The sequence below is a fragment of the Rhodamnia argentea genome, chromosome 4 (genome assembly GCF_020921035.1).
Source record: "Rhodamnia argentea isolate NSW1041297 chromosome 4, ASM2092103v1, whole genome shotgun sequence".
Lineage (NCBI taxonomy): Eukaryota > Viridiplantae > Streptophyta > Magnoliopsida > Myrtales > Myrtaceae > Rhodamnia > Rhodamnia argentea.
The window spans coordinates 27,559,282-27,630,794 of NC_063153.1; the positions used below are offsets into that span (position 1 = coordinate 27,559,282).

The 71,513-nt window shown below is 38.7% G+C and overlaps 5 protein-coding genes across 6 annotated transcripts; 1 reads left to right on the forward strand and 4 right to left on the reverse strand.

Moving 5' to 3' along the window:
* Positions 1-3,945: 3,945 nt before the first annotated feature.
* On the reverse strand, positions 3,946-6,181 carry LOC115743481. The gene is made up of 7 exons (XM_048278112.1): positions 6,035-6,181; positions 5,817-5,903; positions 5,592-5,702; positions 5,050-5,214; positions 4,880-4,934; positions 4,618-4,760; positions 3,946-4,332 (listed from the first exon to the last, which is right to left on the reverse strand). The coding sequence occupies exons 1-7, from the start codon at positions 6,179-6,181 to the stop codon at positions 3,946-3,948; spliced, it is 1,095 nt and encodes a 364-aa protein (XP_048134069.1).
* Positions 6,182-18,774: 12,593 nt separating this feature from the next.
* On the reverse strand, positions 18,775-20,740 carry LOC115743483 (chalcone synthase 3-like). The gene is made up of 2 exons (XM_030678273.1): positions 20,552-20,740; positions 18,775-19,775 (listed from the first exon to the last, which is right to left on the reverse strand). The coding sequence occupies exons 1-2, from the start codon at positions 20,709-20,711 to the stop codon at positions 18,775-18,777; spliced, it is 1,161 nt and encodes a 386-aa protein (XP_030534133.1). The 5' UTR covers positions 20,712-20,740.
* Positions 20,741-34,146: 13,406 nt separating this feature from the next.
* On the reverse strand, positions 34,147-35,169 carry LOC115743520. The gene has a single exon (XM_030678337.2). It carries the CDS (start codon positions 35,058-35,060, stop codon positions 34,422-34,424), a length of 639 nt encoding a protein of 212 aa, XP_030534197.1. The 5' UTR covers positions 35,061-35,169; the 3' UTR covers positions 34,147-34,421.
* Positions 35,170-43,278: 8,109 nt separating this feature from the next.
* On the reverse strand, positions 43,279-49,106 carry LOC115743517. Its single transcript, XM_030678332.2, has 7 exons — positions 48,864-49,106; positions 46,758-48,004; positions 46,424-46,483; positions 46,104-46,232; positions 45,372-45,425; positions 44,835-44,975; positions 43,279-44,712 (listed from the first exon to the last, which is right to left on the reverse strand). The coding sequence occupies exons 1-7, from the start codon at positions 49,000-49,002 to the stop codon at positions 43,666-43,668; spliced, it is 2,817 nt and encodes a 938-aa protein (XP_030534192.1). The 5' UTR covers positions 49,003-49,106; the 3' UTR covers positions 43,279-43,665.
* A 3,444-nt stretch (positions 49,107-52,550) lies between these two features.
* Positions 52,551-67,903, forward strand: LOC115743516. 2 transcript variants are annotated; one of them, XM_030678330.2, is made up of 16 exons: positions 52,551-52,841; positions 54,807-55,486; positions 55,580-55,668; positions 55,818-55,916; positions 56,765-57,467; positions 57,589-58,635; positions 58,755-58,854; positions 59,152-61,076; positions 62,411-62,546; positions 62,650-62,770; positions 65,570-65,728; positions 65,826-65,996; positions 66,299-66,412; positions 66,494-66,676; positions 67,044-67,088; positions 67,690-67,903. In XM_030678330.2, the coding sequence occupies exons 2-16, from the start codon at positions 54,994-54,996 to the stop codon at positions 67,822-67,824; spliced, it is 5,520 nt and encodes a 1,839-aa protein (XP_030534190.1). In that variant the 5' UTR covers positions 52,551-52,841; positions 54,807-54,993; the 3' UTR covers positions 67,825-67,903. The 2 variants fall into 2 exon arrangements, with proteins under 2 accessions (XP_030534190.1, XP_030534189.1); XM_030678329.2 differs by having other exon boundaries at positions 52,555-53,554; positions 65,817-65,996.
* The last annotated feature ends 3,610 nt before the right edge of the window (positions 67,904-71,513 follow it).

The window sequence follows — 71,513 nt, forward strand, 5'->3', positions numbered from 1 at the left end:
TGTGTTGAGTGCGCAATTCAACTATCACATGATATATAATCAAGTATGAGTAAGGGGTAGAGAAAATTGCATATAGGGTTTATAATGGTTCGCCCGTGTTCAAGTCTACGTCTACTTCTTCGCACCGGCAGCCAATCGGTTGGATTCCACTAGTTAATTGCTCGGAGGTTATAACTCGGTGATCTCCCTTGAGACGAAGGACTCTACACGTAACGCTCAACACTCATGTATACACATCTAAGAATTACAGTGAATAGATCAAGGAGAATATAAAGAATTGAAGCTCTCTTGATTTTGAAATTTAGAATCTTATTCCCTCTTAAGCCAACTCTTTATCTCTTTAGCCTTGAGATGTTTTTTATACTCCTCCGCCGCCAACTATCATTTGCAAGGCCTCTAGAGGATTGCTCTCCAAAACTACCCATTTGGACGAGACTATATCCAAAAGAAGATCTTTTAACCATTGAGGATTGCCAAAGGAAAGTATTCCATGTAGGATCAAATCCCCCATATAATTATGATCATGAGTTTCCATAGATGGATTTCTCCAATAGGAAAGTTACGCTCGTCTCCTTTGATCCGCCTTCTTGATTGATCTTCATCATAGAGAATCTATAAGAACAATCCAGCTCGATTACTAGCCTTTGTAATATGCCAATTAAATCATCTTTGAATGTCTCTTGAAGTTCAAGTTACTGCGCACAAAATACTTCTCTCAAAAATTGAGTATCATTTCAATGTCTGAGCTCTCTTGCTCAACATCCGAGCTCCACACAACATCCGAGTCCCTCAAAGTAACATTTGAGCCACCTTTTTAATAGATTCGATCCTTGTGCATTCCCACACCTTTGGACAATTTTTAAAACAAGTATTTCACCGCATTATCCAAAACCAAGAGTGCATTGATTGTTTTGTCAACTTCAAAATCACTCAGGAGTTTTTCTCAATAAGGCTCATACTTCCTTAGCATCGATACATCGAAGACGCCATGCACTTGAGCAAGCCTTGGTGGCAACGCCGCACGATAAGTTAGATTTCTAATCCGCAACAAAATATCAAATGATCCAACATACCTCGGGCTCAACTTCCCTTTCTTGCCAAAATGAGATGTCCCTTGCATAGATGACCTTCATAAAAACATGATCACCCACTTGAAACTCTAAAGGCATACGCCTCCTATCGGCGTAACTTTTCTGGCGGCTTTGTACCGTCTTAAGTCTTTCTCTAGTAACCTTGATAGCTTCCAACGACTGCTGGGTCGGTCCGATTGTAGTGTCGATCTAGGAAACCGGTTGATTCTTTTATTATTATTATTCTATGGAAGGATAAACTTGTTCTTTCATAGTACATATCCATCAACACATAATTGCAACAAAAGGGTGAGAAGTAAAACACCGGTAAAAACCAAACAGAAATCTAAAACGACTAGGAATTATCCAACTTATCTCTTAGTCAAGTGAAACGACAGTTAAAGTAACAACCTAAACATCCACTTACCAAAAGCAACAACCTACACAAGATGAACGCATAACGTGAAAATAAACAATAAAAAGCTCAAAACATGTAACAAAAGACCTGAATTATAGAATTTCACTCCTCATCCATCCATTAAAGATTGTGCCAAATTCTAACATCTTGAAAAGATAACAAACAACAGACATAATTAAAATAGGTTTGGTCCAGGGTTGGGCCCCAATTCAGTTCAGCATCTAATTTGGCCTTTTTTCTATATTAAGACTAAGAAAAAATAAATTAAATTTAAACAAGACCAATAAAATTAGGTGTCAACATATATAATGAAATTCAAGTGGGGTGGGGGTGTTCGCTATCCATCGATAAAATTCAAGTCTATCCTAGCCTTTGAGCATCTGAAAATCTCGCGAAAACTCACGTAAATGTCCACACCATTATCGATTTTATTTGATATGATTTACACAAGGACCATATTTTCCTCTATCGTACTCTACTATAGAAATCAAGAGTGGGATCTTTTGATTCTCAAATCATGTATTCTTTGCACTTTAAAATCGCATGTGCAGCTATTGAACTCCATTACCACTCCAATTGGCTGTCCTTAGTTTCTTGTCAGGGGCTTAGGATTTGACAATATGATATGCCGACAGCTCAACCAAATCCTAACCAAAGAGGTACACAAGCCAGGAGGAAGTTGAGCATAATCTTCAGTGATGCACTGCTTTCAACAAAGTAGTGACTTAGAATAGCTGTAGTAAAATTTGATGACCCGAGTAGTAAAACCCCGGACTCTTCTTCGTTTCTTTTATTCTCTTTTTAAGCTTACGTCGGAAGTTGTACACATCTTGATATATGTTTTCCTGTTTGTGGAAGAGATCAAAGCTTCATGTTTGTTCCTCTTCCCCTCTCTTCAAGAAATTAAAAAAATAAAAAACAAGAAATCGGTCCAATTTGGGTGGTGCGGGTGTGTGGTTTCACACCTGAAATTGGGAACCGGATCGAAATTTATTTGGTTCCATTTTTGTGGAATCTAGAATATGATCGATTCTCTCGGGAACCGTACAGAATCGGCTATTCGATCCGATTCAGGCGATTCTCTGTCCGGGCATTACTTTTTGCTCACCTCAACAATTAACGAAAGAAATGTTCAAAAAGTTTGCTCGTTCGGCAACGTGCTCAAGGCTTCTTGCTCCGAAGGGTAAGGTATTGGGCTTTGCAAAGGAAAATATGGAAATTCTCAGAAATTTTTATTGAATTTGTTGTGATTACTATATGGAACTTAGTGCCATAGCGCATCGAGAATGACACAACAATGAAATTTCAAGTGTCACAACAGTGAGCGCGGGCCGGGTGAATTAGGCTTCAACACATGTTTTGGGCCTAGCCCTAATAGGTCGATTCGGTAAACTCATTTGCCTCCCTAGAGTTGTCATTTGCCTCCCCAGCCCCACTACTTATGCCCTTTCAAATCTAATTGACATAACTTTCAATGCATCGAAAGACCATACATCCTATTTTGAAAGTTTGAGAAACTTCTAGAGCTATTAGATTTCGACAAAATAGATACCGTTAAAGATCTCTTAATAAACCAGTATATTCTTCAAACTTATTTCTAAGCATTGAGTGACTTGGGTCATATTCCGCTTTGGGTAGAAAAATAAAGTATGGTACACACGATTACATTATTATTTGTGGGTAGCAACAACTCGGATTTGCCAATAAGACCATTAACAATAACATCTCAAATAATAACTGTTACATATAGTTTGTTTTAGCAAGTTTGTCGCAATTATTATATACACATTACATAATAAATGACACACACACACACACACACACACACACACACACACACACACACACACACACACACACACACACACACACATATATGTAAGCATGCCTATTGTTTTATTAGATTTTTATCCTCACTAATCCTAGCTGCTAGTAATTGCGATCTCGATCTCAAGAAAGGAAAAGAGAATGTGAAAATTAATTATAAAAGGGAGTGGATAAAAATGAAAAATAGATAATTTCGCTTGTCAAATTATTCAAAGCAAGCATTTTTTTATCTATGAAATTTATTCCCTGCAACATCTTACCAGATAACCATAATGAATTTATGTTGCTCATTTGTCATTGTTTAGCAAGTCATCGTTGTTTTTTTTTTTTTTTTTGTGGGGGGGGGGGAGTCGAAGTTTAGCAAGTCGTCTACTAACCATAAATGCTGGATTTATCCGTCCGCTAGCTGGACCGCTTTGGTGGAAAGAGCTGGTAGGGATTTACCTTATTCGGAGATACCGAAGAAGTCGTCGAGAGTACCATTGAGGTCGCATCACATGTGACTGCCACCTCAACCACGAGAGAAAAGAAACGAAAATGGACACCTAATTACAAACAAGAGGGTGTGAAATAGAATGTCGATAGCTTTGTTATTTGAATTGCTCAAGATAGCTTCTTCATGTGAATTTTCTATACCCTGCAGTAGCCTCCTGGACCTCCAAAGCTAATCATGTAGCCCATTCGACATTTTCTAACACGATGAAAGTTCATCAAACCGTAAACATTGGATCTATCCACCCACACTGTCGTCTTATCTGAAGGAGGTAGGAATTTTCCATCTGAGCGAATCCAATAGAGTCTTCGAAAGACGGCAGCATGGCTGAGAACACCATCTGGCCTGTGACCACTTCCCATCGGTGGACAAAATCCGTTGCTTCCAGCTATGCCAATTCCTCCCCAAGCTGTATGTAGTGAGCCATTGCGCAAATACAGGAACAGCTCCTTTGGCCAGTAGCCTACTTTAATCGCTTGATCGCCATCGCCCCCAATCAGCCACCAATTCCCAGTACTTCTATCCTGATTAGAAATGAATTTTTATGACAAGTGCCCATAAAGTAAACAATGCAGAAATTATTAACACTGGCTCATTTCGATAAACATTGTGATATCGCACGATGCTTGGTATTAGGGACAATGAGAATTATACGACATGGATGCAATGATTGATCATAGGCTTATATGGATAACTTTAGCAGGGTAGAACGATAGCGAAAGTTGCTAACTTTAAGAACAAAAATATTAGCCTCTAATATATGTTAGCAAAAACCTATATCTTAAGAACCTTGAGAAGGTCAAACATACCTGTTCAATATGGAAATTAAGCTCAAATAGACGTCCACCATAAGTAGAAGCAGGTTCTAGTGGATGACCAGGGGTTACTTCCCTATCCACCTGGACAAAACCCGGACATAGTACATTGTAGCATCCATTGCGATATCCATCACCTTATGACGACAATGCTTTGGTCAATAAGATTCAAATTATCTCCAACTTATAGTTTGGGTTCTCAAAAATCAATTAAAAATGATTTAATTAAGAATTAACAATTATCTTCGTAGCTTACCTGTCCAATATGTGAACAGCCTAGGACGATTATCGCGAAATAACTGTGGAGAAACCTAAGAAAATAAGATATTTTTCTTTTAGATCATTTCACCACATTTTGAACCTCTTGTGTAAAAGTTAAAAAAAAAAAAAAAACTATGACATTGACTTACTTAAAAAAATACTTACCATCCAACCGGCTACAATCATGCTAATATGCTCGGGGGGACCAGTTTCAATCCACAAACTATGTGCACTGAGTTGGTCATGAGCAACAGTAAGATTGAAGAACGTCAAACTTCCACCTCCTCCATATTTAATATTTTCTACCATGTTGTCTGTTAGAGAAACCACCTGTAAATGATAATCTGTAACTTACACTACTAGAAAGTGAAATAAAATTAAATAATCTCTTATTCACCTCTGCCCAGCGGTCCTGCTTTTAAAGATGTATTGATTTTCTTTTTTTGTACATAAAAGATGGAAAGAACAGATCTTGAGAGTTAAGTGGACATGTGAAACGTGGTCTGATGAAATTCAGATGCTCATAATCTCATTAATAGTTTTGAAAAATAAATCACTGACAGATATGGTCTGCGTGTAAATAAGCATGGGAGCACGGGAGAGAGGGGTAGTACATGTTGATTTGAAGAAACAGTACTTTGTCTCATAGCCGCGACAGACGGTATGTTGGGCAAGGATCTTGCCATCATCAAATCTTCTTTTGTTACTTGACGAATGGGTACTGTTCCACTGGGGCAAGGTTCTCTCAGCCCAAATTTTACCGATTTTGCATCCGGAGAAGTACTACAAAAGCTAGTGAAATGTAGATTCGGCTGTGTCTACAAGAAGAAAAATGTGATTGTAGAAGTATTAAATAGATCATTTCCCCTAAATGGTCCGATATCGGTCCACATATTTACTAGTTGATTTAAGAGAAAATGATAAATGTTTACCTGAACCTTATGATTCTTCAGTAAAGGATGATCCAGTGCTGGTTGTTTGTTTATATCAACACAATCAATTTTGTCTCCTTCTTTAGTCTTGTCAAAATCGAACACAATTAGTCGTTCGTTGAGCAACAATCGTGTTTCAAAGATTAACCAGATAAATTGCAATGTCTCCATGGAATTTCAATGGGATGGTTGCAAATAAGGGTTTACAAGAAAATTACCGAAAAGGTCTTGATGGATGGCTTGTTCATCGTTCTGACCTGTCTTTCCAACTCTAGATCATCCTCTTCGAAAATATATGCCATCTCACACAGAGAAAGACTGAAAAATAGGAGCAGCAATGGCACAAGTTCCACATTGAGTTTCATGGTGACAAATAGAAGCGTAAAGTGAGGCCCTCTAGCGGTAGCTACGCTTGCTTATATATTGCAAAAATTTCACCCTTTTTGTCGATATTATAGGTAAGGAGGTTGTAAATTTTACTACAAGATTGTTTTTTCAGCAATACAATTAGATTGAAAGTTGGTACAACATAGTTTATTTCGATTCCAAACATGGTAAAAAAATGAATGTAGGGGAGCTGCATATATCACTGCACTTTCACTTGACACCTATATGCTGCTTTTTCTCGTAATTCCTTTCAAGATCAGTTGTGGTCACGCAAGTGTAGGTTGATGTGATATAAACCTCTGGTAAAAACCTCCATATTCTACAAAATAGATATCTGTTTTATCTGAAAATTGTGTTTGAATAATGCATGCCTGCCACTATCCTGAAAAAATGCATGCCTGCCACTTGTCTCAATCTTTCATGGTCATAGCATGTATAATTCTTCCCATAATAAACTTATTATATACATATACACTTCAAAAAGACAAATTTATTCATTACAGAGAAAGGTAATTCAGATATGACTTAAAATTAGAGCATCGAGATGCTAAAGTTTTCCGTAAAATGATGCATGGTTGCCATTTAAAAAGAGTACATACTAGCCATTTGTTTGCAAACTCCTTCCACGTTCACCACATGCATAACTAGTTTTGAGGCCAATCTATTGTTTGAGACTAAAGTCTTATGTAGTAAATTGTACAAATTCAAAATGCGTATGAAATTGAAAAGGAAAAAAAAAATAGATAAATTGAAATTGAAAGAAGAAAGTAGAGAACAATTATATATGACACAAGGCACATCCAGGTAGGAATAGATCCAAAAGAAACTTCTTGGGCAGCCTTGGGGCGCCTGGGTTGGCCGAGAATATATTTGAATTTCAACTATTCAAAGAAAATCTATTTCAAAAAGTAAATTGTCATTCCTTTGAAATAAAAAATTATTCAACTTAAAAAGCAAAATAACAATATTAAAGTTTGTAAAGTGCTGAAATTTTTTGGGATCATAAAGTTAGAGATTCAGTTTTCGTTTGAATTACTATTCTGGCTCTCTGTTAATGGTACGCCATTATAATGTCACCATAAGCTTTTGATGCAACTTATTAAGAAAATTTATTTTAGTTTGCTTGTTGTATATTAGCAAATGGGCACATACCTTGCGTGTGTTGAAGAAAATGGCATCTGAAACACGGTAAAAAAAATAAATGCTTTCACTCCAAACATGGCAAAAAATTTGAGAGAGAAAAAAATCGCCTTTCAATAATGCATACTTGCCACTATCCTCAAAAAGTGCATGTTCACCACTTGTCTCATTCTTTTGTGGTCATATCTTGTATAATTATTGTCAAAACCGACGTCGTTTCTCGACGGCCGAATATACAAATAAAGCTTCAGACCAACAAATTTATTCATTAAAGAGAAAGGCAATTGATGTATTACTGAAAACTATAGTATCGGGATGCTAAAGCTTTTCCGTAAAATAATGCGTGGTTGCCATATTAGGAAGAGTGCATGTTAGCCATTTGTTTGCAAACTCCTTCCACGTTCGCAACATGCATAACTAGTTTTAAGGCCTATCTATTGTGCAAGACTAAAGTGTTATGTAATAAATAGTACAAATTCAAAATGCTTGGGAAAATAAAAATAAAAAAAAAATAGAGAAACTGAAATTGAAAGAAGAAGTTAGAGAAAAGTTATCTATGCCACAAAGTCGGGATGGCTCCAAAAGAAACTTCTTGGGACAGCCGGTTTGGCTGACAATATATTATAAAAAAAAATTCTTTAATCGAAATGATTATAAATTTCAAGCATTTACAGAAAAGGCTTTAAGAGATTTGATCTATTCAAAAAATTGAATTGTAATTCTGGTGAAATAGCAAATTATCTAATTTACAAAGAAAAAAGTACTCAGCAATAATTTTAAGGAATTATGAATTTTAAAGATTCAGTTTACATTTCAATTACGAGTTTAAGTTTCTCATTTTTAGTCAGAATCGATTGCTTCTTACCATAAAATAAGCTAAAAGAGTAGTTCCTGAACGCATTTGTTGAGAAAATTATCTCAGGAAATATTTACTACTTGTGCCATTTTCATCCCATTTTCTATCCCCGGGCAATACTGAACATAGTATAACGGAAAAGAGTTTGATGTCTACGAATTTATCGGGGCTAATGAGGCTCCTCTTTGCTGTATATCTCCTGTATTCAAAAGGAAAAATCACATGCTCCCCCTTGTGCCTAGACCCTTCGGAAACATAAACTAAATTCCTTGGCCATGATCTTATGGAATGGGATGTATAGTTTAATATAGAATTTCGTGTTCTGCCCTTTGGAAAAATGGATGATGTTATTCTATATATCTATCCGCATACCAGCTTGGATCTCCGAGGATGTAGCGGATCAAATTCTTCTCTAGCCTAAATATCTGGGAATGAGTGAATTTATCTTAAAAATAGGAAATTAACGTATATTATGGGCATTTTTGTTTATTTTTGTTCAAACTTTTGATTGCTTTTGATTTGCTTTATTCTTGTCAAAAATCCAAAAAAAAAAAATCATATATTTTTTCCGCGTATTACATAATCCACGTCACATTTTCCTATGTCAAAAAAGAAAAAAAAATTCGATTCACATCGATCAATCAAAAGGGATTTTTCATGAAAATGGTGTTGAAAGAGCATTAATTTTTCCAATTAATGTAACCAAATCCCCAAACCTATTTTCTCTAGTTCGCAGAAGTAAAATAATTCTCCCGCTATTTTATTTAGGTATGTAATCGACCTACCAAGAAAATGATTAGTGATGGCTCCTAATTTAATAATTTGCATGAACTCAACCTAAGTTGCAATTCGTTAAAACTTGCAAGGGTCTGAATTATGTCAGTTAATTTGATTAATCTGATAATCCGTTAATCTAAGGTTCCCGAACTTTAGGTCGCGACACCGACGCACCCTTTCCAGTCCCTCTCAATACACCCCTTGCTAATGTCAAAGCAGTCTTCTTCATGTTACTCTTTGCATCATGGGCATTCTCTTCAAGGATGGTGGCATTCCCTTCGCTTTTCTCTCCATCCAATGAGAACTTCAAATTCAGAGATATGTCCTGTATATCCCTCAAGGAATCTCCTGGCGAATCTGATTCTGAATCTGAGTTGTCATCTTTCTTCTACCAATGTGGGCCCCTCGGTTTGCAACTAACTGTGCGAGGTAAGTAGGTCTTACAATGCTCAGGCCACGAGAAAAGATGAATGTTCTTAAGTCCGTTCTCCCTACATCTCGACCGCAGCTGCTGATCTGAAACTAGCTTAAGAAGCGGGCTTTGGCGTGCTGATCATGAGGATCAACAAGTAGTCCGTTGTCCAGAACCTGTAACAATGTCATAGTTAGCTACTTCATAGCTGAACTACGCAAAACCCCAGTTAACGTACGAGAATGTCTCTCGAGGTAGAAGGTGTCGGGAAAAACGTAATGTGTAAACGAGCCATATTATTTGGAATACGAACACATGTAAACGTATCAGAAAAACACGTGACACTGTTTGTTGCACTAAAATAATAATAATAGCACGTGAGATAACTGCTTAAATAATGATCATGTAAATGAGTAAACCTTTTGAATGATTCTTCGATACAAGTGAAGAGTACACCAATGCTACAATCAAATTAGACTAATAAAGATAGCCAAAAAATTGTAGCAAATTAAATAAGAGGTGAGGTACATCTAACCGAATCTCCTTAAGACAATTAGTTCTTGCCAACGGTACTAAGCAACTTTGAGATCACTGATAACAGAGAATTTATAGATAGGCTCTAATTGAAATCAGAAATAAATCGTTTAGTAACAATATCAATAGACAGATTTTTTTTTTTTATCGATAAGAAGTTCAAATGCAGGTCCCCAAGGGGATGCAAACCCATACACAACAAGGGCCCAAAAAACTAAAGCCATGCACAAAATATCTCTCAAAACCAAAAAGAGCTCAAATACAAGACAAATCAACGACTATAGCAACGGAGGCATTTACATCCATGCGCAATTTTCCATTATACCAAAAGTGTATTACTTGAAGCCAAATTTCAATAAAAATAGCAATGGAAGATACCCATCTATCAGAAGCTCTCTTGTTCCGCTCCTTCCAAATCAACCAAACAGAGAGGAATTGAGGCAGTCCTTCTCTCTTTGGGCGTTATAAACGAATGCCCTGCCAAGCCTGAAGTTATTGCTTGGTTAAACCTCCAATACCCAAGATGACCTGGTGCAAGCATAGGAAACTGTCTGAACCATTCTCGTCCAAGAACAATGAAGGAGGAGATGCCACACGAACTTTGCCTACTTTTGGCAGAGGGAACACCTCTTAACCAGTACTTCTGTTCTATATCATAAGAGGGAGAGCTGAAGATTCGTTTTGTACTGTCAATACCGATCGTGAAAAGTTTCTAGCCTATCTGGTAGTGGATCACACTTGTGTGGCGCATGCTCATGTGAGTTCAATATCCTCCACGTGCAGAAATGAACTTTGATGCTGTCGTCGAACTTGTGGAGAACCTGTATTCCAGTCACGCAGATCACCTGCTCAAAATACTTAACCAAGCAGGCAGATTGATTTTTGTATTTGGACGAATTTTTTGTTCAAGTTATATGAGGTTGGTCCTGGCATCATCCCAGTTTCTGGGGCTACTTGACTGGACAATGGTTTCTTGTTAGTCCAGTCCTGAATGGCCACTGCAGCTTTTTGATCACTGATGTTTATCTGACTTCTTATGTGATCCTTTGCGAATAATCAGCATTTGGATAAATAAAATGTTAATGTACTGTCCAAGCTTGCTGTTTTAGAAGTATTCCTTGCTAAGCATGTTAACTATGGATTGATGGCTACTTCTTCTGAAATTTGTATCAAAGTAACATTGATGCACTAGTAATTCATGATCCTACGAGTTCTAATTTACTCAATATGTGTCTTCTTTGACGGCATGAAGGATCTGCTGCAAAGTGAGGTTGAAGGTGTCAATGACAAGATTGTTCATTTCTACGGGAGATGCGTGCATCATGATAAAGATGTTGATTGTGGATCCACAACCATCGGCGTTTCTGACATTGTCTCTTCTGGGGATATCTTCAGATGTGCTCGGACGGAGTTGCTTTGTGCATTTCTGAGGTTCCCTTGTCGATACTTCTGATGTAAGAACAGGCAATTTAACATTTTATCCACACTTTGACCTTTGCTGCAGGGTTACAAGTAAAGGAAATGTAGAATTTTATGCGAAAAGAAAGAAGTTTTTGGAATGGATTGATGATCTTTTAGAGCATCATCCCGTATTTATATTAATAGGAGAATCAATCACGTACAATAAGATTCACAACAATGTGACAATCAAATCCCTCAAAATATGAAATCCCATTAACTAGTCTACTAATCATGGAATTTATGATATTCCATCAATTAGCCCACTAATTGTGGATCTAAATCTAGAACAAATATTACAACACCCCCCCAAGTTGGTGCATGGATGTCGTACATGCCCAACTTGGACACATGATAATCAAATACTCGTTTGCTTACTACCTTAGTGAATATATCCGCGGTCTGTTATGAGGATTGAACAAATGGAGTACAAAATTCTCCTATATCAAGCTTTTCCTTGATAAAGTGTTGGTCAATTTCCACATGCTTAGTCCTATCATGCTGGACAGGATTATGTGAAATACCGATAGCGGATTTACTATCGGAGTAAATCATTAATGGCTTCTAAACTTGGAATCCCGGATCATCCAAAAGTTTCTAAACCCATAATAATTCACACATGCCCCGACCCATAGAGCGGAATTCAGCCTCTACGGTTGATCTAGCAACAACGTCTTGCTTTTTGCTTTGCCAAGTAACTAGGTTACCTCCAACATAAGAACAATAACCTGAAGTAGATCACCTGTCATCTACACTACTAGCCCGATCTGCATCGATAAATGCTTCAACATTCAAATGACCATGGTTCCGAAACAATATACCTTTACCCGGTGTGCCTTTCAAGTAACGAAGAATTCGAGTCACAACATCCATATGAGTAGTATACGGATCATGCATGAATTGACTTACAAGATCGATTGCATAGGCAATATCGGGACGTGTATGAGAAAGATAGATGATCTTTCCAACAAGTCTTTGATATCTTTTGCGATCCACCGACTTCCCTGTCTTGGCCCCAATCTTCACGTTTGAATCAAGTGGAGTATCAATAGGTTTACATCCAAGCATTCCTATCCGAGATAGAAGATCAAATATGTACTTACGCTGACATAGAAAGATCCCATGTGAGGAGCGAGCTATTTCAATTCCAAGAAAATATCGCAGTTTTCCAAGATCTTTAATCTCAAATTCCTTTCCCAATGCATTCTTCAATCTAACGATTTCACTACTATCATTTCCAATCACCACAATGTCATCCACATACACAATTAAGAAAGTTGAGAGAAAACCACTATGGCGAATGAACAAGGTGTGATCAGCATTACTGCGGGTGTATCCCTAAGCTCGCATAGCTTTGGCGAACCCGCCAAACCAAGCCCGAGGTGATTGTTTAAGCCCATATAGAGAACGTTTGAGATGACAAACCTTTCCAACAACAGTGCTATCTACAAAACCTGGTGGAATGTCCATGTACACCTCCTCATCAAGTTCTCCGTGAAGAAATGCATTCTTTATGTCCAATTGTTGAAAGTCTCATCCATAACTTGCGGCACATGATATAAGAATCCTTCTTGTATTCATCTTTGCTACGGGGGCAAACGTTTCTTGATAATCAACACCTGCAGTTTGAGTGAATTCCCGGGCCACTAGTCAAGCCTTATACCTATCCACAGTTCCATCAGCCATATGATTCAAAAGAAATGCCTTTACAGAGGCATCTTTAGCCAACCATCTCGAGAGGGCGGTCGGAGGAGTAGTAGGTCTTGGTTTCTCCCCCGTGAGAAAACCAATACATTCTCCCGATGCAATACTGATCATCATAGATTGTGACCAAAGTAGGTAATTAAGGCCATCAAACTTAACCAAACCGGCAGGGAAGAGAATTTTTTCATATTTCCGCCCGGTTTCAGAAGTAAGAGAATCGCCCTTATCACCAGAATTTTCCGACATCACTGCTAAATGACAATAACTCGAGATGGAAGGAAAAAAAAAAGGATTATGATCTGATTAGATCATAAAAGTGACCTCTATTTAGGCCGAGGTTAGGCCAAAAAATAAAAGAGAGTGAGATCAACGAAGAGAATTGTAGGCTTTGGCAAAGAGATGTGGTGAAAGATGTGGTGATGGTGATGGTACAACAATGGAGAAGTTTAAGATGGGAATCGGAAAACTAGCTCTGATACCATGTAAAATTTTATGTAAAAAGGAAGAAGTTTTTGGAATGGATTGATGATCTTTTAGAGTATCATCCCGTATTTATATTAATAGGAGAATCAATCACGTACAATAAGATCCATAACAATGTGACAATCAAATCCCTCAAAATATGAAATCCCATTAACTAGTCCACTAATCATGGAATTTATGATATTCCATCAATTAGCCCACTAATTGTGGATCTAAATCTAGAACAAATATTACAACAGGAAACGGTATAATGTCCTCAGTAATCTCCATGGTCTCTACCAAGGCAAGTGTGGAAGCCTTGTTCCCCAGAACCAGATCAATGCTTGGACTCACATTCATGGTCAGAATAGATGTTCTCAGGCCATCTTACAGCTGCCACACTCAGTTGCAGAATCTGATTGCCGAGTATGCTAATATCGTCCGAGTCTTATCTCCAACTAATATAATCAATTTGCATGCATCAGATGTGCATGACACATGAGATTGTCATATCAAGTTTTTTTCAGTCCTGTTTCATTTTCTGTTTCTTTGCTGTCATTTTCTGCAAGGTTCCCGCATAGCATCTGGATGCTTCAGTCGCCTCTTTTAAGCTTATGGGTGCTTATTACTTTATTACAAGGAAGCAATTTCCCTTTACAATTTACCATGCAGAAGGCTCGGTGTTATTTGTGAATGCCACACTATCAATTTTCGTTTTAATCACCTACAGGTCCGGCATACATGACCTAGGACTTTATGCCTCTCGGTTCATTTATCGGGGAGAAATGGTTTGGCCTCAGGACCCTGGCTTAAATATTGTTCTTTCTCTGCTTATGGAATAGTCCTTATAATTGGGCGTGTGCTCTTGTAGGTTGTCGAGTCTGTCGGTGAGATTGTCGGGCTACGGATCGCTGATAAGAGAGAGTGCGAGTATAAGTCTGGGCGAAGAATTCAGAGTAAGAGCGCTTGTTATTTTTTTAGGATAGATATGGCGCATATAGTTGATGCTACACGAAAAGGGGGGATTGCTCGATTTGTCCACCATTCTTGCCAGGTAAAGTTTCCTGTTTCCCAACTTCGTATCTCCTTGTTGGAATGTGGCATTCTGGACTATCATTACGCATAGATAGTAATGTAAGCGACTCAATATTTGTTCATCGAAATGAGTGATTCAACATTTTAAGCCATCGAATGGTAGCAGTGGAAGATCTAATTTGTGGCATGTGTTCAGGAACTGCCCAACAGAGAACACAGCTTGAAGCTGCACGAGTTGGCAAAGTTGACTTAGGTTTTCACAATTACCATGTCAACCTTGTTGAGGGCATAACTCACTCTGCAACACTGTCAGCTAGTATGTAAGCATAAACTGACTCATCTTTGTTCTGTGCAACTCATGTGAACAGCCGAACTGCTTTGCCAAGGTGATTTCAGTGAGAGATGAGAAAAAGGTACGGAAAGGCAGCCCTGGTGTATTTACTTCATTAGAGAGTTCTGCCTTGAGAAAAACCAGCATGTGTTTGTTTTCCTGATTAGACAGTACACAGAATGCAAATGAAGTCTTGTTAGATTGAATTGAGCATACCCACAAAACTGACAAAACTATACCATCGCACATCACACTGATGCCCGAGTGCATCAGAAGACATAGTTCACAATCAAACAGTTCGGTGTGTGGTCATCTAAAGTTTGGAGGACTTGTAGGATTCTCTCCTGGAACGGGATTGGTAGCTTTTTTTTGGCCAAATGGCATTGTAACAGTTGAAAGTGGCATTCACTAAATTATCTGATGCTTGAATTGCAGGTGGCTTTCTTTGCGGAGAGAGATATTCTTCATGGAGAAGAAATCCCTTATGACTACCACTTCAACCTCGAAGACATAGGCAAAAAGATTCCGTGTTATTGCAAGTCGAAAAAATGTCGGCATTATTTGAATTGATGGTCTGTAAATCATCAAAATCACACTTGCAAACTTCCCAAGACGCTTGGATAACATCGGTTCTCATATATATTTTTTTTGGTTATTTGGGAGATCTGTCAGTCTGATCTGTCCATTTTTACCATTTCAGCAAAGTTGCCTGACCGTGCGCGCCAATAAACTTGAAAATGTTGTCTCGAGTTTCATACTATTTCTGTCGCGTGTTCCTTGTCTAATGTGACAAATTGAGCACGGACCTCTGTTTTAACTCATTTGTTAAGTTGGGTGAAATATGGATGAAATATGGATGCTAATAAATCAAAATGCGGGTGCTTTAGCTTAAATGTTTTCCCACGGCTATATACCATTTACCGAAACTTCCGTAACGAAAGTCGAAAATTTTATCGTCTGCCAGGAGGATGATTCGAAACCTTGTATTCCTGCAATTAACAAAAAGCACCCACCCTCGACAGTGCGCAAGATGTTAACATGACCCCAAATCTCACTCTGCTGTGCTTGTTGGCCCTGTAACCTCTATTTTGATGTTTTAGGATCCCCAGTTTGGAATGTTCGCGGTCGCTTCGTTCACCATTTTCACCAGAGTCACCCGCCAGAAATCAGATTTTTCGACGGAGATGGTGAAGGAGAGCATAAAAAGGACAAAAGAAAGAACAGCTCCAACAGCAAACCATTATTGAGCTTGTGACCTTCACCTTCATGCAACATTGCTTATAGAATATCCAAGGAGCGCTTCACAGTAAGCTTCAGCATTATGATTCAAAAAACTCTTGGCATGTTCTATTAGGGATCACTTTCTACATGCGTTGTCCAGATCTATGTAGTGCGTAGCTAGAGCATTGATGTTCGATTGGGCAAAACTTCGGGATAGGGTAACTCATTGCTCTGGCATCTTTATTGTGCATATCATTCCGAGGGGATCTCATGGCAAATAAGAAATTACTAGAAAACTGAGCTAAAAAAAGCTACTAGTTAGAATCTATTGCTACACCTCCAAACACATGAAAATTGACTGCCTGACATATGCTTTCCTGCTGTTCAGCTTTCAATCTATTGGTGGCAAGAATCCTCTAATTTGGGAAAAGGCTTCAAGGAAGCTAACTCCTATCCCCAAGTTGTTGGTTTACAAAGGATTAAGGTTCTGAAAAATACACAAGACGTCACGAAGCAGAAGCTCCTTCAACATACACCTGATCAGAAAATAGATCTAGATTTGTCAATTTGGTGATCCTTCCTTTGTTTGAACTATATACTCTTCTAGATCTTCTGGCTTTAATGATCCATGCTCTCAAAATGGGGAAGCAATCTTTAAAAGATAACCCGGACATACCTGGAGGTTTCCGATGGAAAAGAACAAAAAGCACCCTAGAACAACATGGAGGGATAATACATGCCACACTTTCTGGAACACCGGGAGGAGGTAGTGATAGGTTCTATGGAGAAGCAACACTGTCATCAGATCTCTTGTCAAACCTCTACTCTCAGGATAGGTCCTGTGCAAATGTCATAACTTATTAACAGCATTCACTTAAGTGCCATAACTTTTTTTTTTCGCCCACATGAATGCCATAACTTTAAAAAATACTACTTAAATACCATTGCTTACGTGAACGTTGGAAAAAGCTGACGTGGCACCGGCGAAATGATTTTTTTGAATATTTTAATTTACACGTAGAAATTTTTCATAATTTTTATTTTTTTGCAAATTTCTTTTTTTTTTTTGGTTCTTTAATTATTTAATATTTCAAAAAAAAAAAAAAAAAGCAAACCCTTGATTTCCCCCTTGGCTATTGCGGCCTCACCGGCCCAGGGCGAGCAGACCCTTGCCCCTGGGCCTCTCGGTTTTGGCCGGCGAGGGTCGTCGATGACCTCGCCGGCCAAGGGGGAAATCAAGGGTTTGCTTTTTTTTTTTTTTTTTAATATTAAATCATTAAAATAAAATAAAAACATCAAAATAAAAAAAATGTTCCACAAAATATTAAAAAATGTAAAGAAAATCCATGTGACACTGAGAAATTAATAAAATAATGGTAAAAAGTCCATGTCAGCTTTTCCAGCAGAAATAATACTTAAGTGAACGATTTTGCTTCGACATGACACTCAAGTAATTAAACGAAAAAAAAAGTTATGATATTCAAGTGAACGCTATACACAAGTTATGGCACTTATGATATACTTATCCCCCTCCATTCTCCTATCTTTTCGTTAGTCAACTCGCCCTAATTGCCAAACCAAAGTTGAACTTGACACATGATGCAAGCGGCAAAATTAGGGATAATACATGGGTCCAAAAAAAGGGCGAATCGAATCATTCTATCATTTTCAGCAGTTTTCCCTCATTTACATATAAGTTAACCATCTCTTTTCCAAAGTCGGAGACTTACTTTGAGGACAGATGGACGAAGATGCGATCAATGACTGAAAGCGTAAGATAACAAGTACAAGCTAACATAAATCAGAATTTGGAAATAAGCAAATCGCTCTTCTTCATATTTCAATTTCTTATAGGCAAATCACTCCTTGGGATCTTTGATAGGTAACCTGAGTAACCGTTTTATGCCAACATGAAGAATCTCAACTATGGGGAACTTTAGTTCAAGATACTTTAGCGTCGTTAGTCGTATGTTTACATGTAAAACAGAATCTTTGTTGATATTACTTGCTGCAGACAGTTTGGTATACCCTCACATGTTAAATATGCAGAGTTCAACTGCTTGTGACATTCTTGACATTTTATGTTGGGCAATTCATCTCGAAAATAGTAGGAACAAACTAATCCCTCAGGCTGTTTATGTAAATCTTATGTTTTGTAAGTTTCCTGCATGGGGTAAAGGTAAGTTCTTTGTGTAAATTTCAATGTCAAGTCTATTTTTGTCAGCTTTAAGTTGGACAGAAAGATCTCTTTTACTTAATATATGATAACATATCATCTCACTCATGGTATCGACATTATTCGACAATGCTTCTTTAAGTTCATTTATTTATGTGTGTTATTTTGCCGTAGCATAGCAAATTGACTGATTGACAGATTAAAGCAGGGGATGAAAGACGTCTTAAGAACATGGTATGTCGTCATTAAAGTCACGAGCAGTCACAACACAGGCAACACAGAACAGTAGAAATGCCAGTTTCAAGCGCCTGTCGGCAAACATGATGTCACTTGGTGCAAATGAGCCATATTTTAAGAAAACATCCCCACAATCCATCACTCTTATTAGCATTATTACTATAGCTGCACCTTAAGTAGAGATTGAGAACACACAATTGCTCTCGCAGGCGTATGCTCCTCTCAATTTCACCCGTCAACGATGGACATACTCCGTAAGACGACGGTCTCGATGGTGATACCGGCGCCGAACCCTAATAGCACCCCCAGCTCCATCCCCTCCCCCGTCGTTGACTTCCCTTCCTGGATCGACTTTTTCCTTATCTCATCCAGAACAAAGATAACCGACGCGCTGAACATGTTCCCAAACTCTTCCAACACGTGCCTTGAAGCTCTTAGTCTCTCTTTATCCAATCCCAATTTTTCTTCTACGTAGTCAAGAATCCGCCTCCCTCCGGGATGTGGGGCCCAGAAAATGGAGTTCCAATCCGCAACATTGATCGAGCCGAAAGCTTCGATCAAATTCCCCTCCAGATTGGCAGAAATCAGTTCCGGCACCTTCTCCGATACCTGCATGGTGGCACCGAGGCCATAATGGCCTTCAATCATACCGTCAGAGTCCGGCAATACCGACTGCGAGGCGGAGATGATTTGGAAGATTGGCCTTTCTGTGGTCCCGTGTGGCGAAGCAGCGCCGACAATCATAGCTGCCGCACCATCAGCGAAGATCGCATTGCTCAATAAGTAGACTGGATCACCCTCAAAGGGAGCTCGAAATGTGAGGATGGTTGTCTCAGCGCTAACCACGAGCACCCGAGCCCCGAGGTTGTTCTCAGCAATGTCCTTCGCTATTCGGAGGATGGTTCCTCCGGCATAGCAGCCAAGGCTATAGAACATGACCCGGTTGACTGAAGGTCGGAGGCCGAGGATTTTGAGGAGTTTTAGGTCTGCACCCGGCATGTCCACGCCGGAAAAGGAACAGAAGACAAGGTGGGTGATCATCGATTTCGGTTGGCCCCATTCTTCGATGGCCTTTGTGGCGGCTTCCATGCCGAGCTTCGGGATCATATCAATCGTCAAATCCTGACGTCGGTTTAGTGATTCGGCGCCATTAGAGCATAAAGCTGGATTTTGCTTGAGAATTTCTTCGTTCAAGTGAAAATACCGCTTCTTTATTGCAGATTTCTCACCTTTAAATAAGCATCGCCATTTCAACCCAAAAAAAAAAAAAAAAATTAAGCATCACCAGAAAACCATATCAATTTGACAGAATTACTACTAATAGGTAAACATTTCCGTCAGTATCTTTGAAAAACATGCTAGAATTTATATGTTCCCCGGGAGTCCAGTACATGAGAAGGGTCCAAATGACAAAGCTAAGTGAACAATGACAAAGGTGACAGTAGAGGCAACGACTCCGTAATGAACATTGACGAAGGCTAGTCGGGAAGCAATAATTGAATTTTAGAATTTGAGATTCGATTGGGTATAGCAAATCGCAAGTGGGAGAGAGACTTTGATGTTAATCATTTAGTGGTGCGACAATGTTTGGAGGCGATGTATGGGGAAAGAGATTGGTTCAAGCGATGTGAAAATTATTGACTTACTTCTGGAATCATGATGTGCATACTTTATGAATGGTCTTTGTAAAAGTTGAAGTCGCATGGAAAATGGACACTAAGTGTTTCAGCATAGCACAAAATGTTCGTACCGTACTTGGACAGGGATAAAGGTTAATATCATCATATAAATTTGTTTGCGGCAGTGCACGCAAGATTGTTTACTTAAGAAATAACATGTAATTATTAGTCAATAGAATGAATTGCTTTCCCTGCAACGTGATGTTTAACTCTTAATTAATTTGGTCATCACATGTAATTATTATGGAATTGAAAGGCAGAATGCAACAGCGCGTACAAGAAAAAGTTGGTTTTGTGGATGATCTAAAACAAGCATGTGGGCTTACAAATGCGGACAAACTTCTTCTTCACATTGGTCAAATGCTGAGTGTTGGTGACGCGAAACAAAAAGTCAGGATAGTCTTCCTGATTGACACAGTTCGAAGGGTTGGCTGTGCCAATTGCCAGAATTGCTGCTGGAACTTTGCACTCGCAAGACTTCTCCATCACTGAAATTCCAAAGTACAAAGATGCACGAGGGCGAACAAGGATTGCTGTTTTTATATAGATGCATGCATAGAGGGTGGCCAACGACTTATTGAATTCCTACTTAGATTAGATGGGTCCTTAACTCCTACTAGGGATGGGGTCGGTAGGGTGGCTATTTACGTGGCCATGTGCCATGGAATTAAAGTTCAGTATGGTTGTCTGTCGATAAGTTCGGTGGTAAAGCAACCTGCATCAATAAGATTCAATGTCATTGGCTTACCATATATAGTTACCTGTTGAAAATTAAAATTAATGAATCAAATACCCAATTCAACTACCCAACAAAGCATGATCTTACATGGACAAGAAGAGCTCGCATTTCAAGCACCCAACCGAATGCTTTATCTGTTTCAGAATCTATCTTCATTGCCAAGGAAACATTCATCCATGTTGGAGCAATTTTCTTAAGAGCTTCCTATAAAGAACAAGAAGAAACTTAATGGAGGAAAATAAAAGGAAAAACTGCATCTTCACTGATGGCACTGCGTTCTGAGAAATATAGTACTAAAACTTCACATATAATAGGAACTTGAGGAAATTCTAAAGCTCGCATGAAAATGGATGGCACTTGAACTAAGCAAGGTGATGACCAAAAAAAAAAAAAAACTGAGCAAGGTCTAAATATGCTCCTTTTTGAAGTGACTGAACTATGAAAGTCATACCATATGATACTCATATGAAGGTTCCAATATCCTATCCAACACAAAAGAATGTAAGTCCAAGACATATAAGAAGTAATACTATTCCCTACCTCTGACACTGGATCAGAAAACAGACCTTTCCTACAATGACAGGAAAATTTCCAATAGGATCAATGTTGGTTATTGGTCCTTTCTCTTCAGGAAAGAATCTCCGAAGGACAGCCTCATAATTCTTAGGCTCAATATAAAAGAAAGGAAATGCCGCTCCAAGACCATCTCTTGACAAGTTTGGGATTGGCTTGACAATGATATGATCAGGCTCTGACATCAGTATGTAACTGGACAAAAGGCAAGAATAGCATCGGTAAAGCCAATTGCAGAAAAGAATAAAGAAGAAAGTCTCTGTTGATTCAGAAATGCGACGGTATCAAGAGTTCATACTCTTCTTTAATGTCAGCTTGTTGAAGCCATTGTACCATTGCCCATGCTCTGTTGAGGACTATACAACCCCGAAAATACAAATGCGATGCAACAATGTGAAGATGGGCAAACAATCTACTTGTTGTGACAGAGATTATTCTCAACTTCAATTTCACTATTGACCATCCACAGAGTTACCTCTGGCCGAATGAATGGGGAAGCTTAACTTAAATTACACTCTGCCCCATTGCAGACATTTTAAATTTCAGAAACCAACTACTTGGGAAAAAGAAGAAAGACCAATCAAAAGGCTGAGTTGCCTATCCACGAGCTGCAAGGATGGGAGTCAAAATCTGAGTCCAAATTCGAATGGGAGGGACCAGATTCCCGATTTTATTCGGGTCGTTGACAACAAGGAAAGAAGAACAAAGGGAACCCTTGCCATAACATACTGGCAAATGTAGCTGGGCAAATTGATTCCATTAGGTATTACTGGGTCTGAGAAGACTTGTTCCCTGCCATCGGCAACAGAAGAATTTCCATAGTCATATTAATATAATTTCTAAGTCCAAGTAGCGCATACAGTTCAGTGGTAGCAGTTGCAGAGTTCTATTCCCAGAGACATGCCAAACCATGAATAGGGGCTACCAGGAGGAAGAATTGCCTTCCTTTTACATTTTATCTTCTACACCTCTGTTATGTATTTTTCAGAGTGTCCTTCATATCTTATGATCTTAAAGTATGCAAAAACTTTCTAGCCGTTCCAATGCTGGTAAAGAAACCCCATGTGCTTAACCAAGAGTACGTTCCTATTGTCAGTAAAAGGAACCTCAATTCAACCACTACATCTTCTCTGTTTCGTAATATTCTGCAGGACTATATTTTTCATTTAACTTAGACCACCGACATGAGTGAGATCACTTTCTTTGTTTATAGAATGGTAGAACATCATGTTTTCTGATTGTCAAACCGAAGGAATCTTTTTCTATTATCTCAAAGATGGATTTTGAACAATATGTCAATAAGCATCATCAATCTGACTAAAATGCAATAAATCATTGACAATTGCAGCTTATGGAAGATCAACACAGCTGGTATGACCGTCCTAGATAGTCTTCAGATTATCAGGTTCAATTTCTTCAAGTCACTGCTTACAAAATTTTCACAGTGTCGAGCTCGTCATATTACTTTACGCAACAAAGCTCCACATTGCTTTTCTCACTTCGAGTAAACATAGCTCGCAAACCGCAAAATCAAGGTTCTACGATCTCATCAAAATCCGCATTCCACATCAGCTCTAATTGCCTTCCTCATCCATCCAACAGAGATATACACACAAGACGAAAATGCAAGACAATTCAACACAACTAAGCATCTCACAGCTCAATCAACCAACTTACTCAGCCAACCACCATGCCGATGGCTAGTCATTCTTTCAAGAAAACAACAAAACAAGAAACCGTTACCTGATCCATCCCAGAAGGTGTTGTAACTACCAATATCACCTAGAGGGGGTGAATAGGTGATTCTGAATAATTTGAAACTTAATGCAAAACTCAAATAAATTTAAAACACAAATTGAATAAGTTCAGTGACAAGACATGTAAAAATCTAAACACAGTAAAATGAGTTTAGGGAAAGAGAGAATCGCACGCAAAGTTTATAGTGGTTCGGCTTTAACAAGCCTACATCCACTCTTCCAAGCGACAGCCAGATTGGCTGGATTCCACTATATGAATCGTTGAAAGGTTACAAGAGATGTCGCACTTTATCACTCGTACAAAACCTCTCAAAGATGGAACTTATAGCTCTAAAGAACAAGTATGTGAATATGAACAATTCAAACACTTTGAAATTATATGTTCTGATCTCTCTCATACCGGTCACTCTCCCTTTTATACTCCTTCATCCCAAAACTAGCCATTGGAAAGATCTTCAAAGGATCGCTTTTCAATCACCGATTGGATGTCGTCAATCTTGATTGAATGAAACTATATCCGGGAAGATTTGGTAGACATTGGAGTAAAATCTGAACCCTTCATATTCGATCGCTCATACATGTAAATCCTTAGTTTCCATAAGTAAAACTCATTCAAATTTTCGAGATATTTTGTTCCTGGAAGGTAATATCCAATCGAAGATATTTTCCCGATCCGATTGGAAAATAATCTTGTCAATCAAAGATTACGGACTTCCATAAATAATATAGCCAAATCGGAAACCATGCAAACGTGGGTCTTCAAAATCTGGCCAAAAGATATTGGAGAGTTTAGACATAATTCAGAAACAATCTTCAGAAGTATAAGAAACTCTTTGAATCGGAACAGATTATAACCATGATTTTGAACATTAATAAAGTCACTGCTGATGTGTCACATAAGTCTTCTTAAAATTGAGTCTTCGGAGGCAACATATCCTCCATCTAAATAATAAGACTCAACCATCTCAAAGGCAAATATGTGATAACTCTGCCATGAGTATGATCATCAGGTTGGAACAATATAAGCTTTTTATTCACGTGTCCATTAATAAAATGCTTATTGATTTTTTTAAAAGATGGATAGTTTTGTCAGAATTAAAATATTCAAAAGAAATATTTTCTTAACAATCTCTTCTTTTATGATGATGACAAAACTTCCTTAACAAAAATAAATTTTGAAAAGTATTTGAATAATAATTAAACACAGGAAAGAGTTCACAAAAGTATAAGTATAAATGCCATGCGAATCATTTCAAAAAGATGTGCATCTAAAAAATATATCAGTTCAACATATGCACTAAAGAATGGAAAAATATCACCGTGTGTCGTCAAATGCATGATACTTCATTTTGGTGCGCATAAATTTCTTCCATAATAATAATGACTTGCCTGTTGCGTGTGTAAACCTACAATTCTAATGAGGTATCTTCTCCTCCTTTTTGTCATTAGCAATAAGAATAAATAAGGAAGATAACATACCATATAAACTTTATTTAAATAGCAAGACTACCAGACCATAACAAGGTCGTGATAGCTTAGTCATAGCAATCTACAAAAAGTCTGATGTAAATAATAAATAAATAAAAAACAAGTCAAACACCAGATACTTTGAAAACATATTCAAATAAAGGGTGGTGGAGTTACTTTGCAAAAGAGGGGGGAACACCATGTGGCCCTTTGCCACCCTCCTGTGGATCTCTTTCAGGCTTTGTCTTGACTTCCCCCAGATGTACCAACAAAAGCTGAAGTGAAATTTCTCAAAGATAGCAGTTCAGGAATTTCTTAGGTAATCCTATTTTCTCGAATCAGAGAATAAGTATCCAAACTTGTCATCTCTGCGTAGAACAGCAGGAGATATTTGTCAAGCATCTCCTAAAATGTGAAATGTGCTCAACTTCTTCATAACTTCTTTTGTAACCACATCCACTCTCTGCAACACTTCATTCTGAAGCTGTTCCACGTTCTTTTGAACATGACACTGTGAAGATCTCGTGTCCACCAGCTCTCTAATGAAGGCATTTAGGGTATCCTCTGGAGTCAATTTTCTGATATGTGTTCTAGCCCTTCCTTCATCAACTATCGAAGTCTTTCCTTTCTCAGAAGAATCTCCTTTAGAGGTCGAATCCAGAATACGCTGCAAGTTAATCTCCCCATGAATCTGAGCAGGGGCTGCATCTGAATTTTTCTTTTTAGTCTCAACAGCAGTAGATTCTGTCTCCTTCTATAGTTCCCTCAGGATCACAATATTATATTCATTTTCTTTGGGAGACTCCCCCTGAACATTGGATTCTTTTACTTTGGGTTGTTCCCCCAGAACAGCAGTTTGCTCCTCCTGAGCAGTTGATTCATTCTGCCTCTAAACTAGAGTAGAGGCTTCAATTTCTTATTTGTTTTCCTCTTGAATCTCTACTGTTTTATCAGGAATTACCGCAATTAATTCTTCTCCAACAGCAAGTGATTCAACCATTTTATCAACTTCCATTTCCTTACTTTGAGGACTTTGTATCTTTCAGACTTGCAACTAGTTCATCAATTGTTGTTTCTTTTTCTCTAACATCCTTTTGTTCCTCCCACATCTCAATGTACATCTCACGATCGTGCTCCACTTATTTCTCTTCTTTTTCAACAGATGCTTCTTTAGCTTCCAGTTCTTTACTTCCTTCATCATCGTGAGTCTTATGGAGATCGTCTTCTTTACCTTCAAGATTCTCCAGCTCATATGTACCGCCAACAACGATTTTCTCACCTCCTTCATCCTTACCATCACCCTGATCATTTTATCAGAATCAGCACTGGGAATGTCCTCGAATGAATCTGAGTGAGTCTTTCATCATCAGAACTAGTTGACTTAACTTCTTCTTCCTCAGTTTCTTCTTCCTCAAAGGATTCATCTTGAATAGTATACTTTTTCCCTTTTTTGGGAACTGTTTTTCTCCTCTTAGCTGATCTTTCTGCCTCCTCAGTCTGCTCTTCTAGTTCAACCTTAACAAACTCTCTATTCTTACGAAACTAGCCTTTATCTATCAATCTGAAGCCCATCTTCTGGGTCATGGTTTCTACAACAACCACGATAGGAATTTGAGTTTGTGTCAACTCAGCAGGAAGACGAACCTTTGCTTAAGGTAACTATAGGCTGCTTTAGGTTGAATATCGATTGGCTTGAATTCTCCTGCCTTTACTTCCATAACCTTTCCAAGTTCAATAATGTGCAAAATGTAACGATTATCTCCAATGTCGTACGAAAGAGATTCAGGACCAGCAAACGATAGTGTAGAGTAAAAGTACGCAACCAAGTCAGGTAAAACAATAGTCCTGACAGTTACAAAGTCTCTTAACTTCATCTCCTCGAGATACTTTCAAGCAGCAATGCCAACTTTGTCAAAGTATTTCACATCAAAAAATCTATGAGGCATGACTCCTCGTTCCTTCAGAGCCTCATACCTATCAAGATGTTTTTGAGACAAAAAAACAAAGTTTGTTTTTGAAACTTTTGTCCCTGATGTAGTGGGACATTCTCTTTTTGAAGTTTCTAAACACAACGTTGTTGTCATCCTCAAACTTTCCCTTTGTCTCAATGTCACTTTCTTCCAAGACATGTTCTTGGATGACAATCCCTTTCAATGGAGTCCTCTTAGGTTTGGGCACACCAAACAGCCCAACCTTTTTTTTACGATTTCGTGACACATCATCAAGAATACTCGTAACAAGAGGGGTTACTATTTTAATAGACAGATTCAAAATCTCAAGATAATCTTTTTCACTAGCGAACTTACGAATCGTTAGAAGATTCATAATAAGATCATCTATTGACCCATGTTCCTTAAATGCATCATAGAGAGGTTTGATATAGAGAGCCAAAGCGACCCTTTCATCATACCGAATTTCGGACAAACCTAATTTATTTTGAGCAATGTCTCTTTCCTCTTCGAAATCTAAAGCCGAAATGTCAACAAGGGTTGTATCACGGGATCTTGTACTCCTTATTAGACGAGAAGCTTTTCTTTGTTGCCTCTCGTCTTCATTGACAGTTTTCTTTGCAGAAAAGGATGACTTCGAAGCTATTGGTGAAAGAAAGTTTGGATTTTTTTGAGAAAACGAGTGAGAAGAAAGTAGAAGTGAGTGTTTTATGAGAGAGAGTGTTTCAAATATTAGGGTTTCAAAAGAGGAATAGTAATCATCTGAAATAAATAGGTGTTTTCAGAAAGGTGACGGTTCGTCTCCTCTTAAAATTTGAAAAAGAAAGAAAAACTGTAAAACGGTTATTTTTTAAAGAAAAATCAATTTCAAATAAAATCCAAAAGCAATCAATCAATCAACAGAAAATATATATAAATGGATACGAAAAACATACCTTAAGTCCTTGCATTACCATAAATTTTGAAGCAAACGAAGAACCGACATGTCCATCCGAACAATATCAAGGTACCTGTTTTTGAATAATCTCAACACAAAGAGTTAATGATTGCTAATTCATTTCGAATGAAATTAAAAGCATCTTTATCAAGAGGTTTCATGAATATATCAGCAAGTTGATTTTTAATATCAACATACTAAATATGGACATCGCCATTCTGACATGATCATGCATAAAGTGATGCTTGATCTCGATATATTTTGCCCTTAAATGTAGAATTGAATTCTTGATCAAGTTTATGGCACTTGTGTTATCACATTTGATTTACACTTTCGAGTCTTCAACTGCATAGTCCCCAAGCTATTGTTTTAACCATAGAATCTAAGCACAGCAACCTCCAAGAGATATATATTCTGCTTCTTCTATGGAAAGTGCAACTGTACTTTGCTTCTTAGAGCACCATGAAACCAGCATTTTTCCCCTGAGTTGACACGTTTCAGAAGTACTTTTTCTATCAATCTTGCAGCCTGCGAGATCCGCATATGAATATACTCTCGGAATGAAATCAGATTTTCGAGAGTACCATAATCCATGCTTGGGATAAGTCCCAATACACTTAATAATCCTCTTGATGGCTGAAAGATATGATTCTCTTGGGCTTGTTTGAAATCTTGCACATGGGAAAATACTATATAATATGTCGGGTTTTGAAGCTGTGAAATATAGAAGTAAGTCAATCATGCTGCGATAAAGTTTCGCATCAACTTCATTTCCTTGTTCATCTTTGTCAAGTTTAGATGAATGTAACATGGGAGTCTCTGTCTTTTTGCAATTTTCCAAGCCAAACTTCTTGACAATTTCCAATACATATATCTCTTGATGGATAAATGTTCCCTTATTGATATGATGTATCTGAAGTCCAAGAAAGAATCTTAATTTTCCATCATACTCATCTCGAATTCATCATGCATTACTTTAGAGAAATTCTTGCATAGAAGTTCATTAGAAGAGCCAAAAATAATATCATCAACATAAATATGGACAAAAAGAATATCCTTACCTTGCTTCTGAACAAAGAGAGTACAATCAACATTATCTTTAACGAACTTATGTTCGGATAGAAAGTTACTCAGCCTTTCATATCAAGCACGAGATGCTTGCTTTAATTCATATAAAGCTTTCTTCGGTGTATAGACAAGAACTTTTCCTTGTGGTTCTTCAAAATCAGGGGGTTGTTCTACATAAACTTCTTCTTTGATATATCCGTTTAGAAACCCACTTTTTACGTCCATCTAAAAAAGTTTAAAGTCATTGTAACAAGCATAAGCAAGAAGTAGCCTTATAGCATCTAACCTAGCAACTAGTAAGTAGGTTTCATCGTAATCTATTCCTTGTTCTTAGAATACCCTTTTGCTACTAATCTTGCTTTGTTTCTTGTCATTTAGCTTGTTTCTGAACTTCCATTCTATTCCTATCATAGGACAATTCTTGGGTCTTGACACAAGCTCCCAAACATTATTGATCTTGAATTGATGAAGTTCTTCTTGCATCACATTGATCCAATTTTCATCAGCAAGAGCTTCTTCAATCCCTTTTAGTTTAATTTCATAAACAAGTGCTACATTACTCATTGCTTGCTTGAACTTCAATTTGGTTTTGATTCCATCATCTAAGCTTCCCATTATAAACTCTTTGAGATAACTGGATTTATGTTTCCAGTTCTTGTTGAATCTCTCATCTTAAGCATCATTTGGGTCTTTAGATTCAACCTGCATCTCCTCCGGTTCTACTATCATCTATTCATCCGTCTCTTGATTCTCGAACTTCCTCGAAACAACATTCTTTTCAAAAGCTTCATCCTCTTTAGGTTCTTCGAATGGTTCTGAACTTTGAGTGAATGAGAGAGCTTGAGCATGTTCAGACCGACCACTCTATTTCTAGATATTCTCATCAAACTTGACATTCATTGATTTGTCAACCACATGAGAGTTTTTATTGTAGATGCAGTAAGCTTTACTCATTGTTGAGTATCCTAGGAATATCATTTCATCTGATTTCTCATCAAACTTACCAACATGATCATTAGCATTCTTGAGAATAAAACATTTGCAACCAAACACTCGGAAGTATGCAATATTTGGTTTTCTTTCTTTAAAAAGCTCATGAGGGATTTTCTCATGAATTGGTCTCCAGGAAACATGGTTTAAAATGCAATAAGCTGTTGAGACCACTTTTGCCCAAAAATGTATTAACTTAGCTTGCTCGGTCTTCTGAAAGCACATCGACCCATTGGCCTTGGAGAAAATGGTGGACTAGTGTCACATCAATGGTGGGAGAACCATTGGAGATTCGACCAGCTTTTCCTACGCGTGGGATAAGTCTTATATGTTCAAGGTCGTTTACTTTGAAACTATCATGATATTCATAAGAGGAAATCGGATTTAGTGTGGTTGGATCTAAGGAAACGCCGAATAAAGATCCGCATGACAACGATTCTAATCCGAAAAAGTGATTCTGATTAGAATTAATTTTTTAATTTTGTTCCCTGAATGAGTTTTAGTGAATCGGAACATATTTAGTAATCGCACAAAATTTATATTCCTAAAACAAAAATGTGTTCGGTAATCGCACAAATTTTTTGTTTCCAGGAATAATCTCTCTTTCCAATTTTTGTCGTTTAAGTCAAATAATTACATAATTACTTTGTAAAATTTCATCCTATATTTCGAATTAATTGAAGATTAATTCATATAGATTCTCTTATATAACATAATGCATATTGCATATAAATTTTTTCGTTCTATTCCGTCTAATTGTCATGTCATAACGAGTCATTTTAAACTTAAAAAGAAGAGATTATATTGGGTTATTATGTGATTTTAGATAGCTCGGGCCCTCCCTGGCCTATACCAAATCGCAAGGAGAGAATATCGGATTTGATCTTAATGTGATCGATAGCATGTATATGTGTACATACAAATGGATTCACCACCAATTTTTGAGGAAGTTAAATTGGAAACCTTATCAAGCGGTTGGAAGGAACTGCTCAAATTCTATGCAACCAGATAAATCTAGGATCTTAGAACTTGATTACGTAGATATTTCCATTGACACCATTTTGGTATCGAAGTTGAGTGTTTTCTAAATGTGTTTTAGGCAAATTTTAGTTCATTCTTAGACCTATGAGGTAAGCCAATGCTAGGTGTTCACGCAGGTTATTTTTGTCTTTTTTCAAATTTACTAAAACTAGACTAAGTCTAAAGTACGTAAACCTAGGTAAATCACAATCAATGAAATCAAGTGCACAATAAAAAAATCATGACATGGATAATCGGCACCATAAAACCCTAATGAAATCTTAAGGGCTCGGAGAAATGTGGTTCAAATTTAATTGCAAAGGTGTTTATGATTTTCCTAAAAAAGAAAAAAAAATCCATAAAATCTAGGGAATTTAGGCCCAAGTTTATGAATATGAAGTCAAACTAGCTTAATCTAAACTTCTTCTATTTTTAGGGATTTTCTAGAATTTTTCTGATTTTTTTATATTTTTTATTTTTATTATCTTATATATTTTCTAGAAAATTAGACCTCGTTCTACTTTAGATCAAGGGAAAAGTAATGAGACAATTGAAAGGAAAAAAGTGAAAAATGCGGAAGTTCATTCTATTTTGTGATTCTCAAAAGTGATTCTTTTTTTAGAATCAATTTTTTCTTGTTATTACTTTTGCTCCAAAATTATTATTGGGAACGTAAATGTAATCGGAATCATTTACGTTATCAAACATGATTCTCTCCTTTTTTGTTCCAAAAAATAGAATCAAAGACCTAGAATTGTTGTCATGCAAGTCCTAAGAGCTCTTTGCTATGGTTGTAATCCTTGTTTTCATTACTACAATTTATTGTGCTTTGTTGATCACAAACCAACATATATATATATATATATATATATATATATATATATATTCCTATGCTAAAGCCTATCGCCAAAGTGTAATTGAGGCCTAAAATTACAAAAAGTAAAATCAAATCCTAAAATTCGTCAAATTAGTATAATCAAGTCCTTCCGTTAACTCGTTCAATTTGACTAACAAAAAATGTTGACTCAACAGTTTTTATTAATTTTTAAGACATGTTGCTATCGCACCACTTAGACAAGTTTGATGATTTTCAATGCACTTATCGCTAGAATTTTGTATAGCTTAACTTTTTCCCTTTATTCCTTGTTCATTCATTTACCTTTTAAACTAATTGAAGAAAAGAAAATTTTGATTTTCAACCTACCTCTTAAGCATCTAAGTGTATCGACCCATTAACTACCATCAATATGATAAATTCTATCTTTATGATAATTGAATCCTAACGATAATATTCTTTTTTCTTAAGAAAGATAATGAACTCAATTTTTTTCTCGGTGTTGCGTAGTAATTCCAGAGTTCTATATCGCGCGTGACAACACTTCTGGAGTAGAAATCCATTTGGTAATGTAATTTTTGGAGCAAACATCCTTTTGATTACGTAACTTTATTGTTTTAGAAGCATTTTTTTTTTTTGCTCCAGAATTAATTTTGAAGTAACTTGAAGAAGTAATTACTTTCCTCCAAAAGTAGAAAAACTAATTTTTGTCTTGTAGAGAAGAAGTGTTGTCGTGCTCGCCCCTAGTTAACCTTTATTCTCCTAGTCCCTCTATCCTTTTTGGGTCTAATATCCAAAAATACTCCAACTTTAGCATTTGTGATAATTACATTAGAAACTTTTTTATCTCATAAAAAATCTTCAACTTTTACTTTTGTCCAAATTCTACTGGTCTAATACCCAAAAAAAAATCCTTAACTTTAACATCCGTCGTAATTATATTCAAAACTTTTTTTTTTTGGTAAGGAAAAAAAAAATAAATAAATAAAAATAAAAAAAAATCCTTAACTTTTACTTTTATTTTAATTCTACCACCGTCGATCTTCAATCCATAATCATCATTAGTTAATTCTACGTGGCTCGAGTTTTCTCGCCCAACTTACGAATGAATCTTCAAAATTTAGAAACAGTAGGCTTTAGAGACGACGAGATTTTAGATCGTTAGTTCAAATATCTCTATATCTAGCCTTTTTTGGGCTGTTGATCGCCGAAGAGAGTACGAAAGATGCTGTTTTGAGTGATTCTATATCTCCCAACAATATGTAGGGGAAGCAAACTACAGAAAAGAAGTTCGGAAGTTTTTTCATATCAGCTTTACTATGGTGTAATTCATTAACAATATGAAAATGCCATATAGAATTAATTAATGGTGATTATGGACAAAAGGCTAACAATGGTAGAATTGGAGCAAAAGTAATAGTTGGGGGTTTTTTATTTGATCAAAAAAAAGTTTTGGATATAATTGAGGCATGCTAAAGTTGAGTATTTTTTTTATACTAGACTGGTAGAATTTGGACAAAAAAAAAATTTTGGGGTAGAATTGGGATAAACAGAAAAGTCATAGATTTTTTATGAGAAAAAAAAATTGATTGAATTGTCATAAATACTAAAGTTAGAAAGTTTTTTGGGATAGTGGGCCATCCTTGTTGGCTTTAACTTGCCCTTTGGAAGGATGGAGGGCACAGATCTGCGTAGCTCTTTGTTGCCCCCGGCCGACGCAAATTCGTTGGGCAGAGGGCCCCGCTCACCAACTCCCATTTGATCTCAGCGGTCCCCCTCCGACGAAGCAAAATACTCGAATCATATTTTATTATATCATCTCGATCCGAACCGTCGGATGCGGGTACGATCTTGGAAATTCGACGGTCTTCGATGGGGCCAGAATGTAATTAACCTCCATACGTGGGGGAGCATAATGTAATAACGTCTACCCACTAGGGCTTAGATGATGGGGGGGAGCATGCTGAGCTCATCATCTCTCCAGCACCGCACGCAACGTCCCACTTCGGACGAGGTTGCTTCCAGCTGGCTTCCACTATCGACCTTCTTCATTTTCCTATTTTCCTTTCATTTGATTTGACCATCTCTTGATAATCTTTAATTGACATTGACCATCTCTTGGGTTACTCTTTTTTATTTTTAACTCATTTTTTTACCATGTTCGAGATTTTTAAGGTCCGATATCCAGGCCGCTGCTCGGGGAAAATTATGATTTCAGTCCTTGTGGTAAATTCTCGAAACTCCCGGACTCTTTTACCTGCCCAATTCACAAATACAAAGCAAGAAAAATAAACGTTAGCGGTAAAGGAAACGGAATCAATTAACGGAGAACAGGATAAAGGAATATACCTCGCACCGAAAGCCACGCAACCCAGCACGAACCACGGCGAGGCGAGCGGTACGGTTAACGGGGCACGTTCACGGAGGGCAACGCACGGCGACGGACAACGGCGCCGTCAAACGGGTAGGATCACGACGGCGATCCCAAACACTGCAAAGACGGCGAGCCCGACCGGGATTAGGGTTTTGAATTTAGATCGGTGCGATTAGATTAAAAAGCTTATTAACCAGTTGATTAGGAGTCAATTAGAATTGTCTAATTGAATGTAATTAATGTCCAAAAAGAATTTCAATCTCCTTCAACAGCCATCAAAATTGGCTCAGCACAGGGCTTTATGTACACAAAGAAGGTTCCGATCTCCGCAACCCCGTCGCCAAATATCTCGCAGGGTCGAACCGGTCTCCGGGTCCAAAAAAGCTATCCGAGTTAGCCGAGTTGACCCTGTCCCCGTCGCCCGATCCGGTACCTTCGGAATCGACTCGCTCGCTGACAAACCTGTAACCTGAAAAGAGCTTCCCTATCACCGATCCTCCGCTTTCGACATCGCAGATAGCCGGCTCGGCCTAGGCTCGAAAGCCGCGCGCCGCCGCAGGTGGTGCGATGACGGCCGGATCAGGGCCGTCAGGGATCTCCTCATCAGCTCTCCTTCGACGCCGCCGATCCTCACGATCGAGTTCGTCATCGCCGATCTCCTCATGTTGAGCCGATTCGAAGGGAAAGACGCCGACTGACCGTGATGGCCGCTGCCGCCACCTCCGCCGACAGAGTTCTTATGCAAGCTACAGCGAAACGAACCTGGATGAGTGGTGGGCGAACACATGCACGTCTTCTTCGCCGGGCCGCCCTGGCTCCTGATGACGTGGTGCCTGGGGGAGACGGCGAGGGATCTGCTCGGGGACGTCGACCGGTCGATGGAGAACCGCACGGATGGGGACATCGAGGAGGAATTAAAGACGTTGACGCGCGTGGGGGAGGACGACCGGTGGCTGAAGAAGGAGGAGGGAGGGGAGTAGAAGCTGGAGCTCGTGGAGGAGGCGAAGGCCGACGCCGTGGCGGAGAGCGAGGACTCCGGCGCCGGCCGCGGGGAGTAGTATCGGCCCGACGGAGAGATGGATCGCAGCATGGGCCGGCTGGATCTGGTTCTGGACGAGGTCGCCATTGCTGCACTCGAGAGAGGAAGCTTGAGGCTAGAGAGAGAGAGTGATGGAATGTTTCGGGGGTGAGAGCCGCCTAAAGGGGGGCTTTGGGTGGTTGGTTTGGCAAACCTAACGAGTCTCAAAGGCTAGATTTATAGATCGGAGCGCGAGTGGCAAAGCCTGTAAATTCGGGAAACATCGTGGGGGGTTTCGTCGGGACGCGGGCTCGGGTTAAGTGACCTGACCATGGTTAGCGGAGAGCGGTTAGGGTTTGTGGGGGAGCAGGATCTTTTTGGATTGTGATCCAACGGCTGGATCGAAAGGGACGGGGGAATGGAGCGGCTTGTCCAACTGTCGCCCCCTCGGCCGCGCTCAGGAGACGACACGTGTCGGTGGAAGGGGTCTCGCACCTCGCGGTTGTCGAGATTTCGACGGCCGTATATACGAGGAAAGCAGTGCTCGAGCGGCTAGAATTACGTCGTGGCCCACTGTCCTAACCACCGTCGCCCGCGTGGATCGCCTCCGCAGGCCTTTCCGCGTAGCATTACGTCCAAAAATAACGCTTGCGATCGCGACCACGAAAGTTTTCTTTTTCAAAAAGTATTTATAAATGGTGGAGTTTTGTAAAATTATGAAATTGGATACTTTTTATTGTACCGCAGAATTATAAAAGAAATGAGAAAATTTCAAAAAAGGGCCTAAGTGCCTTTATTTTCTCAATTAAATACCTAAAATGGTCTTTATTTCAAATAAGGGCCTGAAATAGATATTGTCTCAAATAAAGGCATACAATGGCTATATCAATCTCAAAAAAGCGCTTGATTCATCGGTCATAGGGATATTTTAGTTATTTATCCATTTTATTATTTTATTTATTTATTCGTTTTTTATATTTTTCAAAAAAAAAAGTGAAAAGAAAAGGCATAAGCGGGAAAAAAATAAAAACGAAAAAAAGAAAGTAAAAAAAAAAAAAAAAGACACCGGCGGGAGGCTATCCTCCCGCTTGTATTTCCCTTTTTTCAGTTTTTATTTTTATTTTTTAAATTTTTTAATTTAATTTAATTGAAAATAAGGTTAAAATTGTATTTTGACCAAAATGCCCTTGATATATAGGAATATTTAGCCGGTCGGCCTGTAGGCGAGGTGAGGCCTTTATTTGAAACAATCATGACAACTTCAAATCCTTATTTGAGATAATGAAAGCGTATTTTAGGCTTTTATTTGAAACAAATATTATATTAAGTCCTTAATTGAGAAAATGAAAACACTTAGAGCTTTTACTTGGAATTTTTCCTGTAAAAACATATTGTAGAATTTTTGTTATGACAGATTATAGTGGCTTCATACAATTACAAAAAAAAAAATGCCTACTTTTCTTAGATTACAAATTGTCACGACATCTTCAACCAAAAAAAAAAAGAATTGTCATAACATCAAGAATTATAAAAGATAGTATTGAGCGATATTTTGTGTTTACTTGTGACGAAAACCAAAAGTCTTTATAAACTATCGTAAAACATATAAAATAATTATATTTACACTTGGTTACATATAAACATAATGGGGATGTCAATTTTGCCTAATCAATCCTAAACATATTGCATGACTATCAATTAGGATGTAGACCTTCCAGTTTTGTTAATTTTTTCTTAAATCTTTGTGCGAAATTTCAATGTTGTTCTTCTAGCTAATTTTCATCGAAAACTACTAACCTAAATGTTCAGTCATCATCAAATGTCCTATTACATTTACATTAAAGTCTTGCCAGCTGTGCTGTTAAAACCTATCAACATTAGCTGCGCTTCCATTTTCCATGAAACAATAATAATATTCGTTGGTCATCAATATTACCAAACTATTCATTTCATTTTCAGTCTCTAAAATTATCATCACTAAAAGTTTACAACTTAGATTTTATAATGCTCAACAAGTAAGTAGACTGGACCAACTAATGTCATTACTATTAGGATTCGGCACACAATCACAATAAAACAAAACGTAAGTGAGAAAAAAAATCAAGATACAACGTTTTATCATGTTTCATCCTTAAATTAGGTATACATCCAGTAGAGGATTTCACTATAATTAGCACATCGCATCTCTCGCCACATCACTCAACTACAAGCGAAAAAATGCATATATAATAGTAAATATTCATGAGCCCAATCCTAAACTATTAATGAAAAATTATGGACTTAAATTGTAAAAGCTCTTTGGTGTCCAGGGGGCGCTGCCCTCTTGAGACCCCGCCGAGGCGGTCCCCCTGGACCCGTGGGACCCCCGTACTTTACTGTTATAGGGGAGTATAAATCACACCCCAACAATTACTTGACTCACAAATTAATTTGCTCAAATTTTCGAATAAATACAAGTGTAAGAAGATATAATCTAACGTAGAAGCAGAGGAACAGAAATAATTTTTTCAACTCATTTTCTGTGGGACATGTTTCAAATGGGTCATTTGAAATTTTACAAATGATTGAAAAAAAAAGAAGAAATGGGTTTAAAATATCTTAGCTCAAATCTATGTAGGTCTATATGGATTTGCGCAAGACTCATATTCAATCCATTTAGTTTACCAGCTCCAATCCACATAGACAATTTCTTTTCTGTCTTCATTTGTACGTTACCATATTTATGGATGACAATTCGTCTTTATTTTCGCTTCGCCTCCGATCTTCGCCGCCTTCAAGTCGCCACCTCTTGCCGCTTGTCGTTGTCGTTACTTGTTCCTTAGGCACCGTGACCATCCCTTGTTCTCAATTTTAGATAATTCACCTGCCTCTCCCCGAAGACTCAAAATCTTTCAGATCTGTTGCCGCCAGTGATCCGCAACCTCGGATCAGAGCTCTTGGACCTCCAAATCAGCAAGGATGGAGGTTTGCAACCTTCGATATGAGGTCGAGGACCTCGACCTGCTCCGGTGACCATGCCGAACTTGGTTCTCCGGAGGTACTTCAACTGGCGTTGGCAAAGGCGGCGGCCCAACGAGAGTGGCAGTGCAGCGAGTGTGGTCTTGGCGTGACGGTGGAGGTGGCTTACATAAAGAAGATGGAGCTTTCAAAGAAGATGGAGTTTTCAATTTCTTTTATGTCTTGCCATGACTATGGCTTACGTACTGAATGGGAAGAAGATGAAGTTTTTCAATTTCTTTTTTTTGCATTTTTCAGGAAAGTAGATTTTTAATTGTCTGTTACTTTTATAATTTTTTTAGTTCTTATGTATTATATTAGTACATTGGAAAAGTATGCGTGGCAATTCTTGGACCATGTCGAAACATACTTGCTAGTTGCTAGACAGGTATGCCCTGCTCCGTCATCACTTTGGACCCTTGTGAATCAAGTCCTAGGGTGCGCTCGTTTTTGCAAAAAACGAGTGATTTGAAAAATAATTTTCAAAAAATAAACGTTTAAATGAATAAAAAAAATTCATCGCCTACAAAAATAATTAGACATAAATTGTTAGGGATAATTACCAAAAAAGTCATAAACATATTGTACATATATCAATTTAATCCTAAACTTTTCAATTGTGACAATTTAGTCCTAAACTTTTTGATGATTTATTAATTTAGTCCTAAACTTTTTAATTGTGTCAATTTAGTCATAAATCTTTTGAAATTTTGTCAATTTAGTCCTATATCTTTTGAAATTTTGCCATCTTAGCCCTAAACCTATTATTTGAGTAATTGGCCGAAAGGGCTAAATTGGTAATTCGTTAAAAGGTTTAGGACCGGTTTGGCAAATCATTAAAAGCTTATGACTAAATTGACATAGATGAAAGGTTTAGGACTGAATTGACAAGTTGTTAAAAGGTTTAGGACTGAATTGGCACAATTAAAAAGGTTTAGGACTAAATTGGCACAAATGCAATAAGTTTATCGATGATGACAACATTTTTCGTTGATTGAATTTTACGCGGAAAATGAGTAATTTGAAAAATATTTGTCATAAAATAATCTTTTATATAGCTCACAAAAATAAATGAATGGAAAAAAATTTTATTGCCTACGGAAAAGTTAGGCATACATTGTTATTGATGATGAAAACATTTTTCATTGCTTATATCATATAAGCAATCATTTCTCGAAAAACATTTTTCAAATCGCTTATTTTCCACGAAACGAGCGCACCCTTAAATAGTTGATAGTTCAAAAGTATAATTGTAAGTAGACCCAAAAAATTTAGCATGCGTTATCGACATGATAAAAAGTAAAAGATAGTCTTATACTTAAGTAAATATAAAACTGAAAAAAGTCATGTTAGCATTAAACCAACGCCCCAAAGCGTCTCATAATTTATGGATGGCGTCAGTGGGACCTTCACCCCTAGCTTCACACCTCCATCCATAATTCAGCTCCTAGCTCTATTACTAACTCAACAAGCCGGTCCATGGAAACGTCCTTTTTTTTCAAAGATACCAATTTAAGAAAAAAAAATTGGTAATAATGAATCTGAGCCGGATAAGATATGAGTCAAGTCGAACTATTTTCGACCCTACGCAACTGTCTTATGCAGAAGAGAAGAAAAGGGACAGAACGAGAAGAGAAGCCACCCACTCGTTTGACGAATCATTTTCGACTCGATCAAATTCACCCGTTTGGTGGGAATACGTAAAAGAGAAGAAAAGAAAGGAAAGAGACATGAATGAGAAGCCAAGCCATGTCGGTAGAGGGGCAGACAGGGAAATGTGCAAGTGGGGTTTGGAGGTGGGTCGATGTCAATGAAGTTGCCACCATCCACGACTAAGTTACTCAGTCCTGTGGTTGCGTCATCGGCACTCAAACTTGGAGGTGAAGCCATAAGAAGAGTATGTCCCACGTTGTTACTTACCTTACAGGTACATCCACCTGCTTTTGAAAGCAAATTGATCCTTCCTAACTTCCTTCAAACCCAAAATGCCATGGGAAAGTTGAGCGTACGAGAGCTTATCCGAGAGACTCAATCGGTCGGGTCTCGAAGGGTATCGACTCGAAGGGAAAACAAGACGGCACCCCGAATCGCAAATCGTCCTGAAAGCGTGTAGAATGGTGCTCTAGTGCTGTTCTTCATTCCATTTTCATTTTCGATTTAGGAAGGTCATCAACAAGGTGCATTCTTACTCTATCTGGAGTTCGCGTATTGAGGTTAAGACACGTCGCACGCCACTGTTTTTTTTCTAAGGGCGGATGGATTAAGGATATAGCCAGTTCACCCCGATAATTTCACGAATGGGGATATGATAAGAGAACGCCAGACCTTACACATGTATACATTATTGATGCTTCGTTTGTTTCGTGGTAAACATATAATTTTAAAAAACATATTTTACCTAAAACAATCGTTTGTATCTTTTGAATAATTAGTTAATAAAAATTATTTTCGTTATCAATAACAAATTATGTCTAAATTATTCGTTCATTCGTTTTTATGAGTGATATACGCAATTGTTTAAAAAAAAAGTCATTTAAATCATTAAGTTTTCGCGAAATATTTGGATCGAACACTAAATCATTGGAGGTGGTCTGAGGATTTCTTTCTTCTTTTTTTATTTTTTATATTTGGAATGGTCGTTTGAAATTTAAGTGATAATTGAAGAAGCAGGCTGGAAGTGGGCCTTTCCTTGCCGACCAAGCGTTTTCTTGTGCGACGTGCTAGAGGATTGGAATTTTGAATTCGTGTTTGGAGTTGGCATGTGACGGGTCCCATCTTAAAGGCTACATCACTATTCTTTGGTGATGTCTATAACTTGTAACCCGTTCATTAAAAAACACAACTTAAGAAAGAGAGGAAAGATGCGGCCCCGACTAAATTTTGTATGTCATCGACACGATGTTTATTTTGTTTATAGACATGACGTTGGATCGTCGTGCGGTATTTTTAATATCGAAACGGTGGCGGGACTCGGAAATAATAGTAAGAGTAATGCTCCGAACGAGTGTCGTCGTTTCACGAATAAAAAGAGAACAATTTACTACTGTCAAAAGTATAGGTTAAGTACTTGTCCCAAATTTGTCATTGTCGTGAGGGAGCTGAGTGTTAGGGACGGTATCGAAACCTGTGAAAAATGAGACGGAAAAGCGTGGATCTTTTGCAATAACTTGTTTTTTTTTCTTTTTCTACGAAATCATGTGTCTTTTTTCTGAGATTAAACCAAAAAAATTAATGGTATATTTGAAAGAGAGATTGGGGAGGAAAGTGCGGAGAAAATGCTTGAAATTCCAACATATTTTAAGGGAGATCGGGTTCAAGCCTTGCTAGGAGCACTTGGTGAAGCCCGACTGCACTAGGCCGAGCTGGGAGAGTGCAACCTTGAGATCGCCATCGATATGTACGAAAACCGATCCAGATACTACCCGATTATTTTATTTAAAAAAGGAAAAAGATGAGAGCTTCACTATTCCACGTTTCCATGAGCCTCACCACGAGGAAACATATGAAAAAATATGAATTAACACAATCAAATTTTCATTTTACTTTTGTGAGGTTAAGGGCATACTCCGTTAATCCCGTCAAAAGTTGACTCGAAAATCACAATTATAAAGGGCATGTTAGAAAATAATGATCAAAGGATTCTCATGTGTGTGTGGTTAGACTAATCATGTGAATTCTCTATTATGGTACAAATTAATTTCCAATCTTGTACAACAGTTGACATGTAAACCGTGGCAAACCCTAGAGTCCCGACCACGCCGCCGCCATTGCGGAGTCGTTCTTCTGCAGCCGAGCACGTCAACGATTCCATGTGAAGGAGGAGAACGATGCCGAGTCAACCACGGACTTGGTCTCGCCTGTCAGAACCTTCCTGCATAAGGCCAAAGGCAAAATAGTTATTTATTTTTCTAGAAGTTAGGCGCAGATCGTTTTTATTTTCATTTTTTTGGAGCTTATTAATCTCTTTAAACATAATTTATGACCATTTTTTTTTTAATGTTTATGTTGCCGATTACAAAAGTTTTTTTTTTTTTTCGAAACGTTCATGATTGGGGTAGCTGTGAGTTATTTCCTATTGATTATGTATTGGTTCCACTGTCCACGAGGCATAATTGAGAACATTGATTCTTGCACATGGTGGGAACGGACTGCTTATTAATCGCGGCATGGACCCATTAAAAATGTTCGGACCAAAATGATGCATCGGCACCACGTGTATGACTTTGTTTGCTAATAATTCGAATTTCCACGGCGAATGTCGTTTGGACATGATAGACTAATCACGAACATGTTCCGGTGATCTGATTACGTCCAGGAACCTCTTGAATCTTGCTAAAGAATTATCAGTTTTCCGATCGTTGTGCCCGTACTTTTATTGTTTATTTAATTGATGGTGATTCATATGCAGCTAGAGTTTCACATGCAAAGGGCCTCTTAGATAGAGAAAATTATCTTAAAAATCCTAAATCTATTTTACGGCAGCCAATTCAGTCTTAAACTTTTTAATTGCAACAATTTAGTCCTAAACATTTCCATTCTATCAATTTAAATAACTGGCCATAAGAATTACATTGCAAATCGTCAAAAAGCTTATGGCTAAATTAAAAAATCATAAAAAATATTTATAACGTAATTGATAGAACTGAAAAGTTTATAACTAAATTAATCGCCATACAATAATTTTAAGATTTTTTGGATAATTTTCCCTTTCAAAACGGACCGACTTTTTGGTTTATATTTGTGGGTTTGTTTTCTATTAATTTATACTTCTAGAAGAATGAACATTGCTAGCTGTCACTGTTATTGAATTCAACTCTAATGGGAGGGTCATAAGCAAAGCAAGAATGAATATTTTACAAGGCAATGCCACTCTCGTCCGATTTGTGCTGACCTTGGGATCGTAGCTTGAAAGTGGAAGCCTGCATGAATATTAAGTCTTATTCACAGAGCCATCCATATAAGACTAAACTTTGCTGGATTGGAATCTTCTTTTCCTGGTACAGGGTAATTACTAGGAAAATTTATCATCCAATTCCATATAAATAGTAGAAAGTTATGTCGCAATTGCTAGAAAATTTCAGATGTGGACATAGGTTATTTGACACTTCTTAATTACATATATTGTAAGATGGAAGATGTTCTCCCAAATTAAGAATCGCAATTTTCTTTAAGGGGTCCTTCTACGGTTCCGTATTACGGGACACAGGACCGATATCGCTTCAAAAAGTAGGTTTAATCACCTTTGCGTCCCTAGCTTTCCTTCAACATTCATAAGTTGTCACGGAAAATCGAATTTGCAAAACATATCCAACGGACCACATTTTTTGCCCTTACATTTTGTCCAACGATCCACATCGAATGTGAGATGGGTCCGGAAAAAATAATTAGCTGACCATAGAATCTCTTCAAAAGCTACCTTTTACCTAAATTAGAGACTTACCTACTAAATAAAAAGAGATACATTGTGAAGGACCCGACGACTACCCAAATCATACCTGATTATTGCCACTTGAATAGGTAGCAAGTCTTGCCACGGTCCCGCCAATAAAGAACGATTCTGATAACACGAAACACTATCCCTCTAAACTGCTAAAACCTCGGTTCCTGCAAAAATGATAACAAGACATTCACTGAGGAAGCAGAAGATATATCGAAACAACCTCTGGGATCACGACAGTTTATAACCTCGGCATTGGCTTTCCAATTTACTCGAACACTATTGCTGCTTCTTTCCAATGTTAGCCAAGAAACCCAGAATTTTCGAGGCCTTTGCTGAATCATTCTGAAGACCATGAGCAGATTCCTCACCAGCCTTACCACTGACAGCGCGATGTCCGTCAGCGTGCTTCATTCTTGTGTCTGTTTCGAACATGGCAGCAAATGCTAATGTTGAGGACAATGCCTTCTGAGCTGAATTCGAGATGTTCCTGTATAGCCTAGGCGTTGAATCTGAAGGTTGACATGGAGTTATTGGAGAAATTGGCAGCTTCCACGTTATCATGCTAGAGCTCTGTGCCGTACTACTAGAGGCACTTGGTCTCCCTTGCAGAGATCTGTCAACAGCGTTGTTATCAACAAAACAGGAGCCTGATTGTTCTCTATTTATAGAGCCCTGAAGTGAAGCCTCCCTTGAGGAGAAAAGCTTCAAGTCCTGTGTTTTCACTATCGGTTCAGTCCTCTCTGTCACTTCATTTGAATTGGGGAACATCAACTTTGGTTGGCTTTCATCATTAACACTATCAGCGCTATCACCCTTCTGTTGAGTAGGAGTAGTATGTTTGAGTATGTTCACCTTACTTGTATTGAAAAGGAAGTTAGCTGGTTTCTTAGTATCCGTCTGATTCAATGAAGAACCAAATGATAGAAAATTTACTCCTTTCGGTGGCAATAGTGGTGTAGTCTTTGAGCTCACTTTCACGTTTTGAACCGTGCCAGAAGCATTTTCTCCAGAATGAATCCCAATTCTGGAACCATCTTTTGCAGATGAACTGCCCGTTTCTGACTTGTTGAAAGAAATCAATGAGAACTTCTCCATAGAGTCGGAGCTACCTCTTTCAGGTTTGAGCACTGGTGAATTAGTTGAAGAGCCTATCATGTTCGGTTTTAAGTACTTGAAAGAAGCACGGGAAGTGTCTGATGCAGAATGGGCGTTGTTATCATGGGAGCCAACAATTGTGCCTGGTTGCTTCTTAGGAATTAATGGCAGAGCTGGATGATTTGATTCATTGTTGCGAGTGTTTGACGCAATTGTAGAATCTTCCATCTGCAGTAATTGAGATAAAGCATGTCAAAGATAACTAACCAAACTTAAAAGGATAAACCCCAAGTCCACACCAATGTGCTCTGGTCAACACTTGGAATACAGTAATAGCTTTGTAGAAGTACCTTATGTGAAAACATACAGTTGTTGCCTCTGCTACAAAAGCCTTTGGATGCATAATTGCTACAAGGATACTTGGAGAGCTGATGATCAAATGGACAATCGTCTCCTTTCATGCATGAATTTCGTGCATAATGACAGCAAGGCTGCAACATGAAAGTCATGAGGGAGAGGAAGAGAGGAGATAGAAAGAGAGAGGGTCGAGGGTGCATTCTTAGACAAGCATAAAAGGGATATACATCAGCCTTTCCTGCCACTTCAAACACTTGATGTTTTTCAGAGAGACATCTAACAATTGCATGTTTTGCTCTTTAAATAGGTGTCAGCCAAGCTAAAATGTCGTTGACAATACTTAAGCGCATATTCATACTGATATTAATCTGCAAAAGAGTGACCTATAAATAGAATCGGTTAGTTTAGTTTGCCTAAGGCTATTTTGCAACCAATATCAACCGGAAAATTGTCACCAAAGAAACAGTAACAACAAGAAATAGATCTGACACACAAACAGGAAATGTAAATTATAGGCACATAAACTCTACCTTTGTAGATTTCGTCAAAGGCACGGTATCATGTGAAAATTTGCACTTCTCTCCCTGATAAGCATTAAAGAAAGATGAAGATCAGGGGAAATGTGAAAATTTTCAAAACTTCTAGACCATCATAAGCAGAAGCATCAACTACTAAATCCACAAAGGAGTAAAATTATAAACTCAGATTACTTGTGAAATACAAAGCAGAAAAACACAACTACTTATTCCAAGATAATCAACCCGTCATTATGACACGAAAAGGCGCAAGGTTGTTACATGACCATCATTCATTACATCTTAAAATGCAACTCAATATGGTCAAAAGCTAACCATAGTAAAGAAAAGACCTATGGGTATTAATAGCAAAAACTTAAATAAGGGAAATGTTCTCTCAAACAAATGACAACGTACATGAGCCTCAGGATTCCATGATAAAATGTACCATATAATGATGAACCATCTCTCTTTCCTGCTTTTGTATATTACTGACGAGCTCGAAAAGTATCCCATTAGTAAATTTTTATCTCATGAGGAAATATTATGATGAGCCACCGAAAAATCCAACCCAGCCGCAGAAAACTGAAAGGAACATTTGTAACAGAGGGCAAATTAAAGAATCTCCCGCAAAATTCACCATTGACGCAGTAGCATATCTCAAGGTAAGCAACAAGTTAAGATCTCAAGGTTTGCAACTATTGAAGCATTGATAACCTGATGTTTTGGGTTGTAGATTTCCCTTACCTCGGTGCATCTTCCCTGGAGATAATGGCGGCAATATGTTACTGTTTTTTGTTTCAGCACTGGTTGCAATTTCAGCCTTTTTACCCCAAGCTCTCTATTCTTTTGTGCTCTCTTTCTTCGTTCCTTTTGCTGGAAAAAAAAAAGCCTAATGAGCAATGCACGTAGTATGTACATTGTTTTTACTAATACTAGCCGCTGAATAAAAGTGGAAAATCATCTACATTGAGAATTTTCACGTCAGAGGAAAGGACAACCGAATCTTCATGAATATGAATCTCAAACACAAAAAACAATGAAAGAAACTGGATAGGTGGACACACCTTTTTCTTCTCCTTCCTTTCTTTGCTAAGAGTACGTCGTTTTTTCTTATCTTGAGACTCCTGCAGCAGAACCACACGAAAGTTACATGATGCCAAATTCTCATAAAGCAAGAACTTTCATGAAGAAAACTATTTTCCACACATATATACCAAGACACCAACATCATAAGCTTCCTTCATACTTTTTAACAAAGACATGTCACACACACCACTTTATACTGCTCATCAATACAACATCCCAAGATGTTATTAGTGCACCAGATACCACAAAGTCGCAGTGGAAGTTCTCTCTCAATAGGGCGCAGAAAAAAAAAAAACGGGTATAGGAAGAGACCTCCATGGTAGTTACAGCCCCTTGATCTTCAGATTTCTTTTCCAAATAAATATCTGCATAGGAAACTATATCGTTACATCGACCTGCATTAGGGGGCACATCTTCACTGAATATGCAACCTTGCTTTTTGGCTTTTTTATCTTCAATTGAAGGACAATGTGCATCTACTTTTTCAGCTTCCAAAGCCATCGACTTTCCATGAAAAGCCATCTGAGGTTCACAAATCTTCTTCCCCCCATTGTTTTTATGGTTTTCAGCTTTTCTCACATTAGCAACATCATAGTCCATTCCAGCACCGAAAGAAGAGGCTCCAGATTCTGTTTCAATTTTTCCTTTTTGTCCTTCATCAGTGACCCTCTCCATAACTGCAATGCATTCAGACACTTGCTTATTGTTAAGCAACTTATTCGACACAGCAATATCATCCGAACGCATATTAGATGATATTCCATCCACCCTAATGCTGTCAGAAATTTCCCCCTCCTCAACTTGTTCTTCTGTCACTTCCTGAGGCAAATTTAATGTACTATCTGGGAGATGCACATCCGCGTCTCTTGTACATGGATGTTGTATTTCACACTCTCCAGTCAATCCCTTGGTTGCTGAGAGTAGGCAATTCTCGTCCACAATCTGCATTGGAGTAGGAGCAGAACTAATTGCAACCTTTTGACTACAATCATGTAAATCTCCTTGCAGGTGACTCATACTTGTAGGATCATCTATAATTGTTTGCTCAACAGAAAGCTCTTGATTGGTACTTAATGAAGCCATTATACCTCTGACATGGCGTTGATCATCCATGAGTTCTACTGTAGAATTATCCTGATGAACAGGTGCAATGCCTTCATCATTCAATAGGATGCTTATATCGTCCATCTCCATGTGCTCCAATTCATATCCACTTTCTTCTATATTAACCCCTAAGACGCTCCCCATGACAATCTCATCCTTTGGTGTTGAAAGATTAACGCCAACACCATATTCTCTATCCGCTCTGTGGGCCATCTCATCCATTATAACTTGAGCTTGACTAGATTCTCTGTCCCGAGAGCTTAGACCTTCCAAATGTACATCAGCAACATTTGATTTCTGAACACTTTCGGATTCTCCAGCAATGGGAAAACCATCTTTCTGTGCTGATGAATGTTCAAGCAGTTTACAATTTGAACCGGCTACTTCCAACTCACCTTGACCTTGGTCACAAACTACCTCTCCATTTTTTTCTCCACTGTCATCATGGGCATCATCTTCAAGATAGAGAGACGAATCAATAAAAAAATGAAGCAAACAAACCAAACGACATCATTGGAGCCATTGTTAAGACTGTAGATCAATCTTGTTGAGAGTGCATTTTTCTATAACATCATGATGACGTCCATGAAATTGAACCGTAAAATCGGTCATATAATTCTACAAACATTGGAAAAAAAAATTAATATCCCATCTTCATCATTGTAGATGTTAAACAATAACGTAAGAAGCACTATAAATAAGAAACAGCCACAATATGCATATATATCAAGTAGTTCGCCAAGCGAAAGCATTTTACAGACACAGACTAACTACATGATTGTTTCATAGTCCATACCTTCAGCATAATGCAGACCAAACAGACACGGCAGTCTAGATAACATCAAAAGGCACAAAAAGAAAGCACTAAACCAATGTTGAATATACCTCGATATTTCTTTGAAACGTTTCAATTGATAGATTATCTGCATCATCCTCATAAATTATAAAAAAAAAAAATTCATCATATGCACAATGACGACTTCTTTCAGTGGGCTTTTGCAATGTCGTTCAAATGCTAGAGCTTTATAGACTAAATCTGAAGCTTAGCTAGAGCGAAAATCAACAAAAGCAATCATTATGGCGTTTAACCGAGCTCTATCCTTCTTCTCAACTGTGGTCCTTGCTCTGACCAGCCCAAATTCTCTCTTTTCGAGTTGTAACTTAAAAAATCTCTCCGACTTTACTGTTTCACACGATTCTAGCGACGCAAAAGACCTCGAAACAGGGCAAGCAGTAAAATGGTACGACGTGGCAAGCCCAAGCCACATAATTAACCTCCAAGTTCGGAGGGGGATACAAAGGGAATGCGAATACCTGGACTTGGCAAGCGGGTATCGAACTTGACGACGCGCGGAGCATAGCTCGGGTCGCCGCAGAGGGAGAAGATGCGAACCAGGGTTTCGTAGGTCTCGCTCTTGAGACGCGGCCTCGCGGGCGGAGGAAACGGGGGCATCGCCGACTGGAACTCCGAATCCTCCACTGCAACGTCGCTGGGAATCCCGCGGCCGGTGTGAGCCCTCGCTCTTGTCACGGACCCCCCACCGCCTTCGCCGCTCGGATCAACATTTGGCGATTCAAGGAGAGAGAAGATGGTGTCAACAGATGATAGAATCAGTGATTTTCCGTTTCGCGCGCTAAGAGTGAGAGCCACGGACGAGGCTCGCCGCCATTGCAGTCCAAGCACAGACGTCGGCGGACGCGACTGAACTCGCGATTGCAAAGACAAAGCAAATTTGATTCGCAAGAAAAAGAAGATTTGGAAAAATATTATTTAACAATAACAATTTAAATTATTCATAAAAATGAATGAACTGAAAATATTTTTATTACTCACAAATTTATTTAAGCATAATTTGTCATCAAAAATAAAAACATTATGCGATGACTAATTGTATCAATTGATATAAACGGTTATAGTTTAAAAAATATTTTTCAAATTATACGTTTTTCGGAAGATAAAGAAACACGATAATCTATAGATTTTATTATGATTGGATAAATTTTATTTATTTTTATTCAAATTCATTGGTAAATTGAAAACCTCAGAGATATTAAGGAGCACTCATTTTTTAGGAGAGAATATTTTGGTTAATATTACTACAAAAAATTCAAACCGGTACGCTAGTATTATGGGCATGATTTGTTCAGTATTTGGCCAAGAGACTTTGAAAAAATGCAAATACCTTTGCACTAAAAGCCTTTTTCCAAAATGCAAGTAGTGTTTGGTAAAGCGTATTTTAAAAATGCATTGGAAAACAACTTTGACGTAAATGCTGTTTGGTGAAAAATGAACTTTGTAAAGTATTTTTACTTTTTGAAAAAAAACACGGCGATCGCCGGTGGTGGGAGGTTGCAATTGGTAGCGGCGGCGATCGGTGGTGGCGGCAATGGCAATGGGTAATAGTCGGCGGCGATCGATGATGGGTGGCGGGCGGCGCCAGCAATCGACGAGTGGTGGTGGGCAATAGTCAATGTGCGACTGTTAGCGAGCAGCGGCGGGTAACTGTTGGCGAGTGGCGGTGGCTAGCGACTACGGGCGGGCGGCGGTTGTCGGCTGTGATGGGCAGCGATCTGCGACAGCTAGCGGGGACGACGGGCGAGCAGCGGTCGGTGGTGGTGGTAGTTGGCGTTTGTCGGCGGGCGGTGGCGGTCATTAGCGATCGGCAGTGATAGGCGGCGACGAGCGGTGGGGGTGGCTAGTGATGGTAGGAGGCGGTGGCGGCGAAAGGTGACGGCAAGCTAAGGTGACAAATTTAAAAAAAAAAGTTAATTGCATTTCGCAAAGATCTTTCAGCTCGGAGGTATTTTGAGCTAAAGGGCTTTGGAGAACATTTGAAATGCAATTTCATCTTCCCAAAATGAGTCAAAAAATGAACCAAACACCATTTGCATTTTGTCAATGAGCTTTAGAGCCCCAATACTCATTCCCAATGATGAACCAAACATGGCCTATATTTACTCAAAATTAATTTTAATGTCACAAAAACTTTTAGGTACTCTCATTCTACATTTACCTGAAGTGGTGTCTATGTTTATCTAAACTAATTTTATGTCACAAAAAATCTCAAAACCGATACCTTCATGCCATATTTACTCCAAACGGATATATCCACGTCATATTTATCCAAAGAAAATCGTAGATTTATCATAATTTGGAGTAAAGGTGACATAAGTATAATAAGTTGGGGTAAATGTGGCACGAGTTTTATAAAATAAGAATTAATTTGAGGTAAATGCGGCATACGTACGCTAGTTTGGAAATTTTATGGTATTAACCCAAAATATAATCTCATATGAGTGCAAAAAAATGGACGAAGATGCAAAAAACTAAAGAGAAATTAGGAAAAGTTAGGAGGGTTGTATGAATTCAATTTACAATGATAGATAACTTAATTATAAAACAAGATATTTAATGGTTAATCACTTTCAGACAAAAACAAACGTTTTTTAATAGATTGATTTACTTTTCGTCATTCTAATATCGAAAAGTCGGAAAATAAATTTCTGAAAACCATTTTCCTTTTGTATCGAATTGCATGATGTTCTCCTTCTTTAGTTTTTGTCACCTGTGGTCGCCTTAGACCAAGCAGGCAAGCACACTGTTTCTCATATGTGGTAGAACGTTTTTATAAATAAATGATCATGGACATACTACGCTAATGACTAATTAATTAGAAAAACACGTAATAAGCTACGAATCGAAATACTTTGAATGGAGCATAATGCGAAACATCCTATAAAAATCTAAATGCTTTTCCTACGTGTACTCAAAAGATGTGCAAAAGACCGAAGTTAATTGAAAATCATGTATCCAATTTAAATGATCATGGACATTATTAGCATCTAGAGTGGCTCTCATCTATCTAAGTAGTTTCTTAAATAGTACTGGATAACCATGTTTAATAATTGAATAATTTTATTTTTTATGTACTATTTATGAGGAAGTCTTCCATGTATTTAACACATATACTAAACTCAATTTGAACAATTAAATCCGATAGGAATCAAGTAGGGGTGAGTGGTTTTGGGTTCTGTACAAGTTTCACTTGAAATTTGAAAGATACCCATCACAAGTTTCGGGGTCTACCCGGGTTCTATCTGTATTATTAATTGAATAATTATAGTGACCACCACTTGTTGTTACAATTTAATTGACCATAACTCATATTAAGACACATAGACAAATATGAAATATTAACAAAGTAAAAATCCCAATCATAAATATTGTCGAAAATAAAAATTCAGATTAGTGGTTCTAGATTACGTACTCATCATCGGACGCTATGAAATACCGCGGGATCGGACGAAGACATATATCAACAAAAACGCAAAGACTTGTTATAGGTTTTAGATTCCACCTATCTAGTACTTAGATCCTACTCATCAATATAGATTCTCCGATTTTTAAAATTTGAAACCTATCCTACAAGCCGACGAAGGCCCAACGACCCTCGCCTAGTGGCCAATAAGCGACAAACGACCCTCTCCGGCCACTTCAAAAAATAAAAAGAAAAGAAAAAGAAAAGAAGAAAAAAAGAAAAAATTAAATATTATATAAAATTATTTACACCAACGCCGATTGTGGTATGTAAGACGACCGACGTTCACGTCAGTTTTCGGCCAAAATTAACCGTGAAACGATCATGGCCGCCCCTGGAATCAAGTGGGATCACGTGGGATCCACTATTTTCAATAATTTCCAGATTCATTTTGGTACGTACATAAAAATCATATGCAGTGTACAATTACATGAATTATGAGAAAGATCGTGATAAGCCAATTGTCCCCGTCTCACCGCGATAACCAATCCTCTTATTCCACGTGTCAGTTTCCCTTGGCCTGGCCCCACTGCTACAGTCGTGCATGCTCTGAATGTCCTGTGACGCTACAGTTCAGTCCCAGGCACATTCAATGCCCAGCTGGTGCGCACAATCCACGGCTCCCCAACTAGATCCAACGGTCCAAACTCAATGCTGCTCGCAATCCAACGGTCCAAACTCTCTCAATCGCTCGCACCGGCGTCGAACTGCAACGATCCTCAACGCTGCTCCTCGCTCTTACCTGCTCGGCGTCTGCATGACCGGTGCGCTTCGTCTTCTGCCTCTCGTTCTCCGCACTCCTCAGCTCTGCTTCTCGATCATCTCATTCCGGGAGTGCATTGGTGTTGTCAGCGAGCTCTGACGGAGGGAAACCAGCGCTCCGGAGAGTTGCAGTCGATGGAGAGCGTTGTCCGACGTTGGGGTCGCCGGAACCGTTCTGTGGACTCGGTCGTCGCGGTGGCCTCTTGATCAGGTGACGCGATCATACGTGTTTGCTATGGCTCGGCGTTTTTGCTCTTGCTGTTCGCTTCCATTTGCGTTCGAACTTGGTTTTGTGGTGAAACGATATGCATGTCTTGGACTGTATCCTCTGGCTCTGGCATTATCCCATTCCGTTTCGAAATTGCGAAAAAAGGAAAAAAGCAGCAGTGTCTGCGTATTCGTTTGTCGTGCGGAATCAAGGACATTAATTGAAGCAAGCAATGTGATAAGTAGAGATTGGTTTTGAGAGGGGAAAAGAATGGCTGCTGCGAATAAGATCCTCCCTCCGGTCATATCCAGGAGGAGAAAAGTGTGTCTTCTTATCTGGTGGCAATTTTCCTGGTTGTGTTGAATTTGATGTCTGGATCATCATGATATCCTCATTTACGCTAATTGCATGGGATCTCAATGGGCTAGCGAATAAAGCGATTAACTCCGCAATATGCCTGATATCGTGAAATCGCTTTGCGAATATTGGAGAGACCTTTCTGTCTCATGACATTCTTAGGTAGATACAGGATGAAGTGGACTCAAATTGATTGACATGATCTCTATTGCTGTTACCGTATTTCAAGGGAAGGCTTAGTTACTCTGTAATTACCAAGTCTGTTCATTAACCATTGAGCCAACTGGATAAGGTCACTGAGTATGAAGTCTCTGTGAGAGCCAACTGTCTCTCCGCAATGTTTAACGTCCTCGCGATTAGTGGGTTTTGTTTCTACCTTCACTCTCTTTTATGCCAGTTGCACGCACAATAGTAATTCTGTCCTTCGTTCTATTCGACTTTTATTCTACTTTCATGTGAGAGGAATGTTGGACTTGTTTGTTTCGCGGAAACTTTTTCAGTTACTATTGACGGTAGAAATGAAAACGAAAATAGCTTTCTATTTAAGTTCTTGTTTACTTGAAAACGCATTTACTTTTTCTTTTTACCTTTGATAATATCTTCACTTTAATTTATTGTGATCACCTCACTCTATGAAGACTATCAAATTAGAACAGAAAATAGTATGAGCATCTGTCAAAATAAGTCAATCAGTCCAATATTATAAAAAAAAGGATCGAATACCCTCTTGAAGTTTCTCCTATTTTTCACCGAGCATCCTCTACTTTTAAATCCTAAACTTTGCCAGTTAAATTTTGTTATTGAACTAAGCGACCATGCATTTAGTTAATACAATAAACTTATTTACCAAATTAACATTCCCCACTAGAAAGCTTCTCAAACATGTTTGGTAACTAAGATGTAACTTTAGTAAATTTGTATAAACATCTTTAGTTATGTTTGTACGACTTCATTATTTGCGTTATGGTGATTACTTTGACCATTTTTTTATTGCTTCTGATGATTAAATCAATTAAAACCCTCCCTTTGAGATTTAAAAGAGAAACCTCGTACCATGGATAGGAGAACACCAGGGTTCCATCTGAGGAGTGGGATCCTGGTCTTGAGCTGTGTTTTCAAATGAAAAGGAAGCATAAAAAACTGTTCTGTATTGTTTTCAACACTAAGGCCAAATAGACTAAAATAGAGCACTGCATTTTTGTCTGAAGATGCTTCCAATAGTCCAAATGACATGATTCCATGCGAGTATTCCTTTCCAAACCAAAACTAGAAAGCCCTAAGTCTTCCAAATTTAATATCAACGTGCTTCGAACAAGATCTATTGAAGATGTTGTGTCTTTCAGCTTACCACTTCAACTTTTGGATGGTCGGATCCATCACTAGTTGTCTCATTGTTTCTAAACGAGAATTCACATGTTTTTGCCATTTTGATCTTTTCCTTTGAGTTCCCTTACCCGTTATGTTTATTTTCCTTCTATGACTAGTTATTTTATGTTGACATGAGTGTGCACGCGTAGGTGTCCATGATCTTGTCCTTGTTCCTTCTGACAATTAAGTGAGCATTTTTGTTGTATGATGGATTTGACAAGTTGATTTATTCTTTTGCGACAGATAGAGATCAACAGAGCTTCACATTCTCTCCCATACCTTACCTGAGATTTGTGACAAATTGGACATGAAGTAATGCAAAAGGCAACCTTTTCCACTTCAACAAACTTTTGCTCAACCAGGTCACCGAATCAGGACCCAGAAAATTCAGTCTTGGCTCTAGTATCTGGACCATCATCCTTGTCGTAGTATGAAAGATTGTCCAGAGCCCCAAGTGGTCAGCAAGTCCGCAAAACTTCCCTTTGAGGGATATGATGTCACTCATGCTACTCCTTCTGGCAACATGGCACGATTGAACTTTGGTGGGTCAGCATTAAATGTTGTAAATGGCGAAAACCTCTCAGGATATTCGTATCCCCTCATTTCACATACGGTTAAGTCAAAACCCAACCGTCCTGTCAAGTCTTCTTTTCATCATGGGGCTTCAAATGCAGATATGGATGTCTATCAGTCTGACTTGTCCCAGGCAGTTGTCAATAATACCATTCCCAGTAAAAAGGATACGCTGGATTTTTCTTGGTCAGGCAAAGGACCATATGGAACAAGTTTTGTACACTATGACAAGCCCCATACCTCAAACACCCTAATTTGTCAAAGGTTACCATTACAAGCAGATGATCGAGGGGGTCATGTTCCATCAGTTTCCTTCAGTGGGTGTCCTCGAGTGTATTGTTTAGGAACAAGTGAGTGATTATGCAACTCAGGCTTAGTTAATGATATGAGATGCTTCTCTAGCAAAAATCGTGATCAGTTAACTTTGTTTTGGCTATTGTAAGGTGGGATTTTGCTACTCAGTAATACTGGTGTACTGGGTATTGTTTGTTCATGCCACTACTCCCATATGTCCGTCTCCAAGTTCTGTAAGGTAACTTTCAGTCGTATATTATTAAGTGTAATGCTTTCTATGTGGTAGATGTCCATACAAATGGATATTTATTCATTTATTCTGGGCATACTTGGATGATAGCCCTCACAAGTGCTGGAGAACTGATTCAGTTTCCTGTCTCTTTTTAGCATTCAGGGTCATCTGATGCTAACCCTGGGGATGTGGTTCTTATGGATAACGGACAGACCATAGCTCAATGGCGTCAGCTATACTTTGAAAAGTTTGGGGTAAGTTTTCTGTGTTCTCAATACAATTCATGCACCCGAAGTTTATCTACTTTTGAAATGTTTCGGCTCAAAATTTTGTGCTTCGATTGGTGCAAACTTTTTTGTAACTTGGCAGTAAGTGTTGCATGAGCATTTTTAAGGTGTTTGCATGCATGTCTCTGCACTCGGAGCTTCTGGAAAGTGAGTAGATATGGAAGGAACCTGTGATACAAGTCTTAGTATACACGGTTATCGGGTAAAGAGTCTCTATGTACATAATAGATGTTTTTCCTTTTACTCAGTATCATGGTAAAACCTAGCACAGCCACAGTTTCTGGGATCATTTTGATGAGGAGTGTGGACTGTGACAAATAATGAACTTAGCTTCCGAACTCTCATCTGTCCTGTGCTTTTTAAAAAACCACTAAATATCCAGTTTAATCAGATGTTGTCCAAGCATGAACTTCTTTGGATACACTATTGCTTCTTGACAAGGGTGCTCCTATATGTTTTACGAGTGCATGTAGTACCAGATATGTAAGCAAGAGTTAATGTCGTCTTTTCTATCAAGTTTGTCTAGGTGGTTCAGTCTTATTCATTACATAGTGTATGTCCATTATATGTTTTCTGTTCTTGATAATACAGAATCCTATTCCTTTCCCATGTATGTATGCATAAGCAGATTTGGGTCAAGTCATCCATGCATATGTCTGCAGGCATGGATAACCTGATCTGTCTCCTAAGCAACTCCACCTTGCTTACGGGTCTCTTCAATACTCTGTATTGTTTGAAATGAAGTCCTATAATTTCGTTTGGCATGTTTCGAAGCAACAAGACAACTGGATGGTGATATTTTCATGGTGCTTTAGATTATGTTTCCAGAAGACCAGTGTTGGTGGGACTGGCCTGAAGGGTTATCTGGAACTACTGGCTTGGTTAATTCTAGCTTGTTTATGCCCCAATGTAGTAGCCCAAGCGTCTGTCAGTTGGCTGGTTCACGTGGATGTCTAATGGGGCCCAGGAAGCATTCTGTCAATGTTGTATCATCAAATGACCAGCGTGCTGCTAAGAATTTTGCCATTGACGGGTCACAAAAGAAATTGCAGAGAAGCATTCAGGGTAGAAACACCCGTCTTTCAGAGGGATTGCTGTACAGTTTGGACCAGAATCAGCATGCTGCAAGAGAGAATGAAAAATTGGAAAGTCAAAGGTCAAGATGTTTCAGCGCATCTAGTTCTCTTGCTGGAAAACCAGATAATGGGAGCCAATCTTCCTGTTGTATTGGCTCCATCAGGAAAATTGCAATTGCAGCCAATGGACTTCCTTCTTTTCAGAAATCAAGAAACCTGGCTGAAGATTCGGGGATTAGATTCAGTGGGATGAGAACTGCAAATGATTGTGTTTTGTTGGATAGAGATCCTGCTGCTTCAAAGGTTGAGTTGGGACTTGGGCAACCACATGAGCAAAATCGGAGGACTTCAGGGAATTCATTCCAATCTTTCATGGGCTTAGGATGTTTAGACTCATTGTATAATAAGTCAGAGACATCCCATGAGCAAATGTTACATAGTTGTAAGTAAACTGTTCGTACAAATAATAATGATCAGATAGTATCAATGTTGTCCTTATAATCATGCTTTCTGCTACTTTTCCAGTTAAGTGACTGACCAACTTAGTCCTGACTTTGATGCAGTGGCAACTGCTTGTGATAGGGAGGAATCTTGGAAGAGTCTTAAAAATGGCACGAGCTCATTGAGTGCCTGTGCAAGAAAAGAAAGACAGGTGGACCGAGGGAATCTCTCCTATAGTGTGAATAAAGCAGTCCATAATCATATTGAAATTGGTGAAGGACATAAAGACAAGAGCTCAGAAATTTCCTTGTTTCAACAATCTACTAATATTTTTGGGAGTGGACTATACAAAGATTCAAATGACAATATGAAAGGCTGCTGCGAAGTAGTTAAGCCTGTGTTATGGCATTCCATCTCTGATACTGCTAAGCGTGATTCAGTTGATGTTCGCCCAACTTTTTATTATGGTTCAAAAGTGCCATTTGACAACTCTGGTGTGGCTTTTCATAGAGTTGTGGACAAAGGAAATGTTGTTAAATGTCTTTCTGATTCCTCTGGCCTTCCAAAAGAATCAAGGTTTACGATTCATGGAAAGGAGGAAAATGTAGCTGCTTTTACTGGTTTTACGGTTGGAAGTTCAGCAAAGAGGAATCACTTTTCAGATAAATTACTTGATCAGCCTCAAGATGCTGCTTTTAATAGAGAGAGTAATAGTCTCGGGAAGAAGTTCCCCTCACATGGTAGTGTTCATAATGGTGACAACTTCCTCAAGCCCATGATGTCGCCCATGTGTTTTAGGGTCATTTCGCCATTGCAAGCATCATCATCGAGCTGCCATCTGGAGCCAAATATGAACCCAACTTTGTCAAAACAAGAAGGCATTAACACTACCTCATGTCTACTTGATGACAATATGAGATTACTTGCACTGAGGCAAATATTAGAGTTATCTCAACAGCATCGAGAAATTTTGGGGTTAATGAGCCATGGTCATGAGGGGTACAGTGGCTCTTCTTCTTTCCAAATGCAACAGACTCTTGTTGATCCAATAAAAGTAGCTGGAGAGGAGGGGACGCAATCTACTTGTAGACAGAACGATTTTGAGGTGGACACCACCTCACTGCCAGTTGTTGCTACTAACAGGATGTTCGGTGTTCCTCCTGAAACTGGCAAGCTAATTTGCGTGATTTTACATATCAGTGTTTTAAGTTTAGAGGTTTAGATGATTGTTTGTGTTCTTGGTGAGTTATGAATCATGTAAAGTTTACACTCTTCTAATTTTATCCAGGTCAGGACTCAATGGCTACAGCAAGTTTATTTTCACTAGAAGCTAATACGCGGTGTCAAACTCCACAGGGGCCTCTACAACATAAACAGCCCTCACCAAGGTCGTTCTTATGATCAAGTATCTGGTTAAGTTAGTGAGTTTTGATATCATAGAGTTGAGGCTATGCATTATGGTTTGTCAGATGAGTAACATGTTTGAACTGCACACCAGTACATGAGCTCTTATGAGCTAAAATAGTTGCTTTCACGTGAGAAAAAATTAAATTTGCATGGAATAGAACCCATAGCGCATCTCAAAGGTCAAGAACTGCGAGGATATTTAGCATTGGATCTGTGTTCCTCTAATTTATAATGCTACATAAGATTCTTTCCTCTAACTTATTAGTTTTAATTGTCAGACTTAACCAATCTGAGAGAATATTCCCTACACCAACCATTGTTGAGAGATGCTGTCCCATTTTGGGATCTATGTGTTCCCCGAGCATTTCTGTAGGTGCTAGGCAGATGAAACATCCAAGAGGAAGTTTTGAATTTCAAGCTGACAGAACTTCCAAAGAATGGACAGAAAGGGCTGGTGGCCAACCTCACATGTTTGTTGCTGCAGAAAATGTCAAAGATAAGGCTCGTTTGGAGGAGAAGCATGTAGCCTTAGATCAGACTGTTGACTTGTCAAGGAAGATTTTTGGGAGCAGTGTCAATTTGTCTGTTCAATGTAGTAATGGTACTAGTGAGGTGGAAGGGAAGGGCAATACAACGTGCATGGACCATGCGGGACATTTGGTGGGTGGAAGAGGAAATGAAGTCCAGCTTGATAGGGCTGATAAATGCTTTGATATGGCTGAGCAGACGGTTGACTCTATGAAAGAACATGAAAAATCTATTGTTTCTTCTGGATGCCATACCCCTGCAGTGACTCAAGCATCAATTGCAGCTAGCACTGCTAGCACTTGTGCCGTTGATGCTCAACATGTTGAATGTGCAAATCAAGAACGTGAAAAATCTATTGTTTCTTCTGGATGCTCTGTCCCTGCAGTGACTCAAGCATCAGTTACAGTTAACAATGATGGCACTTGTGCTGTTGATGCTCAGCATGTTGAATGTGCAAATCAACTTGTAGTTGATGAAGTATCACGTGTTGATCAATGCTGCTCACCTGATCACCATTCTGAAAGCAAAGGAAGTGCTGAGTTTCATTGCACCAGTCCTCAGGCCAATGCTAAAAGAGTTCCTTCAGAAGTAACTAGTGATCACTTGTCTAATAATCTTCTAGGTGAACTGAAGTTCTCGGGTTCCTTGACAGGGAACAAAGGTCGAAATCGCATCCATGATGACCTTCCTGTTCATAAAAGGTCAAAGTATCTGCATAAACCAAAGACTCTGTTAAAGATTCGGAAGAGACGGAGGGTGATGAAGTTGAGTGAACTTGGGTCATCTTTTTCCCCTGCAGAACAAACTATAAAAACAATATTTGCTGGTTGTGAAGACCATGACTCTTGCTTGTTCGAGGACAAACAGATGTTTCTCCATTCTGGCCATCAAGCATCATGTTCAGATGATGATTGTTTTTGTAGAACCAATGTAAGGTGCTACCAATCTCCCTTAGGTCCCTCAAAATTATCATCCCAGAAAAGAAACCTGCAGAGAATATGCAATGACGAGGAGGTAAGGAATAAACAAGTAGCACTGAGAGATCACATTAATTATGGTAAAGATCCCCTAGTTAGATGTGTGAAGAAGTTCAGGGGAATAAGTGCTAGCGATGCGTCTGGGCAGCCAGAATTGAATGTGACATGTCATGACAATGCTGAGAAGTTTCCTGAGCACAAATCAATTGGTTTCAGAAGGGCATCTCCACTGCAGGTCAATGCTGGTCGAAAGACGGCAAAGCCTATGGTATATGGGCTATATGGTGAAATATGTAGTGAAGACTTTGATTTATACGTGTCAAAGCCAGCAAAAATCGTTTCACTGAGCAGGATTCTCAAAAAAGCGAGAAAATGTAGAGCACTTGGAATCCGTGGGGATATGGTAGCATGCACGAGTGGGTTGAAAAAGGCTGCATATGGAGGAAGTGATGCATCGGCCAATGAAATATCTAATTTGGTGCAAAACGAAGACAGTAAAAGCCATGATATTCGATCCTGCAAACTGTTAAAACGTTCTGCTGCAAAAGCATCAGTTATTGCATGCCTGGAAGAAGAAGACGAGTTATGTGCTGGAAAATGTGGGAAAAATAGTGTTCTCAGTACTCACGCTCAACAGGAATCAAAGTTTGGGAGAGTGCGGGAGCGTACACGTAGCCTTAATGAGCTATCTTTGCCAGGTAAATGTGCTGTCCCCACCATAGATTTTCACAATTTGGACAGGCGGATTGCTCTTTATGTTGAAAGAAGAATAAAAAAGTTTCATGGTTGAGGTCAGTGCAGTTCCTATGTAAATGTGAAACTGTGGCAGGTCTTTGCATTACCCTATAATTTGTGAAAAGAAACCATTGGGTTTATAACAAATGTAAGGGTAAATCCCTTCCCATCCATGTTAACTAATATTTTTTGCTTCCCCCTTTTAGTTTTGCTTTCTGTGTTTTCTACTGGATAGAATGAATTTCCTTCTATCCAAGCAATACAACTAACCATGTTAGATCTGATGTATATATCTTTGACTTAATACTATAGTCCACATCATTCAGAATCAGTACATAAGCCAGTCTTCAACGGGTACCTTACAAAAGTATTGGCCTGAAAGATGTATATCTGTTAATAATTGACATGGTCACTGAGCATATCTAAAAATCAATTGAGTAAAAATTTTACCTTTTCTAGCTATTTAAGCAGTTTCCAAATCATTATACTGGTGGACGGTGGCTTAAAATGTGTTTCTAACAAGTGAAGACGAGCCCACTCTCTCTCTCTCTCTGATGATGTGCATCTTGCATGCGCCCCATGAACCATTATATTCTGTTTTTCTCTTTATTGACTTTTCTCTTGCCAGATAGATTTTGCAGTGGGAAAAGATCATTCTGGAAATTGATTGTCTTCTTATTGACCTTTGATTGATGTTATCGCAAATGAGTTCTAGTTATTTAGCGAAGAGAATGCATGCGACTCCATCACTAATAAAATTAAAATAGCCATATAGGGAAAGCACAATACGTGCCTAGTTGTGTCTTTGTTTGGTCAATGGTATCTGCCCTTTTTGCTAGTCCATATGGATGTCCAAAAGTCACCGTGAGAACTTTGCTTCTGTAAGTATATTCTAGATTGAATGGATTGTTGTCTGTCGTATGCAAGTGAGCTAATTGACGTTAGGTGAAGAAGCACCTTTTAAAATTGCATCAAGATATGTCTGGGCAACCAGTGGCGTTTTCCAATTCAGAAAATGATGAACACTTAATCATGTAACAACTAAGCTCTCTCTGGGTTTGCTCAAGATTAAGAATGAGGGTTCTAATGCAAATACCATCAAATAAGGTTGGATCAAATTCATGGGGTGATACTCTATGCTAGGGGATGATAAAAGTTTCGGTAGACTATAAGTGAATTGGTAGTATCACGCTGAATTTTTGCATGCTCTATTAACATTATGTCTTAACTTTCCTTTCCCAAGTGACTCATTGTCATTATTTTTTCTTTTTAACCAATGAAAGTTGTCTGCCTTCAGGAGTGAGCGACAGTTCCAAGAAATTTTCCCTGAAGAATAGCAGAACTGTGACAACAAGGAGATTGAGTAAAATCTTGAATGATACTGAGATAGCAAGAGTTCCTGCACGTGGGATATCCAATGTTACCAATATTAAGTGAGCAATGAAGTAGTTTGATTACGTTACTCTTCTTCTGCTTTCATAGTATATTGCAATTTGGTCCCTAGATCTTCGAGATCATATTCATTGGATGGTGCAGATGCTATGCTGAGCCGGATCAGGCGTCTAATTTGGATGCTGATGCATTTTGCTGCATATGTCGAAGGTTGAAGCAAGACAAAGCTAATTGGTTGTTGGAGGGTAGCCAATGCTTGTTCCGAGTATGTTCATAGTTTACTTACTCTGTTTACATCTTACATTGATTCTGTTTATTTTTCCCATGAGATCCCCCCACTTACTTTATAAATCAGACAAGACGGGAAGTCTAGCCTAGGTGGGTGCATGTTGGATTGATTCAATAACACCTATTATCATTATAGTAAACAAATACATCGGTAATGATATATTATTCCTACAACGTGTAATAGGGATTCCTTTTCTGCCTATTCAATGGTTTGTGATAAACTGTTGTAAATCTCCAAACAGATCTGCTATGATCTGCCTTTCGTTTTAATTCCCAACCTTTCTGAATTGTAGTCTTATTGAGCTTTAAAAATCATTTACTTTTCAATCTTGTTGTGAAGCAGGAGAAAGATTTTGTTTGTTTGTGATGATTTCTTCTGTCCATTTGAGGATTTAAGTGGGGCGATCGACTCTTGAATATTGTAGTTCTATAATTTTGGAGATGGCCATAAGTGACATTTGTAGGAAATTGTACTGACTTGGAATTTCTTTAAGGTTTCCTAACCGTATAGATAATGTAAGGATCTAATCAAGTCGACCCAGTTTAATTCTTGAGCACAAGCTGACTGGAATATTCAAGGCTCGATGCACAACTTGAGCTTGGTTGAGCTTGACTCGATTAAGTTTTTAATAAGCTCGAATTCAACTCGGCCTGATTCGTCAGTAAATACTAATTTGAGCTCAAGTTAAACTAAGCTTGAAGCCGAGCTCGAATTTTAAAGTTCTACTAACATTGATAATCACGACTAACTTTGTTATGTAATGAATGCGCGATTAGGCTTCTGAGTTACTCGAGACCAGGTATTTTTAGCATGAATTCCACCCAACCAAGTACTTGAGCTACTCAAACTTGAAAAGAATCATGCCAAGTTTGAGTAATTTATGGGTCGAGCTAGAATATCTCACTATCAATTTGACTTGCAAGGCCAATTCTCTTACATTCCTAAGAATGATCCATAATGATCCTCTAATCTTTTATGAGAAACAATGACCTTTTCTTTTCTATTTCATGGATATGCATTGTGCTTTTTACCATTTTGTAATCAATGGTTGAAGAAAACAGTCTAGTCTTTCATTATTTAGAAGGTGAAGGGTGTTTACAGAATTGCTTCTTTTGGCCTTGTTATTTATAGAATATATGAGCTGGAAAATGAAGATGCAGCTCCTTTAAGCTTCTCTTTGTCTATCGTAGGATAGATGAAAATGTGTTTCCCCGAGTTCCACCTGATAAACCTATGCTTGCTTCCAAAAATTAATATTTTAACTGAATATCAATTGACCGAAAAAACAATAAAAAAATAAAAATACTGGCTTTGTACATAAATATCTACTAGCAGTATCGTACGGTCTATATTTCTTCGCTCAATTATTAGGTTGGAGAGTAACATAAAAACCTCTATGATGGTAATGTAATTAATATGATGGTAGGGTAAAAAATGCAATAACAATTATGAAAGAAAATTATAGTCCAGAAATATGCCTATTGACAGAATGGTAGTTTCCTTTGAAGTTTGCAATTGGTAAGTGCTAAGCATGGCTAGGAGGTACCCACCTAAGGCTTCTCATCATTGTAGACCCAAAATAGTCATCAAGCCGGATAAACAAGAGAATTTATTCATAGGCTGTTATTGAAACCAGAAATCACGTGTTTTGTAACAGTATTGATAGAGAGATCTTTTATTGATAGGAAGTTCAATTACAGGACACCTAGGGGGTGCAAACCCATGCACAAAAGGAGCCCAAAAAAACTAAATCCTTGTACAAAATAGCTCTCAAAACCAAAAAGAGCTCAAATACGAGATAATCGACTATAGCAACAGAGGCATTTACATCCATATGCAAGCTTTCATTAAACCAAAAGTGTATTACTTTAAGGCAATTTTCAATAAAAATAGCAATGGAAAGATTCCTATCTTTCAGCATCTCTCTTGTTCTGCTCCTTCGAAATTAACCAAAAAACAGAGAGGAATGGAGGTAAACCTTCTTTTTTTGTGCGCGATAGAGAATGCCCTGCCAAGCCTGAAGTTCTTGCTTGGTTAGACCTCCAATACCCAAGACAACCTGGTTCAAGCAAAGGAACTTGTCCAAACCTTTTTTGTCCAAGAAAAATGGAGGAGATGCTGCACGGACTCTGCCTACTTTTGGCAGAGGAAACACCTATTAACCAATACTTCTGTCCTCATATCATAACAGGGAGAGCTGAAGATACGTTTTGTATTGTAAATGCTGACTGAAAAACTTCTAGCCTATCTGGTAGTGGATCACACTTCTATGGTGCAAGCTCATGTGGGTTCAATATCCTCCACATGCAGAAATGAACTTTGATGCTGGCGTGGAGCTTGCGGAGAGCCTGTATTCTAGTCACACTGATCACCTGCCCAAAATACTTAACAAAGCAGGCAGATTGATTTTTGTATTCGGACCAACTGTTTGTTCAAGTTATGTGAGGTTGGTCCTGGCATCATTCCAGTTTCTGGGGCTACTTGACTGGACATTGGTTTCTTGTTAGTTCAGTCTGAATGGCCACTGCAGCTTTGAAATCTCTGATGTTTATCGACTTCTTATTTGATCCTTTGTGAATAATCAGCATTTGGATAAACAAAAGTTATAAACACTGTCCGAACTTGTTGTTTTCGAAGTATCCCTTGCTAAGCATGTTAACTATGGATTGATAGTGAGTTCTACTGGAATTTGTATCAAAGTAACATTGATGCACTAGTAATTTATGATCCTACAATTTCTATTTTACTCAATGTGTTTTCTCTGATGGCATGAAGGATCTACTGCAAAGTGAGGTTGAAGGTGTCAATGGCAAGAATGTTCATTTCCATGGGAGATGTGCACATCATGATAAAGATGTTGATTGTAGATCCACAACCATTGGCGTTTCTGATTTCGTCTGTTCTGGAGTTATCTTAAGATGTGCTCGGACAGAGGTACTTTCTGCATTGGTTCCCTTGTTGAAATTACTGACATAAGAGCTAGCAAGTTGACATCTTACCCATATTTTAACCTTTTCTGCAGGGTTACAAGGTAAGGAAACGGTATAATGTCGTCAGTAATCGCCATGGCCTTTACCAAGGCAAGTGTGGAAGCCTTGTTCCCCAGGACCAGATCAATGCTTGGACTCACATTCATGGTCAGAAGAAATGCTCCCAGGCCATCTTACAGCTGCCACACTCAGTTGCAGAATCTGATTGCCGAGTATGTTAATATATACTCTGTGTCTTATCTCCAACTGATATAATCAATTTGCATTCATCAGATGTGGATGACACGTGAGATTGTCATATCAAGTTTTTCATTCCTTTTTCATTTTCTGTTTCTTTACTGTCATCTGCTAGGTTCACGCATAATGTCTGGATGCTTCAGTTGCGACTTTTAAGGTTTATGGATGTTTAGTACTTTATGCGAAGGAAGCAATTTCCCTTTGCAAGTTACCATGCAGAGGGCTCGGTGTTATCTGCGAATGCCACACTAACGGTTTCTGTTTCAAACACCTGCAGAAAGAATATGGCCGTTACAAACAGGCAAAAGGTTGGAAGCGTCTAGTAGTGTACAAGTCCGGCATACATGCCCTAGGACTTTATGCCTCTCAGTTCATCTATACAGGAGAAATGGTTTGGCCTCAGGACCCTAGTTTAAATATTGTTCTTTCCCTTCTTGTGGAAGTCATTATAGTTGGGCAGGCGCTCTTGTAGGTTGTTGAGTACATCGGTGAGATTGTTGGGCTACGTATTGCTGATAAAAGAGAGAGCGAGTATCAGTCTGGGCGAAGAATTCAGTGCAAGAGTGCTTGTTATTTTTTTAGGATAGATAAGGAGCACATAATTGATGCTACACGAAAAGGGGGGATTGCTCGTTTTGTCAACCATTCTTGCCAGGTAAAGTTTTCTGTTTCCCAACTTTACTGAAGATCTGAAACTTCTTATCTCCTTGTTGGAATGTGGCATTATAGAATGTCATTATGCATAGATTGTAATGTAAGTGCAATATTTGTTCATCGAAATGAGGGATTCAATTTTTGAAGCCATCGAATGGTAGTAGTAAAAGATCTAAGCCTTGTAGCATATGCCCAGGAACTGCCTAACAGGGAACATAGTTTGAAGCTGAATGAGTTGGTGAAGTTGACTTGGGTTTTCACAATTACCTTGTCAACCTTGTTGAGAGCATACCTCACTCTGCAACACTGTAAGCTAGTATGTAAGCGTCAACTGACTCATCTTTGTTCTGTACGATTTATGTGAACAGCCGAACTGCGTCGCCAAGGTGATTTCAGTGAGAGATGAGAAAAAGGTACGAAAATAGAGCCCTTGTGTATATATTTCATTTGAAAGTTCTGCCTTGAGAAAAGCCAACCCATCGCACATGATGCAGTGCATCAGAAGACAGTGCTAGAAAAATAATTAAAAGATTGGAATCAGACTTTGAGTCATGAATGCACACGAAAGTCTCAAAATGAGAATACAAGATAGTAATTCTAGTATTTCTCCAAAAATGCTCAAAATGAAACAATTAGAGAATAAATGATGAACTTTTTTTAACCCACGAGCATGCATAGTGCTAAGTGCGCCATTATTCGCACATACGCATGCTGATACGAATGGTCTAGTCCACTTGGCCCATGGTATTCAATTGTAAGGCTAGAAGCCTTTCACTTATATGGTGGTCCGCACATTCATGTCTTTTTGATGTGGGACAAGATACCTCTTTGTTTGTTTGTACAAGCAAACTATCAACACATAGTTCATAATCAAAGGGCACAATGTGTGCTCGTACAAAGTTTGAAGGACTTGTTGGATTCTCTCAAGGTATGGGATGGTAGCTTTCTTTGGCCAAATGGCATTGTAACAGTTGAAAGTAGCATTCACTAAATTATCTGACTCTTGAATTGCAGGTGGTTTTCTTTGCAGATAGAGATATTCTTCCTGGGCAAGAAATCACTTATGACTACCACTTCAACCACGAAGACGAAGGCAAAAAGATTCGGTGTTATTGCAAGTCGAAAAACTGTCGGCATTATTTGAATTGATGGTCTGTAAATCATCTATATCACACACTTGTAAAGTTTGCAAGACGCTTGAATAACATCAGTTCTCAACTATTTTCTTCTTTGTTATGTGAGGGAGATATGCGTCTGATCTATCCATTTTTACCATTTCAGCGAAGTTGCCTGAACGTGCGCGATGATCAACCTGAAAATGTTTGTGTCGAGTTTCATACTTCTGTTTCTGTCATGCGTTGGTTGTCTAATGTGGCAAAATGAGCATGGATCCATGTTTTTAACTCATTTGTTAAATTGGGTGAAACATGGGTTGCCTAAAATATAACATGGGTTAGAACAGATCTAATAAAGCAAAAACCCAATTTATAATCAATTATAATGGGTTTGCAAAGAACTCAACTTCAATCTATTTTATTAGAGAGCAACGCCCTCCGCATGCCTGTGCCCTGGTCGGTAGAGGCTATACTCGTGCTCATGCCCAAGCCTCCGAAGCCCAAGTCACTGGCACTTGGTCCAGGTCTATTGAGGCTGGGCTCAGTTCCTTGATGGTTGGGTCCAGGGTCACAAAGGCTAGCCCAGGTCCCTCGAGGTCGAGCTTGAGACCCTAATGCCAATGCCTTGGTCCACGGAGGCCGGGCTTGAGATCTGGTTTCTTGTGTCTGAGGCTGGCCTAGGAATGTTAAGGTTGAGCCCGGTTCCTTGATGATCGGGCCTGTGTACACAAAGGCCGTACACGTCCACAAAGGCTGTCCATGTCCCTCAAGCCAGGTTGAGACCTTATCAACTGATTCGGTTTGACAAAGGCATAGCGTTTGCCAAGCCAAAGGTCCAAGACGAGAAGCAGCTCTTAGCATGCTTATAAAATGACGAAGAAGGTATGAATGAACCGAACTGTGTATCAAATAATGGGAGAGCATCTTGAGATATATATATATATATATATATATATATATATATGTAAAATTGGAATTAACACACAAAAGGTGCATTTTGATGCAATGGCCACACTTAGTATTGGAACTGCAATGTCAAGCAAGAGAGCATTACCTAGATGGGTGACCTCTTGGTAACATGCTCACCAATGCGCCCAACAAAAAAAGAAAAAAAAAAGACTGTAAGACTCAATATGGGACGGGCAAAAGCGAAAAATACCTTGAGTGAGTTAATCTATCGGTTTCGCAAAATGGTATCAAAGCAAGACCCCTTCCAGTAGGTGTAGTTTGTGAAAAAATCACACAAAAGATGATGGACATGTAACAACCCGGTCCAATGTAGACGAAGAGTGTTCGTCGGGGCCAAAGGTTACGGACAAGGAGTTGCTCCCGGTAATTTTCCAGATTGCTGAAGGGAGTACGAAACGAAGTGTGCACCAAACAGGTTTCACCGAACAGGGGAAAAACATGACCAAGATGTGTGTGTGTGTGTGTGTGTTTGTGTGAAATTGGACTTAACTTATAAGAGGCATCTCAATTAGCATTGGAACTCCAATATTAAGTGTGTTATAGTAAGTGCGCTTTTAGAATGTGTGACCTTTTCGAAAAGTGCCCACTTGTATGACAAATGACAAAAGCGTGAGGCACGGTATGGGACCGATCAAAGCAGACAATACCTTGAGTGAGTTAATTTAGTGATGTCACACCTCGGTGCCTGTGCCTAGCTCCACGAAGGCTAGGCTCGGGTCCCTCGAGGCCGAACTTAGTTCCTCGGCAATGAGCTCATGTCCATAGGGGCCGGGCATGAGTCCCTTGAGGACAGGCTCGGACTTCGTGCCCAAGTCCTCGGTGCCCATTCCCGATACCTAGGTCTTGTACCCAAGTCACTAGTGCTTGACCTAAATCTTTCATGGCTTAGCCTGGTTCCTTGATGACCGAGTTGAGGTCTATAGTAAATAGGCCTAGTTCCTTGGAGGTCGGGCGGGCCCAAGTCCCTCAAGGCTTGGCTCCGGACCTCAATGCCCATGCCTAGGTTCTTGGTGACTTTGCTTGGGTACTTGGTTCCGTCGCTTAGGTCACTAGCACTCGGTGTAGGTCCTTCAAGGCTAGGCCTAGTGCCCAAGCCATGCTCGGTCCTCGATGGTCATGCTTGGGTACCCGGCTCTGTCACCCAAGTAACAGGTGCCCAACCAAAGAGGTTGGGCCCAAGTCCAAAGAGGTCGAACCCAAGACCTTGGTGCTCATGGCTGGGTTAGGTCTTGGGTTCAAAACCTCGGTGCCCATGCTTGGGTCCCTTAAGGCCGATTCTAAAGCCTCTTTATTTAACCGGAAGTAACTTGCATGCATAAAGAATCAAAGTATGATCCTCAACATGAACAAACAACCATGATCACTTTGATCAATATATACATTTTTTTAGTGAAACGATAAAACTTTTATATAGTATTTTGAGAATTTGGTTTTTTTTTCCATAAAACTAAAATGGATTGATCCGTCAATGCAGTACTCACCCACGTCTTGATGTTGCTCACGTACCATGTGAAGTCCTAGCCCATGATTCGATTGAAGCACTTAAGCTCCCTCACTAGCTTGGTGAGCAGGTCCATCAAGTCTATTCTTCATATTCAACAATTTAAGGGAAAAAGCGTTAAGACGTGGAGCCTGAGTGGGGTCAGGCATGGGTTGGTTGGGGTCGGATTTGATATGAGTCGCTAAAATTGTATTGCATAAAAAAAGTCAATATGAATTAGATCATTTTCAGCCCGATCCTACGCACTCCTTTGTCGAATTACTACAATCAAATTCCTATGATAACTCCATCTTATATGGATATAAGGGGAAATGCTCAGGTGGTTTTTTTTTTTCACTTTTTCAGCACGCATGGCGTTACAATTTGTGGTGTGGCGAGATTTGAGATGTTTTTCATGAAGTGGATCCGGTAATGTGAAGGGCCTTTAAACTCCTACGCGTCTTCCAAACATTTTAAACAACTCTCTGCTCCTCCATCTCCTTCTTCTTCTTCCCTAAACCCCGACCAAAGCTGCCCGCTTCTCCTCTCCTATAATTTCTCGCCAAACCACAGATATAACAAGTTGCCACGCTCAAGTTCGGACGACATTCCTTCGAGAACATCGTGGTGATCTGGTTTGTATCAATGCCGTGAGACAGTTCAGTCTGTATTCGGTGTGGGCGTTAGAGCATTGAGAGGACATTTCCCTAGTACTAAAGGACTGGGAAGGATGCACCTCTGGTGTACCAGTGAGTGCATTTTCAGAGAGCGAATTCGCCTGTATGGTGTCCATTTGCAGAGTCTAATTGCTTTGCATCTCTCTCGTTTTCGTACTTCCCTCCATCAAGCTCCTCCGTTATTTTTTCAAGGCAACAAAGCCATACCTAGTCATAACAAGGCTGTATAATGCTTTGTTTCTAGAACCCCATTTGAGTATGAAAAATAAAAATGCTAAAATTGTATAAGATACAAAGGCAAGATGATCGGGCTGTTCTACTTCGTCGGCAAACAAGTTGGCAAAATTTGCAAATACATGTTGGTAAATTAAGGCAGGTAATTGGTAATACTGAATCAATTTTTGGTAATTTTCTACGGGAAAAAGCCACCAAGAACCTCAAGTTATACCCACTATGATATTTTTACCCTAATTTTTTTTGTGGCATAAAAAATCTCAAACTATGTCTACCGTGACATGTTTATCCTTAATTTAAAAAAAAAAAATACTCAAACTTGTACCTATGTGAACCATCAAGGTTCTATCGGATGATTTTTCG

What these genes read in the sequence shown, in the direction of transcription:
- LOC115743481 (XM_048278112.1), bottom strand. Translation starts at nt 6,181, where the DNA reads ATGAAACTCAATGTGGAACTTGTGCCATTGCTGCTCCTATTTTTCAGT. An exon ending in CATCCATCAAGACCTTTTCG is followed by an intron (nt 5,904 to 6,034) that starts GTAATTTTCTTG and finishes GATTTTGACAAG; the next exon opens with ACTAAAGAAGGAGACAAAAT. An exon ending in TGAAGAATCATAAGGTTCAG is followed by an intron (nt 5,703 to 5,816) that starts GTAAACATTTAT and finishes TTCTTCTTGTAG; the next exon opens with ACACAGCCGAATCTACATTT.
- LOC115743483 (XM_030678273.1), bottom strand. Translation starts at nt 20,711, where the DNA reads ATGGAGAAGTCTTGCGAGTGCAAAGTTCCAGCAGCAATTCTGGCAATT. An exon ending in GAAGAAGTTTGTCCGCATTT is followed by an intron (nt 19,776 to 20,551) that starts GTAAGCCCACAT and finishes GCTTATTTAAAG; the next exon opens with GTGAGAAATCTGCAATAAAG.
- LOC115743520 (XM_030678337.2), bottom strand. Translation starts at nt 35,060, where the DNA reads ATGGCGACCTCGTCCAGAACCAGATCCAGCCGGCCCATGCTGCGATCC.
- LOC115743517 (XM_030678332.2), bottom strand. Translation starts at nt 49,002, where the DNA reads ATGCCCCCGTTTCCTCCGCCCGCGAGGCCGCGTCTCAAGAGCGAGACC. An exon ending in GGGCTGTAACTACCATGGAG is followed by an intron (nt 46,484 to 46,757) that starts GTCTCTTCCTAT and finishes GTTCTGCTGCAG; the next exon opens with GAGTCTCAAGATAAGAAAAA. An exon ending in ACTGTATGTTTTCACATAAG is followed by an intron (nt 44,713 to 44,834) that starts GTACTTCTACAA and finishes CAATTACTGCAG; the next exon opens with ATGGAAGATTCTACAATTGC.
- LOC115743516 (XM_030678329.2), top strand. Translation starts at nt 54,994, where the DNA reads ATGAAAGATTGTCCAGAGCCCCAAGTGGTCAGCAAGTCCGCAAAACTT. An exon ending in TATACTTTGAAAAGTTTGGG is followed by an intron (nt 55,917 to 56,764) that starts GTAAGTTTTCTG and finishes ATGGTGCTTTAG; the next exon opens with ATTATGTTTCCAGAAGACCA. An exon ending in TGAGCAAATGTTACATAGTT is followed by an intron (nt 57,468 to 57,588) that starts GTAAGTAAACTG and finishes ACTTTGATGCAG; the next exon opens with TGGCAACTGCTTGTGATAGG.